Source organism: Apium graveolens, chromosome 1 (genome assembly GCF_009905375.1).
Source record: "Apium graveolens cultivar Ventura chromosome 1, ASM990537v1, whole genome shotgun sequence".
In the NCBI taxonomy this organism is placed as follows: Eukaryota; Viridiplantae; Streptophyta; class Magnoliopsida; order Apiales; family Apiaceae; genus Apium; species Apium graveolens.
The window spans coordinates 200,239,618-200,311,524 of NC_133647.1; the positions used below are offsets into that span (position 1 = coordinate 200,239,618).

Here is a 71,907-nt window from a genome sequence, read left to right on the forward strand (position 1 = left end):
AATCTTCAATAACCCCACATTCAGTGATCCTTGATCAACTGATGCGTTAGGGTTAACAACTTTTCGGATTCTCTCCGAAGTTCAGCATAACTACTGATATCAATATTTGTCGTATTAAGTATCATATGGATCACTATAATAGGCTCGTGTGTCACTGCCGTAGCAGACCGACACCAACACATAAAATTACTATTTAATTGAAGGAAAAATCCAACCAGAAAAATATAATTTATGTGCCGACCCATAACCTGTACTCCAGGCCCATTAGGTTTTTTAATGTGGAGAATCCTGAACAATTGTAAATCTGGTTCACTTCAGCTGCACAACTCGTCACATTATTTAACAACAAACATTTTACTGCATTATATCCAGTATTACAAGTTTGTGATATAACTCCATTATTAAAGATTAAACAATAATAATTGATGTCTTATCATCACTCAACAATGATTAAAAAATTAATCACCAAATAATCAAGTTCCATCATGAAGGGTCACATTTATGTAGCCATATCATTTAATTGCATAGCAATATCATGTTATGAACTTGCAAACACGCATGTAAATTATAGCATATACGATTCTTGTATCAGTGTACTAATAATTCTAAAATCAATTCAGAATTAAGAAACTCTAGCTCATATATATTATCAATCACCATGTTAACAAAACATAATAAACTATCCATTAATAGCGAAAACATGGACGAATTACAAATTTGGGTTTAATCTACCAATTTATAATGATCAACCCGAGAGAGAATTCACCAAATATGTCCACTTGAATATAAGTTGATCATAAATCAATAACCATTAAAACATCAATAGCCTTATAAGAAACCAATTTTCCAACAACTTTGTTCTTACTTTTGCCTCGTACATGTTATGCCTAAACAAAGCACCACTTAAAATCAAATTTATATTAATTTCAAGCACATGGCAACAAGTGATCAAAGAAATTAACACACTAAATTTAATTTAATTAATGAGGCAAATAATGACCACTCATATACCCATAAATAAATCCAATTTAAACAATCAAATTGACTTTTGCGTCTACTCACAAGAAAGTATGAAAATTGAAGGAAACTGCTTTAAGATTGTTATCAATCTTGTACGATAAAGACATTATTATATATATATATATTGAATATATAACTAATTCACAAGAACATTGCTAATTCTTAAATCACATAAACATATAAGAATTAACAATTAAATTAAGAGAAGAGTTTGAGAAAACAAACAGAGATTGAATTTAATCTCGAGTCCAGAAAACTGTCTCCTTAAAGCAGTTTCGCCCCGCACCATCCTTGTTTAGCAACCTGCTTCCCAGGATAAAACGAGATACTAGTATAATCGATAGATCGAATATACTCTCAGCGAACTTGAACTGAGCCCGAGAACTATCACCGGAATATTGGAAAAATTTAAGACTAAAGAGACCGAGAATGAAACAGATGACTCTTATTTCCTCGACTTTATAAAACTGGTGCCCTAAGACTCTATTTATAAAGAGAGGCTTGAAAGAACTTGTTTTTCTTTTCGATGTGGTACATGGTATTTATAAGAAAAACTAAGGAATAGGTTTGTGCTACTCTCGATGTGGTACAAAACCACTTTTCATATTAAAAGGTAAAACTTTGGAACATCAGTTCTCATTCACCTTTTACTCATTTTGAGCGTGTTAATATGCATCGGAATCCCCTCGAAGAGGAGAATACGTTCCAATAAATACACACCACTAACACATAATGTGTCTCACTCATATAGAGTCTCAAAATGATTCACAACTTAGTCTAAAATACTAAGTTTGTCCAACACTTATCTCATTTATAGATACAAGTAAACAATTTTTTATATACAATATCTGTCCAACAATTTTTTGTATATTTGTCCAACAATTTTTTATCAAGAACTTAAAATACAATATCTGTGATATACATATATGATATTTAGTTATGAAATTGATATATATATATATTGTAACATCTCACATCGATAAGAATAAGAGTGTTTGTGACATTTATAGATACAAGTAAACAACCAATGTATACCAAATTGCTAGCTTTTCGGACTGACCTGTGGTGGGTTGTTGGGTTCGGTACACATTCGGTTGTGGACTTGGGTGTTATAAATGGTATCAGAGCTCTGCCCGGCCGGAAGTGCAGAGACACTGCCCAGGTTCCGTATGTGTGTTTGTGAGATCGACGAGGACGTCGATCCTATAAGAGGGGTTGTTTGTAACAATCCACATCGATAAGAATAAGAGTGTTTGTGACATTTATAGATTCAAGTAAATAACCAATGTATACCAAATTGCTAGCTTTTTCGGACTGACCTATGGTGGATTGTTGGGTCCGGTACACATTCGGTTGTGGGCTTGGGTGTTATATATATAATCAGAATTCAGAACCTTAATTTATAATATGTTTTTTTTTTTAAAAGTAAACTAGTTATCATTAATGTGCGTCCACTTGATATAAATTACCAGAACAAACAATACACCCCACTTAACTCAGTTATCATCTATTCATCTTTACTTAATTAAAATATTGACTTTAAAATTTAAAATTACCTTAAACAAATACGCTGTTGGTGACCACCATCCGTGTTAATCATCCTTGTCAACAAAAGAAGCTTCTGATTATTTAAAGTTTGGTCTCAATCTTTTTTAAGCGTGTTACTCATGGGGATACATAAACTCACATATATGTGTTATTCAAAAGTACTAATTAAAATGCTAGGGGATCAAAATTCAAAGGCCTAGTGGATTAAGTTATTATATCAGCAGGCCGTCTCAACAATTAATATTTTGGAGGAACTGTGTTAAATAAAAAAATTTGGGATTTATATAACTAAAACGGTCTTTCTAATGTGTATCAAATGGCACACAATAAACACTAACTCCTATGAGTTTGATGCATTTTTATTGGTGGAGTTGTTGTAAATGCAGGGGTTCATCAATATTTATAATTAGAGGACCAATCAAAATGCACCAAACTCATGGGAGTTAGTGCTTATTGTGTGCGTTTGGGCACACATTAAAAATGAATTACAGAGATGATGTAATAGAAGTTAAATTATTTCATAATTTTGGAGTTCTTTTAAACGAATTTTCTAGTGTGTGCCCAAGGGCACATGCTAAAAATCCGTGTTTGATGAGTTGTCAAAATTTTATTGATGGAGATTTTATTAATAATGATGGACCCCGTGCATGTACAAAAATCTCCACCAATAAAATTTTGACAACTCATCAAACACGGATTCTTAACATGTGCCCTTGGACACACACTAGAAAAACCGTCTTTTAAATTGATGACCTGACTGCACCCCGATAAATATACATTAATTTTGGATACATTTTAATAAGCGATATTTATACGTCAACGGTGTTAGTGATAGTAGTGTGATTCAGTGATGAGATTATGGAGTCAAAATCAAACAATAATCTTTGAATTTCATCTTATAAAATCTGTCAAATTATTGATTTTCTTTAAGACGGTCAAAGCAGTTAAATATACAACGTTGAAATAGAATGCACTCCACCAGAATTAAATTATGTCAAGTGTTGATATGATTAGCAGGAAAACCTAATTTGAATTTTATAATTCAAGGGAGTGGATTATCTATACTAACTTACGGCCCGTGTGATGCACGGGTCTTGGTTAATATTTATATATTTTTAATTTTATTTCATATAATTTTATTAAAATTCTAAACAAATAATAAAATACTAAATAATAATTATATAATTATAATTTTAAGTTACGTTCAAATAGTATAAATAGTATATGATTGATGAGATCTTATTCATAAATAATAATGTAAATGGTTGTTGTTTGTGAGTGAGATTAGAATCCGAAAATTTATATGTATTTTTATAAATAACATACATATTTGTTGTTAACGAGATTCGAACCTGAGAACTTATATGTATTTTTATAAATAATAATATAAACGTTTGTTGTTAACGGGATTTGAACCTGAGAACTTGTGGAGTGTATTTTTTTTAATATTGGATCTAACGGGCTCTGATTATTTGATGAAGAAGATCGAATGGTCGTGATATAAAGGGATAACCAAAATGAGGGATTAACAAAATTATAAATTATATCTCATTCTGGTTATTATAGTATAGTATAGTATAGATGACTATATCAGATTGAGCTATATGGTCTCGGAAAACATATGTGTCTCTCATCCTTTGCATTGGTTTTATCCAGATTTCAGGCCCAGTCCAGGATAGTGTCCAGTAAAGACACCTAATTCAAAAATTGTGATGTTAAAGCCCAAAAATCTTAAAAATAATATTTCTATTTTTTTGTCAAAGAAATAATATTTTTATTTGAATTAGAAGATTACATGTTAAAATCTTGATTTTATATTTCCAAAAGTTTAAGTTAAAAGTTCTAAAAGAAAGTTCCAATATGAATTTGTCAATATTTAGATTGTGCATTTCGTAGTTATATTAATTTGTAAATAATGTAATAATATCAATTTAATTGTTTACTTGGAAATTATAAACAAACAATAAATTATATACTTTCCTGAGATTTTATAATATCAATAATAAAATACACCTAGGTATAAAATACTTTCGTGAGATTGATGTACATATTATTACATATGCATTATAGTAATTACACAATATTTTATACCTTTTAACAAAATATTATTACTATTTCATACTACTAAATTACGATTGCAACTCAGAATGTTTCTAGAGATAATCTCAATAAAAAATTTCTCTTTAAACTATGATTTGGAATATAATAGCGAAAAAATATATGATGTATATTGTTATGCATCTATACCGTTAAACAGTTAAATATTATTTAGTTATATTTAGCTGATTTAAGATATATATTGATATAACCATATCCAAAATTTATCGCTGCTTTTTATGGTTCACAATTATATGGTTCGCAATTATAAGGGAGAGCTGGGGACTTGGTGGAAGCAGGTTCAAGATATGTGCAGGGCAATATTACTTTAGAATTAGCTGACCTGATGGGTATTCGAAAAGCTAATGCGAGAAAAAGTAAGTTCCCCATCCTTTTCGAAAAAACTGTTTTTTAGTTTTTGTGATAAGTAAATGCTAAATTCGGCATCGAACCTCGTTAAAAGTATTATTTTTTACATTAAAATATATACAAATCAAAAATATTACCAAACATTCATCTGATTTTTTCACCAACACTTTTTTTAATAGCACATCAATTTTTAATAACAATCTCAAATATATCCTAAGAGTCAAAATCGACATATCCTAGGACTCAAAATCGGTATAATGGGAAGGTGGAAGCTAATTCTCTCTTGTCCCAGCAATCCGCAGCTCATACTCTAGTTATATACGGTAGTAGCTTACTGCCCGTGCATACACGAGTCTTGATTAATATTTATATATTTTTTAATTTTTTTGTATAATTTTATTAAAATTTTATATAAATAAATAAACACTAAATAATGATTATGTAATTATAATTTTAAATTAGGCTGAGATCTTATTCATAAATAATAATATTAATATTTGTTGTTGTTGAGTGAGATTCGAATTTGAAATCTTATATGTATCTTTATAAATAATATAAATGTTTGTTTGTAACGGGATTCAAACCTGAGAACTTATATGTATCTTTATAAGTAATAATGAAAATGTTTGTTCTTGACGGGATTCGAACCTGAGAACTTGTGGAGTGTATTTTTTTAGTATTTGAAACTAACGGCTTTGATTATTTGATAAGAAGATCTAACGATCATGATGAAAAAAGAATAACCAAAATGAGGGGTTGAACAAACTACGAACTATACCACATTCCAATTATTATAATATAGTATATAGTATAGTATAGATATGAGAGTAGTGATTAATGAATGCACTAAGTTGATAGCAAAATTTTAACATAGAATTGTGCTCGTTAGATTTGTTACGCAATCCGTAAAAAAATAATATTTTATGTCGAATGACTTGAAAAGTTATTAAAATTTACTTCTTTGCAACAGAGGTGAAAATTGATAAGTTAACGAACACATTATAGTTTCGCTCTCAATATAAATAAAATAATAATCTTTTTAATATATTTTTTTCAATTTTAATATAATGATCACATTATAGTTTCACTCTCCCTAAAAAATTAGTAATACGAGCCGACCCGAAAATAATGGCTACGCCTGCTCGTCTGACTCCAATTCTTTACAACCCGACCCATCAACCCGCACCATCAGTAAGACAGTAACCATTAGAAAAAAGAGAGTTCAATTTCCCCAAAGCTCAAAACTTCACATTTCACCTCTGTTAATTATATCACCACATAAACCCTAACCTACATCAAATCTCTCTCTCTCTCTCTCTCTCTCTCTCTCTCTCTCTCTCTTTCCCCCTCCCACCCTCTCTCTCTCTCTCTCTCTCTCTCCCTCCCTCTATCTCTCTCTCCAACTTTTCACACACCAAAACACACACAAAAATAATGGTGAAGGTACGTATGAACACCGCTGACGTGGCAGCTGAGGTGAAATGTTTGCGCCGATTGATCGGAATGCGTTGCTCCAATGTCTACGATTTGTCTCCCAAGGTATATATTTTTGTATATTTGATTAAATAAATAAATTTATTTTCATTATTTCTACTTGTTTTTTCTATTTTTGTGATTTATTTAATTGATGTCATTTTAGGAGTTGTGTGTATATGAATTTGCACATGTTTAGTTTGATTAAAGTGAAAAAGGTGAGAGAGAGAGCTGTTTAGAATGTTTTGTATGTAGTTGAGTTTCGATAGTATACGTGTTAAATTGATTTGTTTAGAAGTTAATTTGATGATGTGGAAAAAGCAGAGAGATTTCTGCCCCTGTTTAAAAATTTGATGTAGATGAGTTTTGATAGTAAATGTGTCGGAATTGATTATTTTAGAAGTTAATTTGATGATGTGGCAAAAGCCAAGAGAGAATGTTTATATTTGGATTAGTTCGAAGTAAATGTGTCTAAAGGTTAGAAGGTAATTTGCTGATGTGGAAGAAGCTGAGAGAGTTTTGTTTGTGATTTGGATGTATATGTGCAGACGTACGTGTTTAAGCTTATGAATAGCAGTGGACAAACTGAATCCGGAGAGAGTGAGAAAGTTTTGTTGTTGATGGAAAGCGGTGTTAGGTTGCATACAACTGAATATGTTCGGTAAGTTCTTATATATTGCTGATTGTTATTTCATATAATTTTAGTAGATATAGATGTGGTACAATGTTTTGACGATATTTTTATGTAAGGCGTGCCTTGTGGATGTTGTTAATTGCGATATTATGTCCTTAAATGTACGGAAATTTAATTGCATGTTTTGACTAGATGGTTGTTTGTCGATATGTGGTAGAGGCTTAGATTTATTTATTTAGTTACAGGTGTATAGACATATAAAGCGGCTTGTTACTTTAATCTCTATAATGGAATGGACTTTGATTTTTGTACTTAATGAGCAGCATCGTTGGGACTTTGTGTAGTTGTATTGTATTCCATTTATGATCATTTGGCACTTCGAAGTATTTACTAGAAAGGGGCATTAAATAGCATAACTCTCAAGGTTGAGGAATAACTGATCGCATCTGGCTTCGGGTTAACATAATGTAGAAAGATCACTTTTCAAAAGAAAAAGGTTATGTAGTGAACTAGGATATACTAAATTTAATTTGTAAGAACAGCTACACCAAATCCTGAACAAGAATGAGGACTAAAGGTGTCTTGTATTGTATTCCATTTATGATCATTTGCACTTTGAAGTATTTACTAGCAAGGGGCATTAGGTCGCATAACTCTCAAGGTTTGAGGAATAATTGATGGCATCTGGCTTCACGTTAACATAATGTAGAAAGATCACCTTTCAAAAGAAAAAGGTTATGTAGGGAACTAGGATATACGTAATTTAATTTGTAAGAATCCTAAACAAGAATGAGAAGGACTAAAGGAGTCGTTGAAGTTCGCTTTGTGGTTTTTTTGTATGTAGGGACAAGAGCAATACACCTTCTGGGTACACACTTAAACTGCGGAAACACATCAGGACCAGAAGGCTCGAGGATGTGCGGCAACTTGGATATGATAGGGTATTTAGTTTTGTAAGAATCTGTAATTAGCGTGCAAGCTACATATGTAGTTACTTATGTTCTGTTTTGCCCCTGCCGTGCTCACTTCAGATAGTTCTCTTTCAATTTGGACTGGGTGCCAATGCGCATTATGTGATATTAGAGCTATATGCCCAAGGAAATATAATTCTTACTGATTCTGATTTTATGGTCATGACTCTTCTCCGATCACACAGGTTGGTGATTCTTAATCTTTATAGTAATGTTATCATTCTTTGTTTTTCTTATCTAATGTCTAACAGATTTTGAATTGTAATAAGCACTGGAATCTTAGTACATATCTCACCATTCTGTTTCCAATTATTATTAGAACCATCAGTGATAATTACATTATGTAATAGTTCTACTACTTAAGTTGAATTAGGTATACTTCTAGTTCTAGGATTGTGACTAGTACTTGTTCATTTGGTAATAAGACTGCTTTAATAAAATATTGTGTTAGGGCTTACACATAATCTTAGTGCTTGGGGCTTACACATCAAACTTAAACCAGTATTATATGATATGATTGTCTATTATCGAATTAAAACAATCTCTTTTTTTAAAATAAACTTTGATGAATCTATAGGTTTTTAGAACAAAATATGTATAGATTTTCATTCATATTTTAATTGATTAAACCCTAGACTAATGTTTTTCAGAAATAAACCTTACACTCTACACCAATTTAGCATACTAAAAACTATAGTATGTTGTATATATGTGTGTGATAGTTACATGACGTTTCAATAGTACATATTGAAGTAATATAAGTAGTTAAAGGATATTGATTTAGGCTCGGGCGGGCTGAAGGCCGCCCTTGGGCTTTACCTCTGCCTCTTTAAGTATAAATACACATATATCCCTACAATATGACTAGTGGTGCAATATGTTATACAAGCTTCACTTATACGATGCTTTGAGCCTGTTCAATCCATTGACATCCCAAAATATAGATGGGAAGCATCCTTTTATATTTCCTTCACTCCAGTCTACACAAACTTTACAGTGTTATGCTGCTCCCTAATCAAAATCTTAGATAAGCTTATATGATGTCCCCTACAGATACATGCCTTCAAACAACACATACCTGATGTTATTATTATCCGTTCTTAACGCTTTGTGTTTAATCAAATTGATGATGAGAAGTCACTAATGACAGGGATGATGACAAAGGATTGGCAATTATGTCACGACACCAATATCCATTAGACATGTGTCGAGTTTTTGAGAGAACTACAAGTGCAAAGGTACAGGATGCCCTTGCATCTAAAAGGGAACTTGAAAACAGTTTACATGAGGAAGTTACTGAAATAGGGGATACTGTTTCCGATGTACCAAAAGGAAAGCAAAACCGAAAAAATACAAAGTCTACTGATTCTAAGGCAAAAAGTGCCAGTTCCAAGCAACTAACCTTGAAGGTTGCTCTTGGGGAAGCATTGGGTTATGGGCCGGGAATATTAGAACATATTATTCTGGATGCTGATTTGGCTCCAAATTTGAAACTCACAAAGGATTTCGAACTAGACAATGCTGTTCTTCAGGCTCTGTTAAAAGCTATTGAGAAGTTTGAGGACTGGCTTGAGGACGTTATTAAAGGAGATAAAATCCCTGAAGGATACATCTTAATGCAGCGGAAAGTTTTGGGGAAGGACTCCAGTAATTCTGAAACACAAAGCTCTAATCAGGTTTTGTATTTTGCACATGCATTAATCGTTTGTTGAATGTATTATGTTCCTGTGAGTTATAAATTCTGTTGGATATCTTAAGATGTATTGTTATGTTGAAATTATTACAACCGTGTTTGTATATAATGATTCTTGTTCTGCTTACAGATCTACGATGAATTCTGCCCGTTGATGTTGAACCAGTTCAAGACAAGGGATTCTCTGAAGTTTGAGACATTTGATGCATCACTGGACGAGTTCTATAGTAAAATTGAGTCTCAAAGGTCCGAACAACAGCAGAAGGCGAAAGAGAGCTCTGCAATGCAGAAACTTAATAAAATACGCACTGATCAGGTTCACCTCTAAATTCTGTCTAGAACGATCCAATGTATTCCCAGTTTCTAGTTTTGATAGGCTGTAATCTTCATTTAATTTGGTGAGTTTAAGATCATTACTTTTGAATATAGCTTTCATTAAATATTGATGCATATCTTATATTACCCATATTGAATAATATTTCTAAATTTCAAAGTCTATGCAATGTTTAGGAAAATCGTGTACATATATTGAAAAGAGAAGTTGATAATAGTGTTAAAATGGCGGAACTGATAGAGTACAATTTAGAAGATGTTGATGCTGCTATATTAGCTGTTCGTGTTGCTCTGGCAAATGGTATGACTTGGGAAGATCTAGCTCGCATGGTGAAAGAGGAGAAAAAATCCGGGAATCCTGTGGCTGGCCTTATTGACAAGCTCTACCTTGAAAAGAATTGCATGACACTTCTTTTAAGTAATAATCTGGATGAAATGGATGATGACGAAAAGACACAACCTGCGGATAAGGTATCGTGTGAAGGTTTTTATATGAAGGTTTTTATATAGTTTGCTCTCCCCTTCAACCATATACACGATGTTAAAGACATTTGTAAAATAAATGTTCTATGTCATCTAAGCCAGTATCAGAATCACTATAATTTACATTTGAGTGTTGGAATCAAGTCAAGATGTTATACACTGTTTTTGTATTTGCTACTGCCGGGTCTTTTGGTGACAATTAGCTCTCGCTGGCTCTGTAAATTTAAATTTTAACCACAAATTCTTCGCAATTTAACCTTTTAGGTGGAAGTTGACCTGGCACTTTCAGCATATGCTAATGCACGACGCTGGTACGAAATGAAGAAAAAGCAGGAAAGCAAACAGGAAAAGACAATCTCAGCTCATGAAAAAGCCTTCAAAGCTGCTGAGAGAAAGACCCGGTTACAGCTTTCACAGGTACATGAGCCTAAGAGTGACTTACCTTCGGACTTTGTCTGCTACAGTAGTTTTTGATACATTAACAAAGTCACTTCCTGCATATTTATGATCTAATTATTTCCAAATAAGATAAAATGAAATTATGTGATCTAATAACTACCAGTCGCTAATGCAAGGGGAAGCCTTGTGGAGGTGGAAGTAGTATCTTTTCTCCCAGGTTTCATAGATTCGGATGTGAGTGTCTGCAAATAGTTTTTGTTTACATGCTTAGTGGGTTGCTCATTTCCCGAACCCAGAATGTTAATTTATTATAGACATGTATGCAAAATATGTTTGTCATGTTAATGGGCTTGCTAGAGTTTTTGATGTGCCATTTACAGTGACTTCTGTTCTTCTATTTGTTAAAATGTAGAACCTATAATTTAATAATTAAAGTTTCCGCTGTATGGCGGTTAGCTATCATTTGGAGCATTGATTTGGTAATTTCCAACAAACTGACTTTATCTTACATCATACTAGGCCGCTCCACAAATAGTAAATCAAATATAATAGAAGTAGAATAGAAGAGGAACAGAGTAAAAAAGGATTCAAAAAAAATTCAAGGTATTTAAAGTGACATATATGTAGGTTTCAAGAATCATTGTTCTTTATTACTATATCTTTTACATTTAGTAGTTATATGCTAATACAATCTTGATTAACATATATTATTCTCTTACTTCAATTCAATTCTTAAATTTGCAGGAAAAAACTGTTGCTGCAATAACACATATGCGCAAAGTTCACTGGTTTGAAAAATTTAACTGGTTTATCAGCAGTGAAAATTATTTGGTTATCAGTGGACGAGATGCTCAACAAAATGAGATGATAGTCAAGCGTTACATGTCGAAAGGAGATTTGTAAGTTACTACTGTTGGAGTTTTCTTTAACTCTAATTACGTAGATATTGTTTGTGCTATACATATGGAAATAATGTTGTGTTATATTTATTGAAGTCAACGGTATAATATCTTACTTTCAGTTGACTATTGTAAGATTATTAAATGTAATTCAAATGTATAAGTGTATATTAAAAATTAGTTGTAACTGTCAAATTTTGCATTTCAGGCATTTCGTTATCACTACTTCTCAGTTGTCATGTATAAATCTTTAATATGCATTTACATCAGTTACTATGAGCAAGTTCCATCTTCCTGATAACAGAAGTTGAATAATCTAGATTCTAGATCTCTGTAAATAATCAATTGCAAATAGTAGAAAGAAAATATTTGTTACTCTTGCTAATATTGCAAGTTTGGTGATGAATCAGGTATGTTCATGCAGAACTTCATGGAGCTTCTAGCACCATAATCAAAAACCATAAGCCGGAAAATCCTGTGCCGCCTCTTACTTTAAATCAAGCTGGATGCTTCACTGTAAGTGGGCGTGCCACTCTGCTTCTCTAGTCATTTTCAACTTTTCTATCTTTGCACAGTGAAATAATGAAACTTCATTTTGTTCTTCATCAGGTCTGCCACAGCCAGGCTTGGGACTCCAAGATTGTAACAAGTGCTTGGTGGGTTTATCCCCACCAGGTTAGTAAAACTGCTCCTACTGGAGAATATCTTACTGTTGGAAGTTTCATGATTCGGGGAAAGAAGAATTTTCTTCCTCCACACCCCCTTGTCATGGGGTTTGGGATGTTATTCCGTTTGGATGAAAGTTCTTTGGGGTCCCATTTGAATGAAAGGAGGATAAGGGGTGAAGAGGAAGGAATCAATGAAAATGAAGAACGTGAGCAATTTAAAGAACTCTCGGACTCCGAGTCCGAGGACAAAATTTTAGAAACGAAGCATGATCAACCATCTGAAACTACTCCAGAGTTAACGAGAGAAGAACCAAAACTTGAAATGTTACCTACTGTGGGTGGCCCTGGCAGTCATCCAAATTTATCTGATGTCAAATCCGTGAATAATACACAAACTTCTGTGGAAGCCAAGGCTACTTCGTATGACAAGTATACTGGATCTGAAACTTATGGAACAGCCATTAATTCTGTTACCCCACAGCTTGAGGATCTTATAGATAGAGCACTGGAGCTTGGTCCTGCTTCTGCATCTGCCAAAAATTATGGGTTCCAAGGTTCTCAAGAAGAAACTGCACGGGAAAATCTTAAAGATGGAAAAAATGCACAAAGAGAAAAGCCTTATGTCTCCAAAGCCGAGAGAAGAAAGCAGAAGAAAGGCCAGAAAAGTGATAGTGTTAATGGGTCTGTTGATCATGGGAAAAAACAGGCTGTTGAAAATAATAGCGATACAGTAAGCGAGTCTGACAAACAGAATCAATTTCCAAGGGCAGGTGGTGGTGGTGGAAAATTGAGCCGCGGGCAGAAGGGTAAACTGAAGAAGATGAAGGAAAAGTATGCTGATCAAGATGAGGAGGAAAGGAGAATTCGAATGGCCTTACTTGCTGTGAGTACTAACCTTCTCAATTTCTGCAATAATATCTATTTGTTGCTCTAGACTCTTCCATCATTTTACTCAGTTTTGCATATGCATCTTCCTGACTTCCTCGCATTCTTGTTTTAAGATCGACTAATGTTGTATGATGCTCTGGGAAATCACCGTACTGTTTCCCCCAAACATTTGTTTACGTTGCGCTGCTTCTGATATTTTTGTGAGTAGTCATATAAATTTCTATTTGACATGAACTATCTCATTTTAACAGGACATAATTTTTCTGTGTTTATGCATTTTATGCTATATGCCTATATCTATTACGAAGCTTCTGTGTTTATGCATTTTATGCATTTTATGTCTTATGCCTATATCTATAAGTAGACATGTGCATGTAAGTGATGTCGGAGCATCTCAAATACAAGCAAAATTGGAGGCTGGCAAATGTGCATATTTAATTTTTCTAGTCTATAAGTAGACATGTGCATGAACTAAGTCACCAACTCCTCTCCATATTTAATTTTTCCAGTCTGCTGGAAAAGTACAAACTAGCGTTATGGAGCCTAAGCCTCAAGAAGTGGCAGCTGTGGCAAAACCGCTTACTGGTATGTCCTATAATTACTATGTTGAAAGAAAATAAGGATGAAAAGAATCAACTATCTTGTAATAGATTAGTTTATATCATAGATTCAGATTTCGACATTTGCAATCTCACAAATCCTATCTAATCTTTTTGACGCCCTGGTTATAGGGAAATAACGTTTCTTGGCGGATAAAACGTATGACACAGTATATATTTTTTTCAAGATTCTGTCCTAAATTTGTTGGGACTTGGGAATTGCAGTCTACAAATGGTAACACCTTCAATAAGTGGTCAATTAAAGATATAATATGAAGACGGTATCTTGTGTTTTCAGGTCCTGAAGATTCGGCAAAGATATGCTATAAATGTAAGAAGGTAGGTCATCTGTCTCGTGATTGTCAAGAGCATCCGGATGAAGCTGTGCAGAGTCGTGCAGGTACTGGACCCCAGAACAATTCAACCAGCAGAGTTGATATAGGTGATAATGAGATGGATAGGATAGCCATGGAAGAAGATGATATTCACGAGATTGGTGAAGAAGAGAAAGAGAAATTGAATGATGTGGATTATTTGACCGGAAATCCATTGCCCAATGACATCCTATTGTACGCTGTACCTGTTTGTGGCCCTTATAATGCACTGCAATCATACAAATATAGAGTCAAGATAATCCCAGGCACAGCTAAGAGAGGAAAAGGTATGTTAAAACAATTGTTATAAATCCTTACAAGTATGGCATCTTCTTGTTCAGCATAATTGCCGGGTCTCTAATTATCTCAGTTAAATTAAAACATGATATATATGCCTTAATTTTTTTAACTAGAAAAGTTGACTATTGTTTATAAAATCCTGACTAGTTAGCAGCGTCCTTGAGCATTTTTGCTTTTGCAGCGCTGACATGTTTTTTTCCTTTTCCTCTCTTGTTTCCTTGTTCTCAGCTGCCAAGATGTCTATGAACTTGTTTGGTCACATGCCTGAGGCAACACAGAGAGAAAAGGAACTGATGAAAGCATGTACAGATCCTGAGCTTGTTGCTGCAATAATTGGCAACGTCAAAGTGTCTGCCACAGGCCTTAATCAGCTGAAGCAGAAAGAAAAGAAGGGAAAGAAAGCTAGCAGACAAAAGAGCTAGCAAATGCACAAGTCTGGAAAGGTTTCAAGTTAAAAAGATGCCCCAAGAGTTCTTTAGTAATTATTAAGTTAATCCTTGCTGATCATATACCTTAAGGCTGCGGTCTATACTTGTTCCAGTGTCTGAAGGTGTCAAATTGTGAACCGAAAATTTTGCGAAGTTTATCACAACTTGAGCAGCCTACCATTAGCTCTTTTTAAATCAGTTATAAATAGGGAAAAAAATTGTAGAAAAAGGAACTTTTGAAATGTGAAATTCAGCTGATGACCATGTAACAGAGATTGTACATTTGATAGATCTGTACTGAGAAGGAAAGATAAATGAGACAATTATGTTTTGTATGCTTTGGGGTTTATGTTCCACAACAGTCTTCACTGCACAGTTTTTATCAGTTCTTTTTGGTTCCATCTCACATGTGGTCTTGCTCTTTCCTTCTGCTGTGAAAATGATTTTATGCAAAAACTTAAGCACACAAGCATCAACTGCATGTTCTACTCTTTTAGAGATCATGCACAAAACTGTTTTCCAATTTAAATTTTGTATTGGTTTATTGATCTGCCACGATGCCACCTTTGTTTGCTTAAACAGCTGCAACAGCTCACCAAAAGTTGACCAAATTTAAATAGGGCTATTTCTAATATTTTGACGATCTCTGATCAACAGCTTACATGATATTGCACAATCAAATCCTCATGTGATTGGATGAAAACCGAAGGTCTGGTTGATCTATACTTTTTGTTATAATATGCCCATAATTTCTTTTTGTTAAAGTCCTCGATTATAAAGTACTAATATATAATCCCTGCCGTGCGATATACAATCATTTTTATTATTATAAATTATAATTTTAATAATATGTTACTTGTATTATTGGATTTTATATCACTTGAATAATAATATTTAATATTATGTATAACGGTTTTCATCAATTTAATCTGACGGTTCTAAATTGAGTGACCAGAGAGAAACAAACAAACTTTTAATATTTCATTTTTAATATAATAATATAAATTCATATCGATATGGTAACATTAATGCCCTTCATCTCCAAAAAGAGTATCCACTTTGATATTTCATAAATAACCAAATGTGGTTATTTCTAATAAAATTAAGTTTTCTAATTCATTTTCATATATCTACTTGCATCAAAAATATTTGATTAGTTTTTTACTCTGTTTTCCCAAATATTGTAACACTAATTAAACAATTAAAATTATAAAACCAAACAATATCAAGAGCTAGACTGAACGCCAAGAGAAAGAAGAGAAATGGGAGAAATAAAGCACATACTGCTAGCAAAATTTACAGATGAAACAACCCCTCAAGAAATAGAGAATCTCATCAAGGGTTATGCTAATCTCGTCTCTCTCGTTCCCTCCATGAAATCTTTTCACTGGTATATTTAAATTACTCCCCCTCCTCTCTATTCTCTATGCAAATTTCATATTTATATATGTGCTTATGTTTGATTTTTATTTCAAATATGAGTTTATTTTGTATCAATGTCATTGACTTATGATAAATATATGTACTTATTAATATGCAGAAATTGATAAACCCCACTTGATATGATGCACATTTCCTCAAAATTTAGGACATACTCCCTTCGTCCCAAGTTAGTTGTCCACTTTGATCTTTAGGCGTATTTTAAGGTGCCTGACGTATACCTCCTTCGATTATTTTTTAAATTTTCTTTTTGTGAATAGAAATTTAGATCTTATACTTTTATTCACAAAAAGAAAATTTGAAAAATAATTAACGGAGATACGCTGTTAGTGCACCAAAAATAGTTAAACTGGACAAGTAAATTGGGATGGAGGGATTCAAATTTAGGAATTTTACTTGATCTTGACTGATCTGATAGACTGATACTGGTACTGGTGGTAGTAGCAATGTGATCTGATGCCTATCGAGGTCTGTTTGACTTGTCTCCGAAAATTTTCTCAAACACAAAAATTAATGAGTAGAAAGTAATTTGTCACCCAGTTTCGATAGTTCATTATCAATGTATGACTATGACACTAAAATTCTTGCTTTCTTTTAACATAATTTTTATGTGTAATGTAATTCAGCTTGGGCAATTTGTATGAATTGCTATGTCGGTAAAGGCGCACTAGTTTTAGTTAAATTGATATTTATCTGAAAGTTGGTTGTTGAGTATGCTGTAAACAGTATGCACTCAGACCTCATGTATGATCTTTCGAGTTTTTGCAATAAGCTTAGTAACATGGCTAATAAAAAAGAAGAACTGAAATAGTTTTCAGGGTCGTCTGATGTGGAATCAGCGGCTCTTTCCAACATCTTAGTTTTTATAAAGAAACGATAAAGAGGGGTTTCTTGTGATGTTCAGTACTTGTCCTTGAGTATACTGATTAAACATGGACTAATTTAATTACACATCACAATAGTTCAGAGGTTGGAGTCAAGATCAATTTCAATCTGATTCTCTTGTTGAAGCAACTAGAGAGATATATTGTCAACATGTTATCGGTTGAAATCAGGTTGTACAACTAAATTAAGCATCTCTATATGTGAAAGACAAATAGTAGCAATCGTGAATGTGTTCTCTTTAAGTTGGGAGGCTGTCCAGGTTATTACAACTTCCAAGTTTACTGTGAATATCTGCTTTGAACAACACTGATAAGTTCTAGGGTTTATTTTTCGTATATATCACAACTAGGTGCATCTGAAATGATGCATAAATTAGAGTGCTGTATCCATTTATGCGGTTGTACAGCTGTAATAGAGTATCTGCAAAAGTAGTTGCAGCTTATTATTAAGCAATGATTTTGCAATTAGGAAACCATCCCCATGGAGGGGTGATTATACTGGCCTTGATCAAAAGTTCAAAACGTCTCATCTATATTTATAGAAGCAAGGTAATGGAATCTGTATTTTTATGTTGTAGGGGCAAGGATGTGAGCAAGGAGAACTTGCATCAAGGTTTTACCCATGTGTTTGAGTCGACCTTTGATAGCACAGAAGGTATTGCAGAATATGTAGCTCATCCTGACCATGTTGAGTTCTCAAATATTTTACTTCCTAAACTAGAGAAAGTGATCGTTGTTGATTACAAACCCACTGCTGTTCATCTCTGAGCTGAATGGAGGGTGCTATCTGTTGTCTTACAAGTTCTGTTCATCTGATATGTGTCTGAATCAGAATGTTACTATATGCACTTTGTCAAAACTTGTTATCTTTGAACTTGGATTCTCGAGGAATCTAGTATGAAATATAACGGTTTTTCTGTGGTGTGCCCATGGGCACACAATAAGCACAAACTTCTACAATTTTGGCTTGTTTTGATTGGCCAACAATTCTTAATAATGGTGGACCCCTGCATTTACAACAACTCCACCAATCAAAACACTCCAAACTTTATAAGTTTTGGTGCTTAGCATGTGCTCATGGGCACACACTAGACAAACCCAAAATATAATAGTTCAATTAAAAGAGTCTCGGTTACATAATCTTAAAATCTTGGAATCTAGCAAGTCTTTCTGTACTCTAATTAGTAATTACATACCGGTCTCTTTGAGCACACTTGGGCCAAAAGCCAACAGGTTTCTTGTAGACAAAATTCAGCTGTATTTAGTTTTTTTTTTGATAAATAGATGCAAAAAGAACACTGGAAATTCAACTGCTAAAAATGCAATGATGGAATGGCTGTAATGATAGACTGTAATGATGGATACAAAAAATGTATACTAATATTATGCACGTAATATCACTATTTACAACAATATTTCATAAATAGGGCTGCGCGGTCAAGAATAGAATTTTAGAATTGTTATTGTGAAGCAGTACAGCCTAAATTTTATAATTTAAATAATAAATTGTTATTATAAAATCCTTATCTAAATTGTTTATGTGTAATCTATGTGGCATCTAGGTGATCTAGGTGGTAATTTAAAAATTATGTAAAATTTTAAGCACTCTAATTATAGTTACCCACAAAAAATAGAGATAAGTTATGACACATGTCAAATTTTGATTTAGGGTTTATATTTGTACATGTCCCATATTAATAATAATATGATATTATTATTAAAAAAGTTACCATTTATACATGACACATCATTATTTAAGAAAAAATTGAAGAAAAAATTTGGGGTCCCTCGCATTTCTTTTCTTGAATTATCATATTTTAGCTAATAGTTCTTTTAATTAACATTGGAGATTCTCTTAGGATCTAATTTTCTGCTAGTAGTGTACTCTTAAAAATATTTTCAAAATATAATATATAAATTCAATATTTTACTTGTGCAATTTTGTTGCATAATTCTACTTCATATCACAAATAGAATCTAAATAAATAGCACATTAATATCGCATAATAAAACGAATTCTGCATCATAATGTTATGTTACTACAGAACCCCATGCTACAAATTAGGAATAACTTTTAAATAGACTATTATGAGAATTTCCTATGCTACAAATTAGAAATAACTTTTAAATGGAATAATATGAGAATTTTTTTGTAGAAGCCTAAGTTTTGAAAAACACTATGAATTTAATTATTAAAATATTTCATAATTACAATAAAAATATAAAATTACGATATAAGACAAGGTTACAAAATTTTAAATAACTTAATTAAAATCAATCTTTGGAGTTATTACATTGAGGGTTCCACAAGAAATATGTCATAAGAGCCCCTCCTCCAATGTAACACTATAATGTTAAGTTTTGGTATAAGATCACCAAATAAATAAATACTATGAAACCAAATTTGGTGTCAAAAATATATTTGATATAATTTTTACATCAAATTTGGTGTAATTCGTAATATCTACTATGTCATTTTCTTGCCTTTATTAACAAAAATAATTATTTTCCTATCGCATCCCATTTATATCAAGTTACTTATTTTTTGGAAAAGTAAGAATATCATATTTTTATTTAGATATTTAGCATAAGATATAGTATAAATTGATTGGAGTTATTAAATAAATAGTATAACTTTGACACAGTGTTCTAAAAATCCCCGATCAATCCTTAAAAAATATTTGACCGATCTATTTTTTCAAATCCAGTTAATATTTATAAATTATTTTTTGAATTATATATTTCATAATAAATAAGGTAAATATATTAAATATTAATAAAATATTTAAATATATCCAATTAATCCCTCCGATTAATCCCCGATTTGCCGATTAATCTCTAATCGGTACATAAACTGATTAGTACCGATTACCGATTTTTACAACCTTGCTTGTAGTGTCAAAATTACAATATTTTTAGTATTATACACCGGAGATGGTCTAAATGATCATATGTGGTTACTTTAAATTCAATTAAGTTTTCCTGTAAATCTTTTTTTTTTATTTATATATTTACATAAACAAATATTTGATTATTCCTTTCCTTTCTGTTATGCCCGCTTTCGGCCATGGGCCCTAAACAGGTCCCTATAGGTGCATTGAGAAGCTGGACTCTCGTGTGTGGGCTAGAACCATGGATTAATAAGACTTGGGCTAGCACATGTGAGCTGGGCTCGTGACATGCGAGTTGGGCTCGTGACATACGAGCTGGGCTCACGTGACCACATGCGGGTTGGGCTCACGTGACCACATGCGAGCTGGGCTCATGACAAGTGAGCTGGGCTCACACATGCGAGTTGGGCTCACATTTGCCATCTGGGCTCTCATATGCGAGGTGGGCTTAGGTGTCCACATGCGAGGTGGGCTCAGATGACTTCACGCGAGCTGGGCTCAGATGATAGCACGCAAGGTGGGCTCAGATGACTTCACGCGGGCTGGGCTCGGTTTCCCACACGCGAGCTGGGTTCGGTTGCCCACACGCGGGCTGGGCTCAGGTGCCCACACGCGGGCTGGGTCCATGAGCCCACATCTTATGAAATCAAAGTTAACATTGTATTTATTGGTTAAAAAGGAAGGCGGTGCGGGCCGAGGCCGCCAGGCCGGCCCGCATTAGAGGACTTTGTGTTCGACATGGAAAGTGGCTTATAGATGACTGAGTTGCTCGTAAATTTCGGGGCCGACACGGGTTATTGCTATAATTATGGGAAGAAATACGGAGATGCCGTGAGATTATAGGAAGCGTGTGGAGTCGGTCGAGATTTACGTGACTAATTGGCTGAAGGCCTGACTTTATCGTAGGCTTGGGCTGCACGGGTTGGAGAACCCTAACCCTAGCCCACGTGACTTGTTCCCAAAGAACTACGTGAGGTTTGATCCCTATAAATAGGGTACGTAGGCACTTGTATGAGACATGAGTCGACACTTGACAGAGAATAACAAACCCTATTCTTTCTTAAGGAGTCCACATACAAGCTCAGCCACCACCAAACAACCTTCCTCCGCCCTCAAACACCGTCCTTGATCTTTGTTCCGCCCATTAACCTCCACAACATTGTTATACGAAATTCTCCCTATAACATTTGGCGCTAGAAGGAGGGGCCTCGTTCATCTTAGGGAGAAAGATGACCAAAGAAAGCAAGCAAGCGGCGACACCAGGGAGCGGAGGCAAGAAGGACCCTACTTTCGAACACACGCCCCCAGAGAATCAGGCGCCACCTCCACCAATTGCAACCGTGGACGGGCAGGCTGTGATGACGTATCTCGAAGGGCTGGCCGATCAGATGAATCAGATCAACGCCCGAATGTCAAAGGTAGAAAGAAGCTCGGTCCGGAACGCCAAGCGTTAGGCGCGCCGCCTCAAGGTCTCACAGCGTAGCTGGAAGGGCAAAGGCCCTCAGAAGAAGCTGATCCACGATTTTGATGACGTGGCAACCGAGACCAAGCAGAAGAAAGAAACATCACGCGAAAAGGAAGATATACCCCGAGGCCATGATGAGCGGGGCAGCCAGATCTCTACGAGATCGGGGCCGAAGCCAGCTTCATCTGAGGCAAGGTCAACTAGCGTGCTAGACCGAGTGGGTAAAAAACTAAGCGAGCATGACCTCAGGCTCAAATTGGAGAATTGTAAGAAGGAGAGAGAAGAGAAAGAGCCCGTGGATCAGAGAGGCTCGAAAAGGGAACGGGCAACGACCCCTCCGGAAAGACGTCAACACACCTCACCCAGGAGGGAGGAGCGACGTAGACGCAGAGACAATCGTGAAGAGGAGTCGCAGGCGCGAGCTGGAGGAGGGGGACGCCGCGAACGACCTCAGGGCTCACACCATTCGAGTAATGCGGGTGGTGACAGAGAAGGAGAAGTTGTTAGAGTAAGGGACCTGAGAAGGATCTTAGATGAGATGGAGCGAGAGAAGAGAGGGCCCCCTGCCTCGGCTGCCCCCTCTCCGTTTACGGCTGCTATCCGATCATCCCCCCTACCTCGGGTGTTTAGGCACAACCCCGACCTTCTATTCAACGGCGAAGCCGACCCGGCGGAGTACCTTATTCAATTTAACACTGAGATGGAAGTCTATCAGGTGCCGGAGATGACCCGCTGCAGACTCTTCGCGGCATCACTCAGAGGTAGTGCCCAACAATGGTTCTCCAAGTTGGGACCGGCTAGCATAAGAACGTGGAGACAATTGGAGGACTTGTTCGTCAGACAATTTCAGTCGACCCTCCACTATTCGCCTCCTGTGGCCACGTTAGCCAACATCAAGCAAAGGGAGGGGGAGCCCTTGGCAGAATACTTTCGTCGGTTCAACGCCGAGGTCCCCAAGGTGAGAGGAGCCAGTGAGGAGACCATCAAAAATTTCTTGATAGCAGGGCTGAAAGAAGGATCGAAATTTTGGAAGAGCCTCCAAGCGAGTGAGCCGAGGACCTTGGCCGAGTTCTATGAGCAAGCTGAACCCTTCAAGAGGGTAGAGAAATCGATGAGAGAGCTGAAAATCAGCGAAAGCTATCGAGACAAGAGGGACCGATCCTCAAGCCCTGACGAAAGGAGGAAGACGTATCGGCGTAGTTCGAGCTCGAAAAAGTCTGCCCGTGGCAAAGAGACCACTGAAGATTCGGGAAGGCCTTATACAAGCAAATGGCAGACACACACCCCTCTGGTAGCCTCTATCGACCACATATATGCTATATATGTAGGGAAGGGGGTATTCAGGAAGGCAACTCCTCTCACAGACTACAATAAAAGAGATACTTCGAAGTATTGTGCATACCATGAGGCCACCGGACACGATACAACTGATTGTAGACAACTAAAGGATGAGATCGAGACTTTGATTAGACAAGGGAAGCTTACGGAGTGGGTTGTCAAGGAGGTTCGAAGACACAGGACGGATTATCATACCGTCCCTCCTCCACCCCCAGAAGACAAAAGAAAGGGTCCCTCGGGCTGGTAGTATTCATATTATTCTAGGCGGGTCTCACATTGGTGGAGACAGCCGGAAGGCAATGGACAGATATGCCCGGGAAGCAAAGGACAAGCCGCTCACCAACGTCAATCATCTAAGCCAAAGGCCCCCGGAGCTCTTTGAAAGGGAGGCCGATGATATCGTGTTTAAGGAGAACGATGCAAAATGGGTGCATTACCCTCATACCGATGCCCTAGTCATAAAAATGAAGATTGGGACGGTGAATGTTCACCGAGCAATGGTGGACACCGGGAGCTCGGCTGATGTTTTGACTTATGATGCCTACAAAAAACTGGGATTATTGGATAGAGAATTAACCTCAACAGGTGGGCACCTGTACGGGTTCACGGGAAACTCGATCGGAGTGAAAGGGACAATTCGGCTCCCGGTGACCATAGGAGAGGAGCCTCATGTGGCCACCCAGATCGCTATGTTTACAGTTGTAGACCAGCCTTGTGCCTACAATGTTATAGTGGGCAGACCCCTTATGAGGGCGATGAGGATGGTGACCTCGATCCATCATATGACGATAAAATTCCCAACCCCCACGGGGGTAGGCATCTTGAAGAGCTGTCAATACGAATCCAGGGTCTGCTACAACCAGGCACTCAAGGCGGCTGAGTCAAGAAATGCCTCAAGGGAGATAGCTGAAGCAGGTGAGTGCGACGTCCCCATGGAAGAGGCAGAGGGCAGGAAAAGAATACGTCCTGAGGGCCACGAGACTTGTAATTTGATTTCAATTGAGGAGTTGCCCGAGAACTACTTCGAGCACATGGGAATTCATGTGGAACCACGCCCAGGGGCCTTACTAATGGAAGCCTCTCAGCCCATCATGTTGATACAAGAGGGGATTGTAGAGGAAGCAAGTGATGAAGAAGAGAGCCCAGAACAAATCGCTGCAAGACTTAGGAGAGGGAAGTGGGCACACAAAGAAACAACAATCACTATGGACCCACCCGACGGAATCACTCGAACTGTAACTGCAACCTCTGAACGCTTGATAAATCCGGCCCAAGCTCACCAGACCGAGCTCAAGGATGCGGAAGGTTTGGCAATCATGGAAATGGAAAAAACTAGCGAGGCTCGAGCAGATTTAGACCCGAGAATGCCCCCAATGGTCGAGAGGGCCGGGGCCGCAGAGGACACAATCCCGATCTTGGTAGACCCAAATGATCCCTCCAAGGTACTCAGAATAGGCTCTAACCTAAGTCCTGACTTGAGAGAGGATCTAGCCCACTTCCTAAGGGAGAATTTGGATGTCTTTGCATGGTCACACTCCGATATGATAGGGATTGACCCAAATGTCATGTGCCACCGGCTCAACTTGGACCCGAAAAAGAAGGGGGTTAGGCAAAAGAGACGGCCGATTAGTGGAGAGAGGGCAGAGGCCCTCAGAGAAGAAGTGGATAGATTAATGGAGGCAGGACTTGTGAGAGAAGCCTTCTACCCCGTGTGGCTGGTCAACCCCGTGCTTGTCAAGAAGCCCAATGGCAAGTGGAGGACATGTGTAGACTTCACCGACCTGAACAAAGCTTGCCCGAAGGACAACTTTCCTCTACCCCGAATCGACCAGCTGGTTGATTCCACGGCTGGGCACGCATTGCTTAGTTTTATGGATGCTTATTCGGGATATAACCAAATCCCCATGTATGGGCCAGATCAGGAGCACACCTCCTTTATTACTGATCGGGGCCTTTACTGTTATATCGGGATGCCCTTCGGGCTCCTTAATGCGGGGGCAACCTATCAGAGGCTGGTGAATAAGATGTTCAAACATCAATTGGGGAAGACTATGGAGGCCTATGTAGACGACATGCTGGTGAAATCGAAAGAAGCGAGGGATCATGTCCGCCACCTAGCAGAAATGTTCCAGATCCTAAGGGAGTACAGAATGAAGCTCAACCCCCAGAAATGTGTGTTTGGGATTGAATCAGGGAAGTTTTTGGGATTTATTGTCAACCGTAGAGGCATTGAGGCCAACCTAACCAAGATACAAGCCCTACTCGAGATGAGATCCCCTCGACGGGTGAAGGATGTTCAAAGCTTAACGGGACGAGTGGCTGCCTTGAACCGCTTCGTCTCAAAATCCTCCGATAAATGCCAAGAGTTCTTCAAAGCAATCAAAGGAGTGGGGAGGAACTTTAAGTGGGCCGAAGAATGTGAGGAAGCCTTTCAGAACATAAAGAAGCATCTCAGTAGCCCTCCAATGTTGTCCAACCCAAAGGCAGGAGAAACTTTGATCCTATACTTGGCCGTCTCTGACTTTGCAATAAGTGCAGTATTAGTCCGAGAGGAGGATGGTGTCCAGCTCCCGGTATATTATGTGAGTAAAAGGCTAGCCTATGCCGAGACTCGATGCACAAGCCTCGAAAAGCTAGCGTATGCTCTGATTCTGGCCTCCCGAAAACTCAGGCCCTATTTTCAGGCACATAAGATAGAAGTGCGAACCTCCTACCCCCTCAGACAAGTGATGCATAGACCAGAGTCTTCTGGTCGAATGTTGAAGTGGACGGTTGAGCTCGGCCAATTCGAGGTGGATTATAAGCCAAGGACTGCGATCAAAGGTCAAGCCTTGGCTGATTTTGTGCTAGAATTTCCCCCACATCAAGAAGTGGAGCCGGGAGCCCTTGTTGTTATACCTAGCACAAAAGAAGTTGGACTGGAGAGATAAAATAGTGCCCCATGGTGGAGCCTATTTGTGGATGGCGCCTCTAACGGTGATGGAGCAGGAGCTGGAATCGAGCTAATCAGCCCAGAGGCGCACAAGATCAGACGTGCGACCCATCTGGCCTTTCATGCAACCAACAATGATGCTGAGTATGAGGCCCTGATCAACGGTCTCAAGCTAGCTCTGGAAATGAAGGTCGAGAATTTGAGTGTGTTTAGTGACTCCATGATTATGGTCTATCAGATAAACGGGGGGTATCAAGTTAAGGGGCCGAGAACAGAGCTTTACCTGAAGTGCGCACAGAGGATAATCGCAAGATTCAACGACGTGAGGCTGGAACTAATCCCGCGTGGGCAGAATGAAGGCGCGGACGAGCTAGCTAAGCTCGGCTCACGCCGCGAGAGCACTTTGCTAGGGACCGTGCCCCTTGATATACAGAGGCAACCTAGTGTGCCTGAGCACGAGGTGGGCAGCCTCAGTAATGAGCTCGGCCCCACGTGGCAATCACTCGGGGGGTAGCTCTCTAGCTCAGAAAATCCTCCGTCAAGGCTACTACTGGCCAACGCTGAAAAAAGACGCCTTTGAATTCTCCCGAGCTTGTGATAAGTGTCAGCGATATGCCAATTATTACAACCACCTCGTGACCTCTCTCACATCCCTCATGAGCCCCTGGCCCTTCTCCATGTGGGGAATTGATCTGATTGGGGAACTCCCGAAGGCCAGGGGAGGCGTCAAGTATGCGGTGGTTGCGGTAGACTATTTCACTAAGTGGGCAGAGGCCGAGCCCCTAGCCACTATCACAGCGAAAAAGCTCAGGGAGTTTGTATACAGGGCTATTGTATGTCGCTATGGCATCCCTTACAAGCTGATATCTGACAATGGGAAATAATTTGATAGCAAGGAGATGCGAGAGTTTTGTGAGCAGCTGGGGATTCAGAAGAGCTTTAGCGCAGTCTGCCACCCCCAGAGTAACGGGCAGACAGAGGCTGTTAATAAAATCATTAAGCATACATTAAAGGCAAAGCTTGAAGAGAAGAAAGGAGCATGTCCAGAAGAGCTCGCCCAGGTCCTATGGTCTTACAACACTACACCCCGAACCACAACTGGAGAGACCCCTTTTTCTCTGGTGTATGGGTGTGAAGCTATGGTGCCCGTTGAAGTGGGAGCAGGATCTTTTCGAAGGGACAACTATGACTCAGAGGCAAACGAGGTCAATCATCGGCTCTATTTGGATATGATCGAAGAAACTCGAGAAGAGGCTCAGATCAGGATAGCGGCATATCAGCAGAGGACAGCTAGGCATTACAACAGTAAGGTTCAAGCCCGAACTTTCAAGGTGGGAGATTTGGTTCTGTGCCGGGTCATGCCAAATACCAAGGTGGTGAGTCACGGAGTCTTTGGAGCGAGTTGGGAAGGCCCCTACAAGATAAAGTCAGTGCTCTGGGAGGGAACCTACCACCTCAATGATATGCAAGGCAAGTTGATCCCAAGAGCCTGGAACGCGGAACACCTTCGCAAGTATTATCAGTAATATTATTCTTTCCAGACTTAGTATTATCTTAAAATATTCCTAAGTCTCGGGGGGTAGTGCCATATAGGTGCCTCCCTGAGACCACAAGCATGTACTCTTTTCACTTCCCATTATCTATGAATAAACGATTGATCTCTATTTGCGCACTTGATATTTTAACTTCTGTTAATAGATTAAATACCCAGCAGGGGACCCCATCCTTGGGAACCCATGCGAGGACAGAACAGTTGTTTTATTAACATGTTAAAACAAGCCGGACCTCGGCCCGCTTGACGCCAAGAACATGAAACGAGCCGGGCCACGGCCCGCTTAGACAAATATGAACACATAGTAGATAAAAGATGAGGATAAAGAGGTATAGGCCCGCGATGCGAGCTCATACCCTGACCCTCAAGACCACAAATGCGACCCAGGAGGCCCAGCCCTCCATCAAACATACTCAAAGTCGCATGATGCGAGGAGAAGACACATGCGAGCTCCTAGGCCGGCTCGCTAGTGCTAGCACACCTACAACACCTGCGAGTTGATGTGAGCTTGTTCCACTTGGCATTCTCTCTCAATGGTTGTTTGATTGAACAAATGACACGAGCTGGTTATTTGGGCTCGCAGTGAAGGGTTAACGCTCGCCATAAGCGGCCAGAGTTATGATTACTTTTGGTCAGTAGAGGCATGGTAAGAAAACACAAAAAATAAAGAAAGCCAGCTGGCACCGTAAAGACATACGCGGGCACAAAAGACTTGACATTTTATACAAACAAAAGTTAAATAAGTTATGCCCCGAGGCAGAATATTTCAAATACAAGCGCGAGGCGAGAGGGGTGCTCGCTTACCCAGTCAAAAGTCTAGTTCTAATTAAAATTACATCAAGGGTTATCAGCCTCTGCTCCCTCACGATTTTCACCAACGACCTGTGCCTTCTCGGCCGCGAGCCGAGCCTCCTCAGCAATTTGGGCATCTCTCTCCATCTCTAGCTTCAACTTGTCAGCATGCCTCGCTGTGCTCACACCCAGAGCCGCCCAATCGAAGTCAGGAACCTTCTTCATAAAGACTTTCATAAAATTCCTGGCCCCCAGATTCCTAGCATCAGCGAGGGCAGCCTCACGGCCCTCGGTCAGGGCAGAGACTGATCCCTCCAGCTCGAGCACCTTCTCCTCAAGGGCATCCTTCTCCTTCTTCCATGCCTCAGCAGCCAGGTCATGAGCCTCCTTCTGCTCCCTTAGGGCCTTGTCGTGAGCAGCATTCAGGTTAACTATCTTCTGATTATAGTTGTTCACCAGCGCAACTTTCTCTTGCCCGTGCTCAGCGACCTTACTCTGAAGGGACTTGACTTTAGCCTCGAGCTTTGTGTTGGTCTGGCTGAGGGCTCGCATCTCTCGAGCCTTAGATAACTGACGATAGTATACTTCGGCCGCGGCTCGGGAGAGTGCATCCTGGTTAACCTCGAGAGCAGAGGAAGACCAATCCTTTAAATCCTGCTCACTGATGTGACCTTGAGCGAGCCGGCCGAATGTGGTCGCAACCATATTGGCAGAAGAAGAGGAGGGAAGAGGAGCATCAGAGGGAGCAGCTTTCTTTGGCTCAGGCTCGCCGGTTTTTCCTTCTTTGTGACCTCTATGCCTCTTTATTCGAGGAGAGGGCCCTGAATCCTTGAGGTGCTCAGAGAGAGTAGTCATGCGGGCTGGAGGATTGGCCTGAGAGCGAGCCCTTGTGCTCGCAGCTGCGGGCTGAACTGGGCCCGAGGCCGCAGCCTGCTCAGCCTCTTCCATGAAGGGGATAGGGGAGATGGCCATTTCTGAAAAAGAAAACAACAAAGCAATAGATTAGTCACAGCAAGATGGAATGGAAAGAAGTAATGCGAGCAGGTGAAAAATACGGAGAATTAAAAGTGTGATGTGAAATGAGATGCATGCAGGAAAAGTGAGCACGCGAGCACACGAGCTCGCGCATGCGAGCAGCCAGGCCCGGACGTGCGGGCCCGATATTCTTACCCTTTCTGGCTCTCTTCCTAGATTTCTTCTAAGGAGTCAGCCTCACTCCTTCCTTCAAAAACCCACATGCGACCAGATTTGAGGTCGTTATGAGTTTTCGGATGTCCCGGTCCGCCTTAGGAAGATTTAGAAGACTGTCCGCGTTTATCTTTTCTTGTCCCACAAGGACAGTACGAGGCGGGGTGGCTGGAGATAAAAGAAATTCTTGTTAAAAGGAAAGAGCTATGGTAGAAGAGACGAGAGCGGGCAGGGAAAACTTACATGGATTATAATAAAAATGAGTCTGGACTCGAGGCACCTCGTGGATATAGAAGTAAGGGCTCTTCCACTTCCCTGAGTTGCTCGGCCCGTTGTGGATGAGGTTCTTCTTGTTGAAGCACGGCCAAATAGAGAAGTAGAAATACCCAAAGTCGTTAGGAGAATGCTTCAAATGGAGGAAGTAACCCAGCTGTCTCACGGTTAGAGAAGGGTGCCCGCATTTGTGGTACATGATGTACAGTGCGAGCGCGGCCCGGTATCCGTTTGGATTGATCTGAAGGGGTGCGAGCTGGAAATACTCGCAAACATCTTTAATGAAGGGATGAAGAGGAGAGGAGATTCCCAGCCTTAATAGGAAAGTGGACAAGACCATTCGAGGCACCCTGCCTCCATTCTCCAAGTGATTGAATCTGTAGCATCTCATATGAGGTAGGGGCAAGACAATATGGCCCTCGAACTGAAACTGCTCAATGTGCTCGGCCAGATGTTTCTGAGTCAGTGAGGTAGGCAGGTCGCGGCAAGCGAGCACCTTAACCTCCTCGTTTGCAGTTGAGCTCTCCTCCCCATCAGGAATGATCTGCCTTTTGAAAACAATTTCACCCTCGAGCTCGGGCTGAGCAGGAGGCACATAAGGCTCAGGAGAGGCCGCCGGGATGTAGTTATAATTACAAATCTTATACTGACTTGTAACATCTGCCACCTCCTCGCTCTGAAGAGAGTCATAGGACCAGTGCGAGCCGTCCTCTTCACCCTCGAGCCCCAAGATGGGGTATTCAGCAGCTATGGGCTCTTTTCCTTTCTTCCTGGTATCATAGTATGCACTCCCCAAGTCACTGTCAGTAGATTCTGAGTCGAGATGAATGGGGTCGAGGCTGTTAGCTGCAGCTTGCCTCAGGCGGGCTGCCCTCTCTCCAGTCATTTCTCGTAATATCTCCTCAGCTCGTTCTTTATCCAAGGGAGCAGGCTCTCGGTTTAGCAGCTCTTCTACCCCAAGGGAGGCTGGAATATGAGAGAGGTCCACGGGCCTATTTCTCCAATCATATATATTCTTCTCCCTGGTGAAATCCTCAGGGTTCGGGTCGAGGTGAATATCAAGCGAGCCGGATCCAGCTGCTCGCATCGAGTTCTCAACTCTGGAAATATTCAAAGCCCCTTGAGGGGTGATAGCTGAGCCAGGAGAGATGGGTTGGCTAAGACGACCAGAAAGAGAAGTCAGCTCGCGTTGGAAGTCCTTTGAGCCTCGCTGCTCAGGAGGATATTGGTTTAATGGAGATGGAGTAGCTGAAGAGCAAGCCGAGCTAGCAGAGGTGCGAGCCGGGCTCGAGGAAGAGCGAGAGGATCCATAGGAGCGGGCTGAAGACGCACTCGATATCTGTAAAAGATGGTGAAAATTAGTGTGTGGCCCTAAAAAGAAAAAAAACAAAAAACAAGTATGGGATCGCACCTAAGTGTCCTCACATCTCACACGGGATCGCACCAAAGTGTCTAAAGGAGCGAAAGGACTCGCATCGCGCGTTGTGGTTGTGTGTGAACTTGCATCGAACAGGTGGTGTGTGCTCGCATGGTGTACGTGAATAAACATGAATAAAAAACGGGCTCGAATCGAAGAGTATCTGTAGGAGAGGTGTATGAAGATCCTGATGAATCTGGTCCCGGAGAATATCGCCGCCGGTAGACGGTTCTTGTTGAGATGATAATCTTCGCCGTGGTAGATCCTTGAGCAAATTGAGCAGCAATTCATGAAGTGTTTTTGGAAATGTGAGAAATGAATTCAAATCTCACATATTTATAAGGGATAGGAGAGAGAAAGGGTAGGTGACGCGTGTTACCATCTTAGATGACGACACGGATCCCCACGCCAGCTGTCCAACGACTGTCAAAATGAATGCTAAAATGAAAGGCATGCGAGGCGAGGCACGCAAGGCAGTTTGGTGCGGCCTGGTGGACTCGCACTTGCGAGGTCATAAAAGACTAGAAAATTCCTAGCCTCAAAAATGCGACCAGGAATTTTGGGGGGTAGTTGTTATGCCCGCTTTCTGCCATGGGCCCTAAACAGGTCCCTATAGGTGCATTGAGAAGCTGGACTCTCGTGTGTGGGCTAGAACCATGGATTAATAAGACTTGGGCTAGCACATGTGAGCTGGGCTCGTGACATGCGAGCTGGGCTCGTGACATACGAGCTGGGCTCACGTGACCACATGCGGGCTGGGCTCATGTGACCACATGCGAGCTGGGCTCATGACAAGTGAGTTGGGCTCACACATGCGAGCTGGGCTCACATTTGCCATCTGGGCTCTCATATCCGAGGTGGGCTTAGGTGTCCACATGCGAGGTGGGCTCAGATGACTTCACGCGAGCTGGGCTCAGATGATAGCTCGCAAGGTGGGCTCAGATGACTTCACGCGGGCTGGGCTCGGTTTCCCACACGCGAGCTGGGTTCGGTTGCCCACACGCGGGCTGGGCTCAGGTGCCCACACGCGGGCTGGGTCCATGAGCCCACATCTTATGAAATCAAAGTTAACATTGTATTTATTGGTTAAAAAGGAAGGCGGTGCGGGCCGAGGCCGCCAGGCCGGCCCGCATTAGAGGACTTTGTGTTCGACATGGAAAGTGGCTTATAGATGACTGAGTTGCTCGTAAATTTACGTTCGGGGCCGACACGGGTTATTGCTATAATTATGGGAAGAAATACGGAGATGCCGTGAGATTATAGGAAGCGTGTGGAGTCGGTCGAGATTTACGTGACTAATTGGCTGAAGGCCTGACTTTATCGTGGGCTTGGGCTGCACGGGTTGGAGAACCCTAACCCTAGCCTACGTGACTTGTTCCCAAAGAACTACGTGAGGCTTGATCCCTATAAATAGGGTACGTAGGCACTTGTATGAGACATGAGTCGACACTTGACAGAGAATAACAAACCCTATTCTTTCTTAAGGAGTCCACATACAAGCTCAGCCACCACCAAACAACCTTCCTCCGCCCTCAAACACCGTCCTTGATCTTTGTTCCGCCCATTAACCTCCACAACATTGTTATACGAAATTCTCCCTATAACACTTTGTTTTCACGAATATAATACAGTATTTAACCACCTTACATTGAAAAACAATCAATTAAAAAGGTTGCTGAAAAATCAAACTTAAAAGAATAAACATATTAAAGGTAGTGTTTGGCTCCTCTTAATTCCGGAAATAAGAATAAGTACATAGATATACTTTTTTGTTGAAATAGGCCCTTTTAAAAAAAAAATTAATATACCCGGGTACAAACTAGTAAACCCGGCAATTTTGGACACGACACGAGTCACACTACACAAAATGACACAAAAATTTAGTGTTTGTTTTTGTGTTTTTAGTACATACGAAAATATACGAATACGAAAGTACACGACCGGAATTTAGTGTCGATTTTGTGTTTTTCCTTCAAATATACGACACCACACGGAGTATACGACATAATTAAATATTAATATTTATAATGAATATATGTATATTTATAATAGATATATGCATATTTATTTTTAAAATAATTACTTAATTTTATAATATGTATATAAATGGGATCTAAATATATATTTTTAATATATTTCGTAAAAAACTACCTAAAAAATCTTATATTTTTATTTATTTATTTTAATTAATATTAATATTCAATTTTACACGAAAAACACGACATTAAACAAAAATACGCTGAACGCGAAACCGAAACATGTCAATTTTCTATTTTTTTTGACCTTACAAATGAGTATATGTTCTCATAAATTCTCGGAGTGAGCGATGATCAAAATCAGGACGACAGAGGATAAACTGTTAATGAGGGGAGGTACATAATTGACTAGTATATTTTAATAATGATTTTAATAATTTTCTAGTGATGTTGCTAGCTTTTGTGCTCAACTACTCTGAACATGAAGTTTGAATAGTATATTTTAATGATAAATTTAATAAATTTTTAATGATGCTGCTACCTTATGTGCTCAACTACTCAGAGCATGAAGCTCTGCGGTGCTCTAGGTCACATATACAACAGAAAGCCAAGTAAAAGAGAAAGAAATGGGAGAGATGAAGCACATACTAAAGAAATGCAAAGCAATTGATTGTTCAATCAACAAGTTTTTTATTCAGATCTCAGAGTCACTCCCAAGTTACTGTTAATGAGTACAGATTGAACTAATATAGAAACAGCCAGCTAGCAAACTCTGTAATAAACTTTCTAACCAACTATTACATTGAAATGTCTTAACTACCCTTAGTTACAAACATAAAACGTCTACATTGCCCTTGACAGTTAACAGCCTTCTTCTCTTTACTCCCCCTCAAGCTTGATGGGATTCACAGATGAAGCTCCAAGCTTGTACAACAAATAAGAGTGCTGTTTTGCTGATAGTTGTTTAGTAAACATATCTGCTACTTGAGCATATGACGGAACATGATGAGTTTCTATTTCCCCAGATGCAACTCTGTCTCTCATATAATGACAGTCAATCTCCACATGTTTGGTCCTTTCATGTAGCACAGGATTTACAGCAATAGCCAATGCTGCTTGATTATCACAGTTAAGAACAGTAGCAGGCATATTTTGAATTCCCATATCACTGAGTAATGCTATTAACCAGGTCACTTCACAACAAGCCAATGCCATTGCTCTATACTCAGCCTCTGTACTAGACCTGGCAACTACAGATTACTTCTTTGTTTTCCAGAAAATTGGAGATTTTCCCAGCATAATGCAGTAACCTGATGTAGATCTTCTAGAAAAACTGCAACTAACCCAATCTGAGTCACAGTAAGCTGTCAAGCGAGCTGCTGATGCACTTGCTAGTAGAATGCCCTGACTAGGATTGAAGGCTAGATATTTCAGAAGTTTCTTTGCAGCTTGCATATGATCAGATGTAGGCTTTTGCATAAACTGAGCAAGTATATGAACAATAAATACTATCTCTGGTCTTGTCACTGTTAGATAGATCAGCTTACCAAGTAACCTTTGATAAGGTTGAGGATTCTGAAGAGGTTCACCTTTATTTGGCAGCAGTTTACTATGAGTTTCCATAGGAATTTTACTTACTGCTGTTCCAATGTGATATTCCTTTAATAGATCAAGTACATACTTCTTCTGTGAGACAAAAAATCCAGCTTCTGATCTACTTACCTCCAAACCCAGAAAATATTTAACTTCTCCCAATCCTTGGTGAATAGGCTATAATCAGCTCTTGATTGTTCATAAGCATCCTCCTTTAATGTGACTGACAATTTGTTGAACCAGCATCTTGGAGCCTGTTTGAGTCCATACAGACTTTTAATGAGTTTACAAACTAGTGTTTTAGAAGGACACTTGCATCCTTGTCACAGACTGCTCCCCCTGAGATGCATAGCCTATTCTTGAACCAAACCCTGTATAACCTTGAGGAAACTCCATATAAACCTCCTCAGAAAAATCACCATGTAAAAAAGCATTAGTCACATCCATTTGAATAACATTCCAGCCTTGAATAGCAGCAACTGATAATAAAGTCCTGACAGTAGCCATTTTGGCAACAGGGGCAAAAGTCTCTCCATGATCCACTCCAAAGATCTGCTTGCAACCTAGAATTACAAGTCTGCTTTTAAATCTATCTACAAAACCATCAGCCTTAAACTTGGTTTTGTATAACCACTTGCATCCAATGGCCTGTTTTCCTGGAGGTAAATCTGTAATAACCCAGGTACCATTTCTTTCTAAAGCTTCCAATTCAGTATTCATTGCATCTACCCAATGGTGTTATTTTACTGTTTGTTGAAAGCTAACCGGATCTGAGTTAGTTTCCAGAGCAACAAGAAAACAAGAAAAATTTCCATTTATGACTTGATCAATTACTGCAATAGCTGAATTAGCAGTTGCAACTACAGAAGATTGATATTTTTGAAGCCATTGAGGTGGTTTTCTGATTCTGGTTGAATGTCTCAGTGGAACATTGTCAACTAAATCAGACCCTATGTTATCAGATCTTGTGTTATTAGAATTGTCCTCATCAGTAGTAAAAGATGTTGTATGATACATGGGGTAAAACAAGTCAAGATCATCATTACAAGATCCCTTTGACATGTTAGTATCAGGCATGATCACAGACAAAGGAGACATATATGGAACAGCTATCTTTGAGTTAACATTGAAAGGAAAAATATGTTCCTTAAAAATCACATCTCTTGAAATGAAAACAGTGTTATCAAGAAGACTGAGTAACCTGTAGCCTTTGACATTAGGTGGATAACCAATGAAAACAGAAGGTATACCCCTTGCTGCAAATTTGTCTGTTGAAGATCCAGTATTAGATGCATAAGCCAAACATCCAAATGCTCTAAGATCCTCATAAGCTGGTGGCCTTTTGTTTAGACATTCATAGGGAGACTGTGTTGCATGCACTGAAGAAGGTAGACTATTGATAATATAAACAGAAGTGAGTACACAGTCACCCCAGTACTTAACATCCAATCCAGACTGAAACTTTAGAGCTCTTGACATTTCTAAGATATATCTGTGCCTTCTTTCTACACGAGCATTTTGTTGTGGTTTGTAAACACAAGTAGTTTGATGTACAATCCCAGTAGCAGCATAGAACAATTGACAATTCTTATCTTGAAACTCCAAAGCATTGTCTGTTCTCAATATTTTCACAGTCAAGTTGAAATGGTTATTTGCATATTGACAGAAACTCTTGAAAGTAATCAAAAAATCAGATTTAAACTGTAGCAAATAAACCCAAATTATTCTGCTATGATCATCCACCAGTGTCAAGAAATATTTATACTTCTGTCTAGTTGAGATTTTATAGGGACCCCAGGTATCAGCATGTATCAATTCAAAAGATATTTTAGCATGTGAGGTGCTTAAAGACAATGGCAACTTTGTGAATCTAGCAAGTGGACAAGTAACACATTCAGGTAATTGTGAGACAGTTATAGCTGACCTAATCTGTGGAATAGTAGCAAGTTTGGTCAATGGAGCATGACCAAGCCTATTGTGCCAGAGAACACTATCAGGCACCTTACTTGAACTATTCACTGCCATAGACTGAGCATGATCATCAGTATCTTCTAGAAAATACAGCCCATTTCTTAATTTTCCAATGCCTCTGATGTCCCCAGTTTTACCAGATTTAATGACACACTTGTCTGGAGAAAACTGAATTTCACAATCATTATCTTGAGCTAACTTGTGTATGGACAGTAAATTATGATTGAATGTAGGAACATACAGAACACCTTTCAGCACCAAACCATTCTTCAACAAGACTTCACCAATGTGAGTTATAATTGCCACAGCACCAGTAGGTAGTTTGATAATACATTGTGATGGAGCTAGCATCACATTACTAAGTATAGTCAGAGAATTTGTCATGTGATCTGTGGCTCCAGAGTCCACAATCCACTCTCTTGTATCCATTTGTACAGTATTGCAATATACCATTCCAGAGAAAGGACTATCCTCTTCAGACATATCTAATGCATTAGATGAACTAGACTGATTTGAGATCTGAATAGATGGTAACATTTTCAGGAGCTGTTCAAGTTGCTTGGCAGAAATTCTTAAATCTTCAGAATTAGAATCACACACAGCAGCTTGCACATTGTGTGCCATCTTGACACCATACTGCAAGTTATTCTTAGCAAATTTCTGAGATTGTGCAGGTTTATTCTTATTATACCACTTTGGATATCCAATAATACTCCAACACCTTTCCTTAGAATGACCTCGCTTACCACACTCTGAGCACTCACCAATCTTAGTGTTATTATAAGTAGGTCATCTAGAGTACATAACTGCTATTTCAGGTTTGAACATATGTGAATTATCAAGCTGAGACTCTTCTTGCTGAATAGCAGAACAAGCCATTTCTACACTAGGTAACACAGGCATCATCAGAATCTGACTTCGTTGAGCATTAGAATCTTCATCCAGACCATTTAGAAACTGAAATAACCTAGCTTCTTGTTTCTGAGTGTCTAATGCCTTAACAAACGCAGCTACTTCTGGTGTAATGTTAGTTAAAACAGGCATAGTGTTCATAGCTTCCAATTCTTCCCACACAGTGCTTATTTCAGTGTAATATTCAACTAATGATCTGTGATCTTGTTTAATGTGAAATAAATCCCTAGCAAGCTTGTATTTACGAGATCCATTGTTCAATTGAAAACGTTTTTCAAGCACTTTCCAGATTTCACTTGCAGAATTAACAAACAGTATTGATTTCTTGATTGAATCGGAGATATTGTTATGTAACCAAGAAATTACCATATTATTGCAAGTCTCCCACTGGATTGCTTCTGTTGCATCTGTCAAGCTTCGAACCTCTGTTCCCTGAACAAAGCCTAATTTTCGCTTCGATGCAAGCTGAATTTCCATAGATCGTCTCCACGCTCGATAATCACCAGAACCTTGAAGCTTCGTGACATTAATGGAGTTCGGTCCATCACTCGGATGAAGAAACAACGGATTTTGCATATCTACAAACGAGAATCTGCTTCCCGACGCCATATCTGTGATCACCAGAATTTGTGAAATCTCACTCAATTTGTGATTCAATCAACAATCATTTATTGATTACACAATCGTCAAACTTTCATGAACTATGACACAGATCTGTGTTGTGAAAGCTTTTGATCTTAAGAACAATCAATCACAGCTCTGATACCATAAAGAAATGCAAAGCAATTGATTGTTCAATCAACAAGTTTTCTATTCAGATCTCAGAGTCACTCCCAAGTTACTGTTAATGAGTACAGATTGAACTAATATAGAAACAGCCAGCTAGCAAACTCTGTAACAAACTTTCTAACCAGCTATTACATTGAAATGTCTTAACTACCCTTAGTTACAAACATAAAACGTCTACATTGCCCTTGACAGTTAACAGCCTTCTTCTCTTTACATACTGCTAGCAAAATTTAAAAAAGAGACGACTCCTCAAGAAATAGATAGTCTTATCAAGTCTTTTGCCAATCTTCTCACTCTTGTTCCTTCCATGCAATCTTTTCACTGCTAATTTTATTACTATGCAATTTATATATTTCCCAGATTTATATTTATTTTTTTATTTTATTAATTTAATTTGATTGTTTTTTAATATATGTACTTATTAATTTGATATATTACACATTTTTTCGAGTTGTAGGACTTGAAATTGTGATAAATTTGACATGTGGTAAATTTGACATTTTACTTGATCTTTACTGATTGTTGACTGATCAAATACTAGGTACTGTTAGACTATTAGTATTAGTAGCACTGTGATCTGATGCCTATTAAGTTCTGTTTGACTTGTCTCGAAAATTTGTTGTTTCGAAAATTTATAAGTAATTTTGTTACCCAGTTTGGATAGCCCATTGTCAATGTATAACTTATCTGCCATTGAAAATCTTATGTTCTATTAGCAGTGTATTATCATGAAATGTAACTTTGGACAATTTGTTCGAGTAACTCTGTCTGTAAAGGTGTACCGAGTAGTTAAATTGATATTTACGCAAATATTGGACAAATTGTTCGAGTTTTTGTAATAAGCTTAGTAATATGACTACAAGAATGAAGAACTAAAATAGTTTTCAGGGACGTCTAAGGTGGAATCAGACTCTGTCCAATATCGTTGCTTTCTGAACCAGCTACAAAGAGGAGTTTCCTCTGTTCTTCAGTACGTATCCAATAATAAACCGGTAGATGATCGATTAATTTAATCACATGTCACAACGATTAAGAAGTTACAATCCGAAGCCGTTACAGTGTCCGTTTGAGAAATCTTAAAATAAGTAACTTATGGTTTTAATCGAATAACTGACTCACAAATGATGAGTTGTTAAATGCTTATAAGTTATATAAGTGTTTGGATTATTTAACTTATAAATCGGATTTTTTTATTTAAATGAACTAAAATAAATAATTTTAAATATAATTTTCTTAATTCTTATTTTTTAAGTTAGATTAACATTTAAAAAATATATTTTAAAACTAAAATTGATAAAAAAAACAATAAAATCAAAAAAAAATTGAAAAAAAGTACGTCGATACTAACATTAAACTTATCGCCTTATAAGTTGTAAATTCAACTTATAAGTTGGATCGACAAACACTCGTCAAAAAGTTGTTGCTTATAAGCCAAACACGCTCATAATCTAATTCCCCTCTTGGAGCAAATGGAGATATTTTCTCTAACATATTATCATTAAAAATAAAGTTGTACAACTGAATTAAGCATTTGTATCTTTAATAGACACCAGTGATTCATCTTCTTCCCACACACACAGACAGCTGACTAAACTACTTGTTTCAATGGCTACTCGTATACAAAAAATTGCCTGTATGTGCTCTTTTTGTTGGACAATTGTCTGAGTTATTCGAACTTCCTAATTTACTGTGAGGATCTATTTTGAAAATCATTACAAAGTTCCAGGGCTTATATTTCTTACATATCACTACGAGGGGAGCATCTGAAGTGATGCATAAAGGAGAACTTGCACCAAGGTTTCACCCATGTTTTTGAGTCGACTTTCGATAGCCCAGAAGGTATTGCGGAATATATGGCACATCCTGCCCATGTTGAGTTCGCAAATATTTTACTCCCTAAACTCGAGAAATTTGTTGTTGTTCATTACAAACCCACTGCTGTTCATCTCTGAGCTTAATGGAGGGCACTAACCATTGTCTTGCACGTTCTGTTAATTTGATATGTTTGTCACTCAGGATGTTACCATCTGTGTACTCTGTCAAAACTATGGTTGGATTTCTTCCAACATCTTGTGATTACAGACAGCTGCAATTATGTTAAGATTTGCTGTAATAATATCGTCATCAGGATGATGAGAGTTAATCCAGTTTGTAGACGTATAACAAAGCAAGTGTTCGACTATTATTGTTCACCATCCCTCATTTCCTTGGCACCAGCAATAACCATATCTACAGAATAATTATGAAGACAATGACTGAATCTGAATGATCCCAAGCAACAACATGGATCTCAAATAGCCGAGCAAGCGGTGGGGAAAAAATTGCCTTTTTTATTTAAAAAATCACAGGAACAATAACAAATATAAGCACCGAGTAGTCTGCAATTTGATGGGAAACAGAGAGAAGTTCCTAAAAGAAAATGTACAATCGTTGGAATTTGGAGACATAACTAGCGATATCTGTATTTACTTTTAAAGAGAAACAGTTCACTAACTTTTAAGTTCAGAGAAGTGAGAGTGGTTATTCTATTACTGGGAATCCCTGGAACTGCATCTGCAGGCGAAAGCAAGACAACCAGAGGACTATAATTTTTCAATATTTGTCGACTTTAAATAAGGACTTCCATTTTCAATCTGTATCAACTCAATTGACTATATGCACCCTGATGGAACTCAGCACTTGCATCCTTGTATCCTTATAATTGCACTAATCATATTATTAACTACAAAAGTTAAACTTTAGATCCTTGTACTGGTTAATATTGTACTGGTTAATATGAATGCTATAAGCCTATATCACAAAACATGTGCAATATTGACCCCAATAGAGAGAAACCCGGGAAAGTCAACAAGTTCAATGATGATTCAAAGCACAACATAGAACTACTTAAGGTACAAAAGAAACAAGATGCAGTCTTTTCTCATACGCATTTTGTATCATTTTCCAAATAAGGCAAATGAAAAAGTGTAGAGCCTGCTTTGTAGAGCTTAGAAAGATGGCACATATCAACTCTGACGTTATTGTGGGTACATATACTACCATCGAAAACCAAAAACTCATAAAACAACATAATATCACTCTAGAATCTGTTATATGAATGCAGCAATTATAACTATAAGTATTGATCCTATTTGCTGCAGTTCATTGCCAGTTCAACAGATACCAACACATTATTTGCAGCTCCCAAATAATATATTTGGGATATTGTTTAATTCTTTTACAGTTTTACCTTAAAACTACACCTACTTACCAAATCCACACAGATCAATTCATAATACACACACAGATTAAAATTAAACAATAATGAATGACCATTCTACAAAGATGTGCTCTAAGCACCAAAGAAAATTGTACCTCAAACATCTTGAGATATCAGCTACAGTTGGAGAGGAAACACTGCTTCACATCCTCCGCCTCCGGTCCTTCAATTATCAGATTTCATTAATCACCTTCTTAGGAGTCTTTAGTTAAGTTCCCACAAACATTGCACTCCATCAAATCTGAAGATGAATCCGACAGAGACCGGGGAGGCAGGGGAGCCAATGTACCCCCACAACCGTTTCTATTACACATGTACTTAACAAAGAAATACGCATGTGGAAAATCATTATTCTGATCGGTACCCTCTTCTTCCGCCATGCCATCTTCCACCATTTGCTCATCGTCATTCCACTCCTCCTCCTTTTCCTCTTCCTCTTCCTCCATGCCTTCATTGTCACCGCCGCCATCACCATCCTCCTCATCATCCGACCAATTCGCCTCAACCCTACACCGATCACACTCACACTTAAACCCATAATCCTCCAACAACCTCTTCTGCCTATCTCCAAACTTAAAATTAACCGGAAAATAACTCAAACAAATCTCCCTCCCAGACGGAACATCATGAATCATCCTAATAACCATATCCGTATTATCCCCACCACTATTCTTATCAACATACTCAAACCTACACGCATTCGGAAGACAATCATGATTAAAAAACGAAGCATTCGGATAAATCCCATACGCCCTAACCGCCCTCTCCTTACCCTCCTCAAACGGTTCCATCAATCCAAACGCATTCAACTTATCCTTATCCAACAATGCCACTACAATCTCCAAAGAAACCACAAACCCCTCAACCGGAACCCTAACATCCTTGATCACCGAATAAATAAACCGAGCCTCATCACTATCCTTCCCATCCCCTTGCAACGACATTAAAACCCGAAAACCCTCGGGAGACACAATCCCTAAACACAATGCAGCAACTAAAAACCTAACTTGTAAATGAACCTCTACATTATCCGGATAGCAACTTAAAACCGGGCTTACGAAGCGCCTCAACGCTTCGCAAGCCCACGGGGAATGAAAACACTGTTTGGCAGTTGCATAACATTCCGGGCTACAAAAGAGAGTAGAGAGACCGGAAGATGAGCAAGATTGACAGGAAACAAGTGATGGAGATTGAGAATTGATGGATTTGAAGCAATTAGAGCAGAAAAAATGAGGCGTCTTCGACACGAAAGAGCTGGCGGAGTAGAGGAGAATTGGGGAGTCTTTGAGGATGATTTCGCCGGATTTGAGTTGACGAGTGGAGATTAGTGATCTTCCTCGGCCTTGAATTTCCGTTATTGTGATCGCCGGCGTCATTTTTCCGGTGGAATTGAGGGGGTGAAATTAGGGTTTAACTAGGGTTTTATTAGGGTTTGGGCGAGGTGGATTATTTCTAAACTGGAAGTGAAAACTGGTTCAGTTGGTCCGAAGGCTTCCAGGCCCAAATAACCACCAAATTTTCACTGTTTAAAACTGAAATTTTATAAGCATAGCTGGTCGTCCATAAACTCGGTAATCGGAATTAATCGATATTGATATTGGTTTAGTATTAATTTAATAAATTAAATATATTTAATTTAGAATCTTGATTAATTTCAGGAGGTATGTGTAAATTAATATATATTTTATAGTTATTTAAATTTAATTAAAATTGTATATATATTTTTACAGGATTAATAGAATTTTAAACCATGGCAGGACCATGTATTCTTCAAAAGGTTATCACATATACGTAAAGATAAATTTTAAGTATTTATTTGTAAAATATTGGTTTAAATATTTTAATGAAGTGTTATACATGTTTTAGCAACTAAAATGTTATTGTGGTAAACAAAAATGCAAAGAAAACCCTTTTAAGCCCAATAACAGAAGCATGGTTATGGTTTGAAATTTATTCTCGACAAGTGTGGTATTGAATATTTTAGGGTTTTTTTGAAAAATACCCGAGTCTAAAACTATTTTTGTAAAAGTATTGTCATTTTTTAAAAAAAATTGCAAAAATACTTTCTAATTTGCAAAAATACTATTTTTCAAAAAAATTTGTAAAAATACGATTTTTTGGCAACTGAAATCAACTGCATGCAACCTTTGAAGAGTTTATGCAACCTCAAATCAACCAAAAAAACTTTATTCAACTAGTTGCATATCTGGTTGATTTTGGTTGATTTTCGTTTATTCCGTATTTTTGTAAAAAAAATTAGATTATAGTAAAATCGCAAAAAAACTTCAAAAATCCAGTACTTTTGATAAATTCTCAATATTTTAATCCAAAATTGTGCGAAAAGAGCCTCATTACTAGACGTTAGTGTTGTTAAAAGTTAATTGATGTGAATTTACAGGAGACGATTATTTTCAATTTTGGATACTCGAAGAAACTCCTGACCCTCTCCCGGATGGATTTACATTTGGATATTAAGTTATTTAATATGAATTTTAATTTTAATTATAATTCTAAAACTGAAAATATTTGAATTGAATTTAAAATTTGTAAAAACCGACTTGAACCCAAATTGTTCGGGTCCCAAATTATATTTTTCTTATGAAAAATGCTATAGACCCGAAATTTTTACACCAAAAAATTCGTCAAATCTGATATGTCATATGAATATTTGACAACCTTCCTAATAATAATAAGAGACCCCGCGTGCATTTATATGCGCCCACGAATTAAAATCAGTCACGTATTGTCACTTCATAAATTTTTTGGGAATATATTTAGGGTATTTAACACTACTCTTTTCATATAATACTACGCGTTAGAAGTGAAATATTTTGAATATTTCATCCCTACCAAATATCAAAACTAAAAGCAAAACAAATGTGAAACTTCCAGCCTTGCAAGTTAAAATCCAATCATTAGACATCCAGAATCACACTAACAATATTTCAAGAATCTTGAATGAGAAAATATCAAATGAGTACTGCTAGAATGAGTATAAAATGAGGGGACATTACACCTGTCGTAATTTAATTCGTGTGCGTATATAACTGCACGCGAAATCTTATATTATTTTGAGGAAAGTTATCATTTATAAAATATTTCCAATTTTTTTTTATAACAATATTAAGAGTTTTTAGCATTTTTCATATCAAATTACATCACAATCTTCCCGAACAACAATAATTTAATTAGAAAAAATATATAAAAATGCAAATAATTTTGGAAATAAACATAATCCACCAACCAAAATAATTAGGCTTCTTAATCCTGAGGATTTGCATATAATCTTCTTCCAGATTTGCCCCTGCATTAATGTTAATATCTCCACTCTAATCTTCTCCCGGATCTCCCCTGCATTAACCATAGTTTAAAGACAAATAAATCATAATTACACTAACTTTTATTTATGGAGTATATAAATTCTCATAAATGTATTTGTAACTTACGACATAAATTAAGGCCACCTAATATCACACAACTAACTGATACGCGAGATCCAATTTATTTATATGAAAATGTAATAAATTGACACATTTAGGAAGCGTTTCGTGAGTAAATTTGGGAATTAATTTATATATATATATATAATTTTTTTTTCCCCTGTGATCTGCTATATAAATGATGCTACTCGTGCTGTTCTAAACACATAAACTCATAAACACAATAATTTTTTCACAAAAGCGATAAAAATGGCCTTTTTTTATAGTTTCAAGTGGCTACCTCTAATCTTTGCTGCAGCGTCACTAATCACCATCGCATCGGCTGATCAAGCCTTAATTAATTCCATTTGCGCCAAAGCGCGCAACCACGCTCTCTGTCACCAAGTTCTAAACTCGGTGACAGCTGATCGTGGCGGCCTGGGTCAAATCTCGACAAATGTAGCACTCGCAAAAGCGCAAAATGCGTTAAATCTCGTAAAAACGCTTGCGCAAAAAGCGAGTGATCCGAGGACGAAGGATCAGTACAAGACATGCCTGGAAGAGTATGGTGATGCATTGGATGATCTTCAGGAGAGCAAGGCAGCGTTTGGTAAAAATGATTTCGGAACTGCGAATATTAAGGCCTCTGCAGCTGATACTGATGTTGATACTTGTTCAGATGATGGACCAAATGTTGCACCGCAACTTAAAGCAGCGAATCAAGAAAATGCAGATTATATTGATATTGTTTTGGCTGTTTCCAATCTTAATTAGTCCCTCTAAATTTTAATATGCAAGGCCATAAAAATTATAGTTTTTAATATTTGTGAATTTCAAAATGTCTCTTCACCTGGTCTCTGCACAATATGCTGTTAATAAATTATCATGTCTCAGTTAAGCAATTAATCGTATTTTAGGGTCAAAATTAGTTAACAAATTTAATTTATGTCAGCGTGAAGATTGAAACATGTCATCACGTGTGTGGAACAAAAACAATCCAGAAGGTTATAATAAAAATGAGCCGAAAATTATCCCAAAAACGCTCCCAAATAATCATTTATGGAATTCATGTTAATATAGGAGTTTGTATTTATCGATCACATACATATATGTATTTGTTCATCATTACCCATTTCGAAGTGGATTTTCAAATTTCTTACCTGATTGGTTGCAACTTACGGGCGATCAACAAACAAGCAACAAATAATTAGGTAAGTCCATGTGAATTATATCATGGGTTAAGTTTCGTTTCGACTTTTTTTGAATTTAAGTGATTAGATTTTTTGTTTGTTTGATGTGAATATTGATTGTTACGTATATGTTATATTTTTTTTTTTACTTTTTACGTATTTTTGACATGCACACACAAGTTGGGGATCTTTCAGGAAATAATTTCTTCATTCTTCGGAATGAGGAGAAAACTGCGTACATCTTATCCTCTCCAGACCCTATTTTAAGCGGGTATACTGGTTATGTTTGGTTTGGTTTGATATGCTAATATATGAGTTGTTCATTTAATTAATAAAAATAATCAATAACATTATTACAACTCTGCCATTTGGGAACGTTTTCGAGAATGTCTCTAAAATTTCTCAACTCTAGAATTTCTCAATAAGAATTAGAAATAAGAAGATTATTGTTCGAAAAAATATTACTATAATGTACGATGTAAAGAACCATGTGATCTTAGTGATCCAAATCAGGATAAAGATGGCGATATGAGCATTAATGCAGATCTGGAAGATAATTTGATACGAAGATTTTATTAAAAGATTTCATTCTAAAGCCTAGTCTTTTGTTCCTTAATTGTGTTTATTTTCAAAATTATTATTCTTTCCGTCCCTAAAATAGTTGTCACATTTGTAAAAAAAAATGTTTTTCTAAATTGTTGTTACATTTCTCATTTTAATGTATTTTATTAACTTTTTTCCATCCCTTAAATATGTTTTTTTCCGTCCCTTACATATATTTCTTAATATATGTATTTTTTACTGACAATTAAAAAGGAATTAAAAAGGAATAGAGGGAATACTTTCTTAAATTATGTTCACAAATTATTGTTGTGTAAAATTGTGCTGCAATTCTATTTGTTTGAGTAGTAATAGGTATCACAAATTAATTTTTAAAATATTTCTCAAATGACTTGACAACATAAATGACAAATTTTAATTCTCCGGAGTATATGTTTTATGAGAGATTTCAAGCTATTTTCAAAAAAACTGATCAAATTATCAATTATTCGTGTGACACGAAAACTTTTGAGTTCTTCGAGATTCTTGAAATATTGGTAGTGATTTTGCTCTGACCATATCATAAATTTGATGAGATTTTATAAGTTTGATGGATAATTCATGATTCAGATATACTTAAATGAGGCATTCATTTTATGAACACATGACCGGTGGCGGTATGAATATGGGGAGGGTCTCATCACGGTTTGCCGGGAAGTCCTTATATAACAAAGGTTGATCAGAATCAACTATCTCACGATTGTGATTAAAAAAATAACTATATGGAGGGCAGACCGTCTCCTGTGAATATATGGTAAATCATCGGTTGAAATATGTATACACACAAGCCGAAAATAACATGCTCATTCTGGAATCTGATGATCCAACTCAAAAGCCAAAGAACTCATACTTCTACTTCTATCATATTAACTGCGGATCTTCTTATGTCATATGCTACAAGGATACAGATATTGTGGAGGATATATTTACTAAATATTGCTAAACACAACTTCTACAGTGTCTATAAATAAGGATGGAGCTGACACTCTAATCATGGAGTTCATATAGGCAGCAGAATCCGCGGATTGCAGGATGTCGTAGAGGCAGAGGACATACCGTTCAATGTGTACTACTTGCAAAATCATCAAACTATCTGCTAGAACAATTTTCTGGTAGCAATGATTCGAATTTTGGCAAAGACGTAATCTTTTCCAGACTATCAAGTATGTTTTCCTAAAAGTGAAGGTCTTCCTTCAGTTGTCCTGGGACTAAATGGCTGTCTTCCTCTCAACCGAGGACTCAAGTCCCCTCTCATTTCACTTACTCGAGGATTGTATCCTAGATCAGAGAAACTCTTCATGAAACTTTTCTTTGGTTTTTCGCTGCATCCTTTTAGATTCACACTGCACATACGTCTTATCTCTCCTCGGCTTCTGGTAATCACCCCATCAAATATCTCCCTCTCATCTGCAAATGAAGCACTGGAACCCATCTCCGTGTCCTGCAGTAGGGCATCAAAATAAAATGAATGAGATAAGAATGTAGCTGGTTCGTAGAATGACAGAACCGCCAACTACATAATATATAGCGGATAAAATAGGACTAGTTAGATGACTTTCTGGTTATCCCTTTCTTTCTACACCCTGTCGCATTTTTACTGAATTTTGTTATGAACTAACGGACATTTTAAACCTCCACCGTTAAATTAGTTTACATTCAGCAATAAAAAAAATCAAATGAAAAAATATATTTTTCATGAGTATATGCAGAAAGAGTAATTGAGGATTACTTGTCCAAAAAAAGCTATAAAAAATTTAAGTAGAATATTTATATCAGTGAGAGAATGCAGCTTACCATAGCAAGGTTGTATGGTAAAGCAGATGCCTCTTCATACTCTGCTGCGTCTAAATCCTGAAGGTGTTCCTCTTTGAAAAACTTGGGTAAAATGTATTGTCGAATAGGAACCAGAAGCATGATTATTAAAGGGAACAAAACCCCAGCAAGAGGAATCCAGGTAATCCCAAAACAGATTAATAAATAAGCTGACTGGAATATTGTGAAATAAGCAATTGTCTTGAAAGGTACAGTTTCCACAAAAGTTGCATGGTTGTCCTCCAGTATTCTGTTAAATATAATTACCAAAGCAAAAAATAGATGCCTATTAGTTAGTTGTTGAAGATCAATTTTATGAAAAAAAATAACTGAATTAATAAGAATGTTGATCGGAAAGTAGCTACTTGTATCTTCGAGTTGGAGCTGTGAATAGCAGCAAGATGCGCTCCCAAAACTGGTTTCCTGGTAAGCTTTCAACAGCCATATATGCAAAGTATCCCCAGAGTACGGATGTTGGAATCTTTTTAAGCAGAGGCATGGCTGCAACACATCCTCCCACCATTAAAGATTGCAGTAAGTTACTGACCCTCTGTTCTTTCACTTCCACAGGTATTAAATCATCAATCTCTTTCTCAACATCAAATACTGACTCGTCAACTGGAGCACTAATGTTTCCCATGCTTGAAGCTGATTTTATAGTTGATTCCTTCAATTCATTTAATCTCTGTTCCAAGAATAAAGTTTAGTAAATATTCACTAACTGTACAAGTATGTTGTGAAGATCAGGAAGGGAAAGATGAAGAAAACTTAGACTATGTTAAATGGAAATCCTGGAAGCACCGTACTCTAGCTGATGGCTCTTGGTTATGCACTGGACTCTGCATCCCTTCATAGGCTTCTTGTAATTTTCCATAAACTTGAACCAAGCTACTATTCTTGCCTAAACATTCGCGTGCTGTTGTTACCAATCGACTACGGAGAATCTGCAAGCAAAAAGATGGAAAAGTAGCAATGAATATGTTGAGCTCTGTGAATATGAATGTGATAAGATAAAAGTATACTCTTGTGAAACAATGCCAAAAAAGAAAAAAAAAAGTTGAATGTGTCCTGGCTAATAGAGACAGGAGTGATATTCATCTTTAGTTTAAAATTTTAATAATAAACAGGCGGCATGAGGAGAAGTGTGGTATTTGCAAACCTGATGCTTAAGGGTAGCCAAACTTTTGGTATGCATTGGCGATTGTGGAATGACACCGTTTGATGGGGGGATTCCAGTGAGACCACACAATATGACCTTTCACATTATAACAAAGTCATTATGAACTAGAGTGGAGGTTACTTTAAGTGGCTGAAAACAACTGAATTCTTAGTGTATTAGAAGGAGTCATCCCCATACCATGAATCCTAATAAAAATAAATCGTAATGAAATGAAGTAGGCTTTCGCAAGTTAAATTCGCTCTGTTGAGCAAGTTGAGATGCTACACTGTGGTCAAAATAATACAGAACTGCAATCATTGTGGCTGGAACAAAAGCTCCAATTATGTAAAGGATGGGTACTTGCATCATATCCTGGAAGTTAGAAATCACATGCATATATATAATTGAGTCATTTTAATAAAGGGAAAGAGCCCAATGAATTGCTTTTGTGTCAAAGAACACATGCCTTAACGACTGTCCAGTTGTCGTATGCACCGGGGGACCATGGATTTGGGCTGAGGAGCCGCCTTGGAATTCCTTTTGGGACATTCCCAGATGGTATATAAGAGACAGCTGTCCAGACAACCACCAACAATGGGACACCATAATCTGCTATAAGGCCCCGAAGCCAACCTGTAAAATGAGAGAACACGGATCATGTCCAGAATAGTGGGGAAACATGATACCCGATTTCAAGCACAAAGGTTTAAGCTACCAAAAGAAATTTTGCAACTAGTGTTTTTTTTCCAGAGGGCAATACCAGTATCATACAATACCAAGTCTAACTGCTGCTGAGGCTGTACATTATAATCATGATCAGAATATTTTCTCTAAAAAGAAGTTGCCGAAGTTTTATACAGTCCATTAGTATCTAAAATTATAACAAGCATGCTTACCCGAGCCATATCGCCAAGATCTTGCTTTTCGACTTTTCAAAGCAGTGAGCAGGAGGCCAAAGGACATGACCAGGGCAAATATCCCATTTGCAAACCTCCATGATGGTAAAAATTCTGTCAATTGACGATTTTCTCCATTTGGTACATGAAATTCATCGATAAGTCCCTATATCCAACTAGTAATTCAGATTTCACATAGAAATGCTTGCAAACAATATAATCAGGAAGACAATCAGTAAAGAAACTAGGTTCTTAATTTATAATTTGCACCAGTACTTGGGGTTTCTGAGTGTATAATCAAAGAAATCGAACTTATTTAATTCACTTCTATTGGTAATAGTCAAAACTACTGGTGCCTCCAATCAAGACATGGACATTTTAAGTCTCCCAAAAATTTTGTTGCAGGATAATGCCATAATATTTTAGCTTTATATTTTGAATCTCAATACTAACTAATGAACACAACTACCAAGAGTGCCCACTTACTCTTATAGCTTCCTGCATGAAAAGCATTGCAATAAGCAGTCCAAACAATTCCCCAGCAAGCCGAGTGAACCTATTGATGATTGAACAAGCTCCTAAAATAGCCAAAAGGAACAACAAAATTGCAGTCCAAACACATACCCTGCAGAACCACCGTCCAAAAATTATAAGCAGGCACATTACCATATCAGAAATTTGAACGATATTAAACTAAAATTTCACTTATCGACAAAATACTTATAGAGGTGCAAATGTGCAGTATCATTCAACACTGAAAGCAAGAAGAGTATACCATCCAGTCCAAGCTAGGAACAACTTTGGTCCCAACTCTGGTCTATCTTTTGCAAAGTTGTACAAGAATGCGTACATAAGTACAGTAGGTTCAGCAACCCCAAGTATAAGCAAAGGCTGACCTCCCATTATCGAGTGTATAATACCACAAATTGCAGTAGATGCTAAAGTTTGCACTGCGGTTAGTGACCCATCTGTCATCCAAGACACCAATTTTAAAAAAAAAAACAGAAATCCCAATGCCGCAATGTATGAGAATAATGTAATATACCTGTGCTTCTTTCCAATTGTTCACCAAATGCTATAACAGGAATTGCTGAAGCAAAAAATATATATGTTGTAGGAGCCAAAATCCTAAAAATATTAAATTTGTAAGAGATCTAGATAGTTGGAAATTGATCATTTCTCGTAATTCTAAATATTCATGATCAGCCTAAATATTCATGATCAACATACATATTGCAAACATACCTTACACCTGACATGAAACCACTAGTCCAATCTTGTTTATAGCACATCAACCTTCCCTTAATATCATTCTTGATCCCGCGAAACGGAACAAAGCTCTCTTCCATATTTCCTATCTGTTGCAACTAAATCAAGCAAGTAAGCAACAATATCTTTTAAATGACAAAAAATCTCATGAATCTGAAACTTTCTTCTAAATACCTATCAAAATTTGACACAAGAAAGAATGTCAGTCCAATAGGAAAAACTAATACAGCCTCACAACACATCACAGTATCTATAGAAACAACAATGACTAATTCAACTCAGAAAAAACAAAACTTACAAACAAAACACAATCCTAAGCCAAAACTTACAATTATGAAAGATGAACCATAAAAAAAATTAAACTTTATCTTTAATTTTTCAAAATTTAAAAGAAATGTATGCATACACAGACTACCTGAACAAGGCCTATAAATAAGTAAAGCTCATAAAGGGTATTACAAAAGGAGATTCAAAATGCTAAAGACAACTAAAATGTGGGTCTAAGAGAAGAAAAAAGGAACTTTGCTGACAGACCATGAACAGCACAAACTCAAAAATTCAAAATCTTAACACTTTTTTAAATAAAGTTGAATCTTACAAATAAAGGGCACATTAAAGATAGTTAAACATATAAGGAAACAACCTCAAACAGTTAAATGATTGAATGCTTGCCAAATTAAAGCAGCTCAAGAAGATGAAGAGTTGGCTAAACACAAGCTTCCTAGCTTATTTGTGAGTTTTGACCCATAATATAGGTTTTGAGTTTGGCTAAGCCTATGCAAATTGAGTGCATTATCATTATTTCCCTTTTTACGGTTTGTGTGAGTGTGACAATATTTATTGTTTTTCTTCAATCCTCCACTTAAATCCGAGCGTTTATTATAATTGAATTTGGGATCTTGAGATAATAAGCATATAAAGTCCCGATTTCAACCGGCCGAGCTACCAGCTTGGATCATATTAATTGTTGTTCTTGCCATGTGAAAAGATGAAATGTATTGTAGTAAACAAAACATGTGCAGACTAGAACCCAACAGTTTGTTTAATAGTAGGCAGAGAATAATTGTTGAATTTGCCATGTCCAAATTATTAGCAAATAGGTCGAATGTCATGTCAGTATGTTAAATGCTAAGGACAAAAGATTTGTTCATGTATTTGTTAGGTCGAACTTCTACACCGACAAGAAATTCTAAAGGTGATGCATGTCCATAAATGGGATTTCACATTTCATATTCATTTCATTTTATTGTGAGAAATGTTACGGTCCCAAAATTTATTTCCAAAAGCGCATGCAAAAGGGGAATTGTTATAATGTTATTGATTATTTTCTTATTAATCAAATGTACCTCTCCGCATTAATATGAGTCTCACTAATAAAATAATGACATATGTCATTTGGAGTATTTTTGAAAAAAATTCGAGATATGTTTTCATCTGATCACATCGGTTTTTGATTTTTGAAGAGAAGAGTCACTTATTATCAGATTGAAAGTCCGATTGGTTCCACTGTGCTCCAGCATTTTTTTAATTATAATTTGAAATTATTAATTTCTTATATTCCTGTATAATTTTTTTGAAAGACAAAAAATCGTAGATTTGAAAAAAAAAAGTTTACTCTATTTTTGTTTTCAAAATTTTCTTCTCAATTATGAGATGATTAAAAAAGAAAGAAAAATAAGTAAAAAGAAATCTTTCTTAGATTCGGGAACACATGTTAAAATTTTTAAAAATAAATAAAAATAGTACAGCAGAGTCATTATAATTAAGAAAAAACTCGAGAAAATCATACTATATAACTGTACTTTGTAATATAATAATATATTTTAAGGAAAATACTTGAGATCCCAAATTTTTATACCAAAAAATTTCTCAAATGTGATATGTCATATTAATATTTGACAATCTTTCTAATAATAATATATACGCCCACAAATTAAAATCAGTTATATGTTGATAAATTTTTTGGAAAGATATTTGGAGTAACTAGTAGTACTCATATTTTAAACTAAATTTTGGAAACTTTTAGCGTGTGACAGGGTCATGAATATGAATGATGAAACTGGGCGATTTTATTTTGGTCTACCAAAGGAAAGTGTTTGTCATTTTCAAAAAGAATTCAATTATGATGATTAGACAACAGCCCATTACTCTGTTATCAATCTTTTGAAAGGGCCCAGGAATAATTGAAAAAAAATAGACGCGTAATGACTGTCTTTTCTTTCGTCACCAGATTTCAGTTTCACACACCAAATTTTAATGTGATTTAACATTGTGGTACTGTTTACTCATGTACGAAATACAAAGGTACTCCTACACGAACTCAGTTGTGTATCAGTGCAGTTATGTATCAGTTAGGATCTTGAACTCTCTCCGACTGTAATAACACTTTGTTAATACAAATGACACGTGTCATTATTTTAGGTGACAAAATAGTTTAGATTTTGCAGAGATATTGTGTTCACTGAAATAATCAATAAATACAGTATTTTCAAAACTCACTTAATTTATATTAATTAATTTGGTCTTACTACAAATTCTGGGTTCTCAAGAAAATAAGATCCCAGCTTCTATCTTGAGAGAATTCAAGAAAAAATTAGATTTGTTTGTTACTTGTGAACTAAGGACCAGTGCATGTCTTATAGACTAGCAGCACGGGTTTACAAGACTTGTACTAAAATGTACTCTAGTAGGTACTAAAGTGGACATCGGGTATATCATGAGTCGTATGAGAAATATGAATGATAGATAAAGGATTTAACCCTCCTATAATTAGGAGAGATATTATTGGCCTCTTGATTGAGTGAGATTATGAAAGCATGGTCATGCTCAAATAATGATTTGTCTTGATAATCTACTCATGGATCAAGTAAATCCGGATTAAATATTGAAGAGGATGACTAAATACATGTCTCGAGTTTAATCTATAATATGTATGGTTAAAGGGATTATATTACACGAAAAATATTAATCACGAAAGGTTTTATCTAATCACGATTTAATTATTGTTTAATTGGGTAACAATGATGTATTACTAGATACCGCTCATTGTTTATAATTTTATTAGAGAATAAAATTATTGCCAATTAAATAATAGCCTATAGGGTCGCACAAATAGAGCACTTAATGGAATAGTTAATTTAAATTATGGATTTAAATTAATTGATGATTATTCGAATTTTATTATAATTAAGTAATACTTAATTGAGATAATATAAATTCGAATTAAAAAGAATGTTTTTGCCTATAATAATTAAGTATGACTTAGTTATTAATTAAATAATATAAATTCGTTTTTATTATTTAATCCAATACCTACTAGGGTCGGGCTTTGTTGTCATGGGTCTTTTTAATCAGCCATTATAAATACATAATGATAGGCTAAGATTAAACTACTTTCTAAAGTAACCTTTTTTTATTTCCATTTATAGCTTAACAAATATGTGCAGAATCTTGTAGGTCTGTGACCATCCTTTGTCTATTTAATCTTAGCCCTTGATCTTATATTCTTCCAGTTACGTTGTAGACTTTTCATTTTAGTGAATATATCGTTTGTTGACTGATAATCTTGAATCTTGAACTTGTGTGTATTCTGTATTTGAGAAGCATATCGAGATCTCCAGTTTGTTCTATAGAGAAATGACATCTCGATAAGTATAATGACTTATCGAGATCTCTGAGTTCTTTATAGGTAAACTTGGCTTGTCGAGATCTCTAAATCCTTGCATGTGAAATGACTTTTCGATATGTCTGAGATCTCTACATGTAGAAATGACTTGTCGATATCTCTGAGATCTCGATATACACATTTTGACTTGTCGATATCTCTGAGATCTCTATATGAGAAATTGGCTTGTCGATATCTCCGCATTTTCATTTGACTTGTCGATATCTCTGAGTTCTCTACATGCAGAAATGAATTGTCGATATTTCCAGTTCTCTACATCTTCATTTGACTTGTCGATATCTCTGAGACTTCTCTATAAGCCATTTTGGACTATTTGATAAGTCATTCTGGACTTCTCAAATGACTTCTCGATATAACTTGATATGTGACTTGTCGATATCTTGACTTAATTTTTTTTTCATAGAACAGTTTTATTCAACTCCAAACTTCTACACTTTTCTCTGAAGCATGATCATTGCTTGATCTTCTTTCAGAGTTTATTCCTTAGCTTGAATCTGTTCATAAAAAAAATCCTCCAGTCTAATCTTCTAACCTTTTTCCAGACTCAAGAAATACAATACAAAATACAAAATTGATTATCAAACAGCTAAATCTTAGGGTTGTCAATGTGATTTAGTCTTGTTATTATACATGCATGTCTTGCACGGCAATCTGCCCCAATTTGTGAGAAGATTGCTTATCACAAATTTATCCCTGATAACAAGACTAACACCAAGCTAAAATTAATTACGTAAAAATTGACAGATTGACAAATACAAACTTTTATACATTTGATGATTACATAAGTTCAACAATTACAGCCATTAAATGAATTTTTCATATCATGGTTCTTTCCTAATGAGGTCCTTAAACTTTACTAGTACTTGAAGTTCTTCAATTATTTATGTCCCTCTTAAGGCTTCCACCAACTTGAGTCATCCATCCAATGAGTAATTATTGAGGTAACCAGTCCTGAATTTTGAAAATCTGCCAACTTGAATATTTAGAAAATGTCCATCTTTAGAGATTCTAATCAGCCCCTTGCCTTTAGTTCATTTGACCTCTGTTCAAACATTTATATCTCCTTGGCATACTACCTTTCTCTTTCCTCCTTTCCAGCCTTTATCCTAGCATGTCTTTCATTTCTTTCTCTCAGACATCACAGCCTTCCACATTCTTGTACTTGTATCCTTGTCCTTCATCAAGCTAATCACCCCCTTCAATTCTTAGGTTGAGAATGTTTCCATTACTTCCCTTCGAAGCAAAATGAAGGAGTCATCCAAATAGTAGATTCTTACTTCTGACAAAGAGACAACCCAAACTTTGACTATTTCTTCAGATAATTGTTGAAAGTAGTCATCATCTGTTATGCTCATGTTTAGAGGTAGAAATTCATCTTGATTGAAGTAGTTCCAGATGACACCAGCATCAACTTGCATTTTCTTAGGTTTTCTCCCAACAGTCTTGAAATGAGTTTTGATTTGAGGTTTGAATGTAGGTAGGTTTGTGATTTTCTTTAGTGTGACTTGGATGGATCTGATTGGTATCTTGAGTAAGGAGTTTGTAGTTTGTTTATACAAGAATTTAGGTTTTTGAGGTTGGGTTGTAGTGTTTGTATGGCTTGGCTTGGAGATTTGAGTAGGTTTGATTTGAGAAATTTTCACTTCATGGACAATAATCTTCTTTGAATCCCCTTCTCCATCTCTCTTCTTTTTCTTCACATCATCCTTCTTGTCATCTTTACTCTTTCTCTTTTCATAAACCTTGTTGTCTGTTGCTTTAGAATATTGACTTGGATTTGAGCCAGAAGATTTTTGCTCATCCTTCCCCTGCTCATCATCATCCAAATTATCTTTATTGTTAATTTGGGCTCTAGTAAACAGGTCATCAATATTTCTCAAGTATCTTCCCAATATCTTGATTACTTCCTCATCTTCTATAGTCTTGTTCCTCTTTGTCTTCAAATCAGTCTCCAATATCATAATCAGGCGCAGGTTCCCCATGACACAGTGATCTGGAATCATGAAATGTCTGCACTTTTTGGTTGATGAATAGATGTAGGTCACTCCCTTGCTAGGTTGGAGATATGCTTCCAGAAAAGTAGCTACTTGAGCCTTCTTAAGTTCATTTAGTAAGAGAGTGTCATCTGAAATCACCCTGTTGACTTTGTTGAATAAGATGTCCAACCCAGATGCTCTTTTGGATATGAGATAGTTGAGAGACACATGCATAGATCTATCCACACCAGAGTCATTTATGTTGGCCACGATCCTCCTCTCTGCAAAGTTATCTCTTGTCACCATAATCACCCTTAGAAAGTTGATATTTCTGTCCAAAACCTTTTTGTAGATGAAGAAGTTGTTGGTTAGAGAAACCCTGAGAGCCCTGAGCAATTCATCAAATTCCCCTCAGCTGCTTTTTGTAGTCACTTTGCCCCAACATCAACTTGACTTTTTTGAGCTGTGGTTTGACTGGATGATGATTTAAGTAGTCTAGCTTCTATCTCCCCCTTAATCTTGGTAGCAGGCAAGATTAGAGGAGTAGGAATTTCAGGCCTAACTGCTTTTGGCAAGGCAGAAAAAGGAATGTTCAAAGCACCCATAATAGCTCCCAGAGAAACAAAATTTATTATAGGTGTTTGTGGGAGTCTACTAGGGACTTTATATCCTGCTGTTGATTTTTTAACATATTAGTGAGAGCATGAACTTGTGCTATAAGAGAGCCATTGCAGGCTTGAATAGTGGAAATATGTTGTTGTAGAGACTGTATTTAGAGATTCGTTGAGGTGGAGATTGGTTGTTGTGAGCTGGATGAGAGAGGAGCACCAAAAGTGGCTTGAACAGATTCTTTAATTCCCTCCATCAATCAGGTTGAAGGTTCATATTTGGCATTATGAAGTTGCTCCAACTTGACATTTGTGTCATTGTTCCTAGTGATTTGTTGTTGGACAACTTCATGAAGAGCCAGCAAAGATTGCTTTAAGTTTTTTATGCTGATCTCCACACCAGTCATATCAAACTTGGCCGTTTTCTCAGCAAATTTGTTGAATTTATTTTTTATCTCAATCTGAGATGGCACAAGTTGATCAATCCTATATGTGATCACCAATTTCCTGATCTTGTCTTGATGATTATCCAGTGTCTTTTCCAATGCTTTACCAATGAGATGAAAAGCTTTGAGCTGCGTCTTATAGACCTCTGTGATAACATCATATACTTCCTGTGGACTGGAAGCCTTGGCATTTCTTCCTAGGATGGTGACATATTCTTCTCTGAATCTAGCCAAGACCTCATCCATATCCAAACTGAAATCCTTAGATAGCCAAGCATCCATATTCTCATCCTGCTCAGCTTCATCAACAATCTTGTTCTGCTGTTCTTCAACATCTTCTTTATATGACAACAAGATAGCTTGATATCTTGATTGGACATGTCAGTTGTGAGTAACTGTTGGGTAACGTTTGCAAGGCCAACTAATTGGTCTACAAGGAGATTATTCATTGTAATTGGCTGAGATTGAGCATCCAGCAACCATTGAGAGATGAGGTGAGAGGGTTGTTGAGTAGTGTCGGAGGTAGACGGGATGTCTATTTAGTTTAAGATGGAGGGGACAAAGTTGGTAGGTAACCCTGTGACATGAGTCACGGTTGAACTCACAGTTGGAACTGTGATTATGATAGTGTGTTGTTCACCAATAATGGGAATCTCCATTTGAATTGAAGGGGATTTGACCAGGTCACTGTCATGTACCATGGCCTCAAACCCTTGTTCTTCTTGCAAAGAACTAGAACTTAAATGTGCTATACTTGCCTCCCCAATAGTTGGATCATTGGCAATTTTACTCCCAGCTTCAATTGACAATGCAATTTCAGCTAGGATTTTTAGGGGAGTTGTCCCTACTTGAGGAACCTCCAATTGAATTGGAGAGGATTTAGATAGCTACCCCTCAGGAATACTACCCTCAAACCTATCAATCTGTGAAGATTGTTAGGCACATGAAGGTGCTTGAGTAACACCCATGTAGTTTTGATGGTCTCATCAAGGTCTACCCCAGCTAGTACCCTCTCACCATCTAAATGTGGTTCCTGGGTGGTGATCACAGTTTCTTGAATTGTGTCACTTGGTGACAACACTTGAGAAGTGGATTCAAGTGTTTTATTATATGAAGAAGAAATTTGAGATATGAGATTAGTGATGTTAGCATTGAGTGTTGGCAGCTCCCCCTGAATGGATGAGGGATGTAACGACTCGTATACTTTTATATTATTTAAAAGTGTAATTATTAATTAACTAATTAAATAAAATATGTGTATTGATTTTGACCGCTATGTGTTGTTTTATTATTAACAATGTGTGATTTATGGTGTACTGGGTTGCTCGCGTAATTAATTATTGAGTTGTACTGAATTGTTTTCACTTTTAAAAGTGAATTTAATGCAAACTTATTTGTATAAATATTTGGAATGTCTCTAAAATTGTTTTTACGGTTTTATAATTACAATAATTATTTTTGAGATTTTATAAAATTTAGAAATCAATATTTCATCAATTATTTAGCCCTGTATGATTTTATGATTGCATTTATTTATACAATCCGTATTTAATTATAAAACTCTTCAAAAATTATGAAACTCATATTTATTTAAGTTTGGAATATTCCGAGAATTTTAAAATTATTTTGGGAATTTTTGGGATTAATTTCACCCGCGCGTTGATTCGTTTAATTGTTAAAAGCGGATATAAATTCTATTTCAAAACTTGTTTTAAAATTACAAAATTTACATTTTAATGAACTTCAGAATATTTATAATATTTTGAGACTGTTTCCGTAATTTTCTGAAATCATTTTAAGTTCACCTCTGTTCGTTAATTTTAAAACGCGGGTCAGACGCGCATTTAAGAAATGCATCTTAAATTGTGAAAAATTTATTTTATTAATTCCTAATTATTCTGAGAATTTTTAAAATTATTTTCAATATTTTTTGAGTTTTATTTGTTCACACCTCGGTTCGTAAATATCGAAACGAGGACTTAAAACCAGGCTTTCAGGTGGAGTTGGGACGCGTGTTCAGTTCTCAGGCTTGTATTGGTTTCGTGTCTGACTGTGATTTGTTGCGGATTGATAAGGATAGTAATAAAAAAATAAAACACACACACTCCTCACAACAGTCTCTCAATCTCTCTATACCTGACTCACATCTCTCTCTCATTAATCTCTCTCACGATTCTTTGTCTCTGGGTTTTCTCCCCTAGTGTTTCCTTTCTTCTCGGTGAGTCTGTTGCCATTTTCTTCTTGTTTGTCGGCGACATTCGCCACCGCCCTGTTGCCGCCGTTCTAGTTTACGGCAGTGGTTGTGGTGCGATGTGTGTACAGTTATGTGTGTGTCGTGTGTGAATTCCTGTGTTGCGCCTCCTCCCGGTGGTTGTTCTGTTGCTCCGCTTATATTTTTCGATTGTTTCCTTGCTTCCGTTGTGCGGTGGTTTTTGGCACGTGTGATTACACGCAGTCAATTGTGGTTCTTTTAATTATTTAATTATTTTATTTTCTGCAGGAATAAATTTGATTAGTATTCGTGATGTAATCTTCGTGCGGAAAATTATTTATTTATTGGTGAAATTTCGTGTGGAAACCCGAAATTATTCGGGCACCGACGAATTTTGCCACCGTCAATAAAAATTTCCGATGAGTTGACGATGGACTGTGATGATTATTCTGAGTCCTAATATTTTAAAATAAATAATTTAATTTGTAAAATTATTTTTGAAATGAGAAATTAGTTATTTTAAATCGAATTCGGGCACATAATTTTGATGGTGAATTGTGACTACTGGATTGATTGCTTGGGTAATTGATTGGTTGTGATTGTGATTTGACGTCGAATTGTTCGACGGGTAGGCCGATAAACATAGGAGGTGCTTCCCGAATTTTGAAAATTAAATTCAAAAATATGGGAACATATCATGTGATTATCGGGATTACTAGGTGAATATATATACACGTATATAATTATAAATAAGTATTTTGCAGGACCTACTGGTGTGTTGTGATAGAATATTTTGCAAAGTATATGACAACCCTATTTTCTCAAAGCTACGAGTATATGCATATCCCGGAAGTGTTTGTCGAAAAGATTTTCGAGAAAGTGAACCCTAATTGTTGCGTGTGTTATTATAATATGTATAATTTCGAGTCGGGTGTTATTCCTAATGAACTAACAATGAGATTTACAGAAGGGGGGTTGAATGTAAATCTCAAAACTTTTTCAAGTTTTGAGCAGTTTCAAAGGCTATGTGTTTAAGATAAACAAGTGTATGAATTGCTTTAAGCTAATACAGCAAGATATATATTCAAACACTAATGTAAAGAACACAACAGACCTTAAAAACTTTTCTGGTGGATTGTTGTTCCACCAGAGATGGTATTTCAGAAAATCTGTGATTCAAGAAGTTGATCACAGCTGCATCCTAGTACAAACTAGATAATTTTTCTCTCAAGATTTTTCTAAACAGTTCTGGAAAAATTCATTTCTAATTACTAGCTGCTACTTGGTTTATATATCACCAAGTTTACAAGTGAAGACAAAGATAAAAAGTACAATAATAAAATAAGTTCTCCACTTGTTTCTTCTCCATTTTACTCCAGTGCATTGTTGACTATTGCCTCTTTATACTAGAGTAGAACGGCTGCTTTTTCTGATGTTCCTGAAATAGGCTACCACATCTCAGTTGTCTCTGTCAACCCATGTGCCTCTGTTTGTAGGTACAACTACCACTTGTCAACTGCTATTTAACAGAACATCCGTTGAAGCCTTCATCCGTTGATGGCTTTATCCGTTGATGTGTTAGCAGTTGAAGCTCTATCCGTTGATGCACTCATCCGTTGAAGGATGTTATCCGTTGAAGCTTTAGAGACATCCGTTGAAGCTTTGTTTCTCATCCGTTGAAGGTCTTTAAGTTATCCGTCGACACCATTTCATTTATACAAAATTACAAGGCATGAAATACTTACAATTGGCCTTCCTATCTGCATATCCTCTAGTAGTCAACATGACTTATAATTTCCCTCAACATTTAAGAATTATATCTCAAATTCAGAGACTGAAATGTGCTACAACACTAGACTTATTTCTAAGTAAAGCTACACCATCAACGGATAGCCAAAATGGTCTTATCCATTGAGGCTACAAACACTAGATTTCTACTTAAGTGTTTTGTTAAACATATCATCAAACTAATGCACATATATTCCTAACATCGGGATTTGATATCGAATGGGTAGGTTTATTAGCGGGGATATGTCAAGTATACCTAGATGTCTAACATAGAGTATTTCGACTCCTGTAGGTTTTAGTCGGAAGACCTGAAAGCTGACATCAGACTAAAATTAACCTAGCGATCAGTAGACAAGCACAACGAGGTTCCAAGCGAAGGACCTGAGCGTTGAAGTCGGATCCAGGATAGTCTACTAATTAGGTGATAAAGCCCGAATGTTCGAGTCGATCCAAGATCAGTCAGTGATAGTTGTAAAGCTCTGCAAGGCAAGTACCCCTGACCATACTCTTATGGTTCAGTATATATGAATAGCTGTTATTTTATTCTCGTAATGGAACAGAACGTCTTAAATTACGTATCCCCTGTATTTGGAAATGTTGTTTAAAATTATGTTTTGGGGAAAAGTAACTTCTGAAAGCACCTATCTCTAAACGTGATTAAAATGAAAAGAAGTTTTGAATAGTGTGTGCTGTGACAGAATGGTTTTAAAAAGAGATAGGTGATAGTGATTTTGGAAACTGGATAAAGAGAATGTTTTGATCCACCTATGTCGTGGAATTTTGGAAAAAGGCAAAAAAGGAATTATGTTGATCTATTGGAATTGAGCAGGCGTAAGTGGTTGAGCGCTCTGTTTAACTGATTAGTCCAATATAGGGGAAATACCTAGCTAGTCTTTTCCCAAGTTCCGGAACACATTCTTTATTCTGGATGGCCGTTAGTCGTTGTCCAGTGAGGATAGACTGATCAGCTATCTTTACCCGTTGAACGTCCAATAGATTTGATTGATTCAGTTTTGAAATTGTTTACCAAATCAACTTGTTTGAGATAAATGATTTGAAAATGAAATAACATGCTAAGATTTAACTCTGAAATTTATACACAGCACACGACTGATATTGTTATTTTTCAGAGCATGCTAGTTTTGAATATCCAGTTTATGAATGTTTTACATGTTTTGCAAACGAGCTATAATCTATGTTCCTATCACTGTTTTACCATAAATTGCTTTGCTTGTTATTCACATAGTGGTACTGCTGAGTAATTGATTGCTCACCCTTGCAGAATATTTTATATATGTATTACAGATGCCTAGGAGATTCTTTCGTGGTAGTCAGGGCAGAATTCCAGCTTCTTCCGTGTCAGGCTCCTCTGAGGTAGTTGTGTTGGACCAAAGATGGTCTGTTGAGTTGTTGTATTAAGATAGTATTGTTCAGATTGTTTGGAGTAAGTTGGTTTTATAAGAGATGTAACCTAAGTCATACTTAAACCTGGAAAAAGTCTTGGTAAAGGGGTCGTGGTTATGTATAATTAGTGATTTGGATTATATTATGTTTATTATTATGGTTGTTGGTGACGTCAACTCCTGACCCCGGGGTTGAGGCCGTCACAGTTGGTATCAGAGCTACAGGTTTGAGTCCCTAATTTAGGTGAGGAGTAGAGTCAGAAGAGTGTATGAAGGTTTATATGAAGTGGTGAGGCAACAACTCAATCAGAGGAGCGAGTCTATGAGTTCAGTCAAGGGTTTCGGAGACGTTACCCTGACGTCTATTGAGGATTGGCTGGAACTACCCTAGCCTAGAGTACGTCTTCTTCGTATATGCATTATTGGTAACATCCGATAGAGATTTTTAGTTTTCCTCTCGAGAAAAACGAGTTTGATCGCGAGAATTCAGATTTTGCGCGGATCCTTGGTGTGTCAGCTATAAAGACACCCATATTTCCCTAAATATAGCATTTTCGATGTCAAGGAATGTTGATGGACCAAGTGTGCGACATCCGTGAGTTCAGATGGAGTGATAGTATACCGTGGCTGCTATGACAACCAAGTTTCATAGTGAATATGAACCAGTACTGTGGTTTATATCTTGAACCCTTAGACTTCTTCCTTGAGACGTATTTTGCTTCCGGATTAATTGTTTACTATCCCATAAGTTGCTTATTCTACTTGTTAGAAAGTTAAGAACGCGAAGTAAGCAGCTTAGGGTATTATTGATCTCATTATAAATCAGATTCTTCCCTTCTTATTTGTGAGTTTCTATTTAAAACATTGTTTCTTCCTCAGTGATTCTTTCGGTTGCTTGGGGCAAACAATGCATATAATTTGACTATCTGTCTGTGTGACAAAGGGTTTGGTGGGATGCCACCGAGTTATGTGTTGTGAACTGTGCGGTACTAAGACTGGCCATCTTATGTACTTGTATGGTTGCTCTCAATCATACCTACATCTTCTTCACTGTTTCTTCTTATTCGATTTCCTTGAGTTTGAAATTTCATTTGATATTCTATGATAATGAATTTCTGCGATTAGATGGTCCTCATTATTGAAAGCAAATAAGAGTGACTGTCAGGAAGAACGAAAGTCCTATATCACGGTGTTATTTAAGAATAAGGGTAACATCAAAGGTTCAAAATCTATCGGTGGAGTTCTAGCCTCGGGAAAATCAATTCAATGGTTGGTGTATTACGTGTAAGTGACAAGAAATCATCCTTAGAGGGATGGTTGGTTGAAATATGGACTATGGTGCTTAGTAGAGTCAGTGTTCCTTAAGCTTGACTTGATTTACCGGTTTGTTCTACATAGTGTGTGGCTGATATAGCCAGCCAACTTTTGTTGTATATCAGATCAGTTTAGCTATTGTACTTGAGTAGTGATGGGAAGTTGTTCAGTTGCTGTTATATTGAGGAGCCGTGCTACGGTGTTTAGTTTCTTTATATTTTAGTTTTCCTGTACTGTTGTTGATTCTGCTACTGTCATTGTTGCTATGGTTGCTAGTGCTGTTAATCTAGATTTCTTTTGTAAATGGACCCCAATATTAAAGACATGGGTATTATGATTGGGCAGCATTTTTCTGATACAGGTGCACCGTTTAAATGGTGATAGATTTTGTCAAATATTTTTGTTATGTTTTGAATAAACTCATTTATATATTTCAGGAAGATGCCACCCAAGAAAGCTACACAGTCTAAAGAAAATAGTAGTAGTTTTGTGGAGGGTCCAGCTATAAATGAAATTCTAGATTTGTTGCGCCAGCAGCAACAACAACAACAGCAGCAGTTAATCCAACAGGTTCAGCAGCAGCAACTACTGTTGCAGCAGCAACAACAAGGAGTGAACCAAAGTGTTAATTTCAAATCTTTCCAGAGTGTTAAACCTCCTGAGTTTAAAGGTGTACCTAATCCAGTAGCTGCTGGAGCATGGTTAAAAGAGATGGAGAAAGCTTTCAATCTTGTCCAAGTAAGTGAGAATCTTAAGACTGATTATGCAATTACTTCTTAAAGGATGAAGCGAATTACTGGTGGGAGTCAACTAGAGCGTTAGAAGGAGAAGGCCCTGTTCCATGGGCTAGGTTTACCGAATTGTTTTTGGAAAAGTATCTTCCTGACTGTGTACGGAATCAAATGGAGATTGAGTTCCTAGAATTGAAGCAAAGAGACAGAAGTGTAGCTGAGTATGAGGCTAAGTTTACATAATTAGCTAGAGTTGTACCGCACTATGTACACTCTGAAGCCCATAAGGCAAGAAGGTTTCAACAGAGGTTGAAGCCTGAGATTCGCAGTGGAGTTGTGGCATTGCAACTCAAGACATATCCTTCCGTAGTTCAGACCGCCTTAGTAATTGAGATTGATCAGAAGTTAGCCGCTAGAGAAAAAGAAGATAAGAAGCGAAAGATAGATGATGTGGAATGAGCATCAGATCAAGAAGGATCTAGCCAGAAGTCTCAAAAAAAGGTTGGTAGGAATAAGAATAAGGAATTTAGAGGACAAAGTTTTTCTTTAAACATGCCTAATAACACCTCAGTCAGCTCTAGCCAAGTCAAGTCGGCCAGGTCGCCTATATCGGAGTGTAGGCAATGTGGTAAAAGGCATGGTGGAGTGTGTAAAGCAAATACTAAATATTTCAGGTGTGGACAGAAAGGAAATTATGCGTCAAAGTGTAAAGTGGAAAATCCAGGAATCACATGTTATAATTGTGGCAAGGTGGGACATGTGGCCAAGAATTGTAGAAATGCTTCCCGAGATACCATGGGAGGTAGTGCATCAAAAGGTTTGGCATTCAGTACACCTAAGGCTGAGACTTATAAGATGAGAAAAGGTCAACTGCTCAAGACCCTGACAAGAAACCAGAGCAATGATTAATTACCAGAAGAAGCAAATAGTAATATTTCTGGAAGCTGATATTAGGATGAGTATCCGAGGGCATAAGTAAGAATGTAAGGCATAAGTAGCGCATGCCGTGGATATCAAGAAGGAAGCACCTAAGTTGAAAGGAATCCAGATAGCAAATGAAGTCCCAAAGGTTTTACCGGATGACTTACCAGGATTACGTCGAAGCATGAGATATAATCTCTCATTGGTTACTGTACAGAGTCGGGCTGGTGTCAAAAGCCCCGTATCGTATGGCCAGTAGGAATCAAGTAATCAGTTAAGGAAATTTCAGGATTGTGGGATGAAAGAATAATGAGACAAGTTGTATTCCGTGTTGTGTACTGATGTGGTCTATAGAAAAGAAGAGTGGATGTATGAAGTTACGAGCTGATTATCAGAAGCTGGAAAAGTTAACGTATAGGAATAAGTAATCCCTGCATAGAATTGATTATTTATATGATTCAATTAAAGGATCATGTTGGTTCTTGGAGGATGACCTAAGATCAGGCTACCGCCAGCTAAAGGTAAGCCTGAGGTCATACTAAAGATTGTGTTTAGAGTAAAGTATGGATATTATAAGTTCTAGTAATGTTATTTGGATTAACAAATGCACCAGTCGCGTTTAAAGGTTTATTGAATAGAGTGTATGAGAAGCACTTGTATAAGTGTAATTGTATTTATTGATAAAATCCTCACCTATTTAGAATCTAGAGAATCCATATAGAACGCCCAAGGATTTCCCTATGAAGGTTAAAAAGAGAGCGATTGTATGTTAAGATTTCAAGGTATGAATTTTGGTTGAAGTTACCAAAAGATTATGGTTACCCTATCAACGACCACTCAAACAAAGTCAGTGTAGTAGAAGATATGTAATTAAGACCCCTGAAGAGTTAGCAAAAAGAATCGGAAAAAGTGGAAGTGGAAGTTTGAACAACCGAGGGTGATAAGAAGTCACTATATGAAGTTCATCCTCAATCTAAGTTGATTGAAAAGATAAAGGAATTGTCAGGTCCTGAACCAGTTTACTGGATTGTGAATACGGAATATTGATTTGGGAAAGGTTAAAATTAACTCATGATATACAAAGGGCGAATGCGGATTCGTATCGGAAGGATATAGAGATAAAAGTTGGGACATTAACATCGCTGGAAGTTTCGCCTTGGAAAGGAATAGTAAGATTTGAGCATAAAAGTAAGCTAAGCCTTAGGAATTTCGGATCGTGTGAGGAATTGAGAAAAGTAAGTAAGGTCGTCTATGAGCTAGCGTTGTTTCCATAGCGGCAGCATACTCCTAGGGTGTTTTGCGTCTTTGTGTCAAAGTAGTATATTCTTTATTTAATTAAAACAGGGTGTATGACCCAGTCTAGATCCTAGATCATAGAAAACGAGACCTCGGGAATAAGTCTATTCCAATAGTAAATATTCTTTGGAGAAATTCTCGAGTGAAAGATTCCACGTGGGATTTAGAGTCAGATATGCTTGACAAATATCCTCACTTGTTAGGTTAAATCAGATCCTGAGGACATAATCTTTTTAAGGGAGGGAAGAATGTAACGACTCGTATACTTTTATATTATTTAAAATGTAATTATTAAATAATTAATTAAATAAAATATATGTATTGGTTTTGACCGCTGTGTATTATTTTATTATTATCTATGTGTAATTTATGGTGTACCGGGTTGCTTGCGTAATTAATTATTGAGTTGTACTGAATTGTTTTCACTTTTAAAAGTGAATTTAATGCAAATTTATTTGCATAAATATTTGGAATGTCTCTAAAATTATTTTTACGGTTTGATAATTACAATAATTATTTTTGGAATTTTATAAAATTTAGAAATCAATATTTCATCAATTATTTAGCCATGTATGATTTTCTGATTGCATTTATTTATAAAATATTTATTTAATTCCAGAATTCTTCAAAACTTTTGAAACTCATATTTATTTAATTTTGGAATATTCCGAGAATTTTAAAATTATTTTGGAAATTTTTGAGATTAATTTCGCACGCGCGTTAATTCTTTTAATTGTTAAAAGCGGGTATAAATTGTATTTCAAAACTTGTTTTAAAATTACAAAATTTACGTTTTAATGAACTTCGGGATATTTATAATATTTTTAGACTGTTTCTGTAATTTTCTGAAATCATTTTAAGTTCACCTCGGTCCGTTAATTTTAAAACGCGGGTCAGATGCGCATTTAAGAAATGCATATTAAATTGTGAAAATTTTATTTTATTAATTCCTAATTATTTTGAGAATTTTAAAAATTATTTTCAATAATTTTCGAGTTTTATTTGTTCGCACCTCAGTTCGTAAATATCGAAACGCAGACTTAAAACAAGGCTTTCAGGTGGAGTTGGGACGCGTGTTCAGTTCTCAGGCTTGTATTGGTTTCATGTTTGGCGGTGATTTGTTGCGGATTGATAAGGATAGTAATAAAAATATAAAACACACACACACACTCTACACAGCAGTCTCTCAATCTCTCTGTACCTCACTCGCCTCTCTCTCTCTCTCTCAATTAATCTCTCTCACGATTCTTTGTCTCTGGATTTTATCCCCTGTGTTTCCTTTCTTCTCGGTGAGTCTGTTGCCATTTTCTTCTTGTTTGCTGGCGACTTTCGCTGCCGCCGTTCTAGTTTACGGCAGGTGGCTGTGGTGCGATGTGTGTGCAGTTATGTGTGTGTCGTTTGTGAATTCATGTGTTGCGCCTCCTCCCGGTGGTTGTTCTGTTGCTCCGTTTCCGATTATTTTCGTGCTTCTGGTTTGCGGTGGTTTTTGGCGTGTGTGATTACACGCAGTCGATTGTGGTTCTTTTAATTATTTTATTTTCTGCAGGAATAAATTTGATTAGTATTCGTGATGTAATCTTCGTGCGAAAAATTATTTATTTATCGGCGAAATTTCGTGTGGAAACCCGGAATTATTTGGGCACCGACGAATTTTGCCGTCGTCAACAATGATTTCCGATGAGTTGACGGTGGACTGTGATGATTATTCTGAGTCCTAATATTTTAAAATAAATAATTTAATTTGTAAAATTGTTTTTGAAACGAGAAATTAGTTATTTTAAATCGAAGTCGGGCACATAATTTTGATAAAATTTTGATGGTGAATTGTGACTAAAGGATTGATTGCTTGGGTGATTGATTGGTTGTGATTTTGATTTGACGTCGAATTGTTTGACAGGTAGGCCGATAAACAGAGGAGGTGCTGCCCGAATTTTTGGAAATTAAATTCGAAAATACGGGAACATATCCCGTGATTATCGGGATTACTAGTCGAATATATATACACATATATAATTATAAATAAGTATTTTGCAGGACCTACTGGTGTGTTGTGATAGAATATTTTGCAAAGTATATGACAACCCTATTTTCTCGAAGCTACGAGTATATGTATATCCTGGAAGTGATTGTCGAACCGATTTTCGAGAATGTGAACCCTAATTGTTGCGTGTGTTATTATAATATGTATAATTTCGAGTCGGGATTTGATATCGAATGGGTAGGTTTGTTAGCGAGGATCTGTCAAGCATACTTAGACGTCTAACATAGAGTATTTCGACTCCTGTAGGTTTTAGTCGGAAGACCTGAAAGCTGACGTCAGATTAAAATTAAGCTAGCGATCAGTCGACAAGCGCAACGAGGTTCCAAGCGAAGGATCGGAGCGTTGAAGTCGGATCCAGGATAGTGTACTAATTAGGTGATAAAGCCCAAACGTTCGAGTCGATCCAAGATCAGTCAGTGATAGTTGTAAAGCTCTACAAGTCAAGTACCACTGACCATACTCTTATGGTTCAATATATATGAATAGTTGTTATTTTATTCTCGTAATGGAACATAACGTCTTTAATTACATATCCTTTGTATTTGGAAATGTTGTTTAAAATTATGTTTTGGGGAAAAGTAACTTCTGAAAGCACCTATCTCTAAACGTGATTAAAATAAAAAGAAGTTTTGAATAGTGTGCTGTGACAGAATGGTTTTAAAAAGAGATTGGTGATAGCGATTTTGGAAACTGGATAAAGAGAATGTTTTGATCCACCTATGTCGTGGAATTTTGGAAAGAGGCAAAAAGGGAATTCAGTTGATCTATTGGAATTGAGTAGGCGTAAGTGGGTAATTCGGTTGGGCGCTCTGTTTAACCGATTAGTCCAGCATGGGGGAAAGACCTAACTAGTCTTTTCCCAAGTTCCGGAACACATTCTTTATTCTGGATGGTCGTCAGTCGTTGTCCGTTGAGGATAGACTGATCAGCTATCTTCACCCGTTGAACGTCCAATAAATTTGATTGATTCAGTTTTGAAATTGTTTACCAAATCAACTTGTTTGAGACAAATGATTTGAAAATGAAATAGCATGCTAAGATTTAACTCTGGCATTTATACACAGCACACGACTGATATTGTTATTTTTCAGAGCATGCTAGTTTTGAATATCCAGTTTATGAATGTTTTACATATTTTGCAAATGAGCTATAATCTCTGTTCCTATCACTGTTTGATCATAAATTGCTTTGCTTGTTATTTATATAGTGGTACTGCTGAGCAATTGATTGCTCACCCTTGAAGAATATTTTATATATGTATTACAGATACCTAGGAGATTCTTCCGTGGTAGT

The 71,907-nt window shown here is 37.0% G+C and overlaps 6 protein-coding genes across 7 annotated transcripts; 3 read left to right on the top strand and 3 right to left on the bottom strand.

Annotated features, from left to right (window-relative positions):
* The first annotated feature begins 6,263 nt into the window (after window positions 1-6,263).
* Window positions 6,264-15,511, top strand: LOC141678332 (uncharacterized). Its single transcript, XM_074484625.1, has 14 exons — window positions 6,264-6,573; window positions 7,056-7,168; window positions 7,986-8,082; window positions 8,173-8,297; window positions 9,263-9,788; window positions 9,936-10,121; window positions 10,316-10,609; window positions 10,886-11,038; window positions 11,765-11,919; window positions 12,330-12,435; window positions 12,529-13,470; window positions 13,985-14,060; window positions 14,373-14,735; window positions 14,977-15,511. Exons 1-14 carry the CDS (start codon window positions 6,469-6,471, stop codon window positions 15,168-15,170), a joined length of 3,435 nt encoding a protein of 1,144 aa, XP_074340726.1. The 5' UTR covers window positions 6,264-6,468; the 3' UTR covers window positions 15,171-15,511.
* An 880-nt stretch (window positions 15,512-16,391) lies between these two features.
* LOC141724223 (stress-response A/B barrel domain-containing protein HS1-like) lies at window positions 16,392-18,659 on the top strand. The gene is made up of 2 exons (XM_074526280.1): window positions 16,392-16,566; window positions 18,079-18,659. The coding sequence occupies exons 1-2, from the start codon at window positions 16,439-16,441 to the stop codon at window positions 18,266-18,268; spliced, it is 318 nt and encodes a 105-aa protein (XP_074382381.1). The 5' UTR covers window positions 16,392-16,438; the 3' UTR covers window positions 18,269-18,659.
* Window positions 18,660-37,677: 19,018 nt separating this feature from the next.
* LOC141716806 (uncharacterized) lies at window positions 37,678-38,409 on the bottom strand. Its single transcript, XM_074518988.1, has one exon. The coding sequence runs from the start codon at window positions 38,407-38,409 to the stop codon at window positions 37,678-37,680; it is 732 nt and encodes a 243-aa protein (XP_074375089.1).
* A 1,744-nt stretch (window positions 38,410-40,153) lies between these two features.
* Window positions 40,154-43,356, bottom strand: LOC141678341 (histone-lysine N-methyltransferase ASHR2). Of its 2 annotated transcripts, XR_012557693.1 has the most exons (2): window positions 41,944-43,356; window positions 40,154-40,818 (listed from the first exon to the last, which is right to left on the bottom strand). XR_012557693.1 is itself a non-coding variant. In XM_074484635.1 (1 exon), exon 1 carries the CDS (start codon window positions 43,222-43,224, stop codon window positions 42,043-42,045), a length of 1,182 nt encoding a protein of 393 aa, XP_074340736.1. In that variant the 5' UTR covers window positions 43,225-43,356; the 3' UTR covers window positions 41,856-42,042. The 2 variants fall into 2 exon arrangements, 1 of the variants encoding a protein (XP_074340736.1); XM_074484635.1 differs by lacking the exon at window positions 40,154-40,818 and having other exon boundaries at window positions 41,856-43,356.
* Window positions 43,357-45,510: 2,154 nt separating this feature from the next.
* On the top strand, window positions 45,511-46,072 carry LOC141724229 (pectinesterase inhibitor-like). Its single transcript, XM_074526290.1, has one exon. The coding sequence runs from the start codon at window positions 45,538-45,540 to the stop codon at window positions 46,039-46,041; it is 504 nt and encodes a 167-aa protein (XP_074382391.1). The 5' UTR covers window positions 45,511-45,537; the 3' UTR covers window positions 46,042-46,072.
* A 1,766-nt stretch (window positions 46,073-47,838) lies between these two features.
* LOC141678352 (putative boron transporter 2) lies at window positions 47,839-52,589 on the bottom strand. Its single transcript, XM_074484647.1, has 12 exons — window positions 52,170-52,589; window positions 51,970-52,052; window positions 51,700-51,892; window positions 51,411-51,549; window positions 50,925-51,090; window positions 50,495-50,661; window positions 50,227-50,400; window positions 50,029-50,124; window positions 49,676-49,813; window positions 49,235-49,554; window positions 48,852-49,119; window positions 47,839-48,498 (listed from the first exon to the last, which is right to left on the bottom strand). The coding sequence occupies exons 1-12, from the start codon at window positions 52,271-52,273 to the stop codon at window positions 48,217-48,219; spliced, it is 2,130 nt and encodes a 709-aa protein (XP_074340748.1). The 5' UTR covers window positions 52,274-52,589; the 3' UTR covers window positions 47,839-48,216.
* Window positions 52,590-71,907: the final 19,318 nt, after the last annotated feature.

What these genes read in the sequence shown, in the direction of transcription:
- LOC141678332 (XM_074484625.1), top strand. Translation starts at nt 6,469, where the DNA reads ATGGTGAAGGTACGTATGAACACCGCTGACGTGGCAGCTGAGGTGAAA. An exon ending in GGCAACTTGGATATGATAGG is followed by an intron (nt 8,083 to 8,172) that starts GTATTTAGTTTT and finishes TGCTCACTTCAG; the next exon opens with ATAGTTCTCTTTCAATTTGG. An exon ending in ATAAAATACGCACTGATCAG is followed by an intron (nt 10,122 to 10,315) that starts GTTCACCTCTAA and finishes TGCAATGTTTAG; the next exon opens with GAAAATCGTGTACATATATT.
- LOC141724223 (XM_074526280.1), top strand. Translation starts at nt 16,439, where the DNA reads ATGGGAGAAATAAAGCACATACTGCTAGCAAAATTTACAGATGAAACA. An exon ending in TCCATGAAATCTTTTCACTG is followed by an intron (nt 16,567 to 18,078) that starts GTATATTTAAAT and finishes TTTATGTTGTAG; the next exon opens with GGGCAAGGATGTGAGCAAGG.
- LOC141716806 (XM_074518988.1), bottom strand. Translation starts at nt 38,409, where the DNA reads ATGGCGTCGGGAAGCAGATTCTCGTTTGTAGATATGCAAAATCCGTTG.
- LOC141678341 (XM_074484635.1), bottom strand. Translation starts at nt 43,224, where the DNA reads ATGACGCCGGCGATCACAATAACGGAAATTCAAGGCCGAGGAAGATCA.
- LOC141724229 (XM_074526290.1), top strand. Translation starts at nt 45,538, where the DNA reads ATGGCCTTTTTTTATAGTTTCAAGTGGCTACCTCTAATCTTTGCTGCA.
- LOC141678352 (XM_074484647.1), bottom strand. Translation starts at nt 52,273, where the DNA reads ATGGAAGAGAGCTTTGTTCCGTTTCGCGGGATCAAGAATGATATTAAG. An exon ending in TCATGCAGGAAGCTATAAGA is followed by an intron (nt 51,091 to 51,410) that starts GTAAGTGGGCAC and finishes AGTTGGATATAG; the next exon opens with GGACTTATCGATGAATTTCA. An exon ending in GCTCCAACTCGAAGATACAA is followed by an intron (nt 49,120 to 49,234) that starts GTAGCTACTTTC and finishes TATATTTAACAG; the next exon opens with AATACTGGAGGACAACCATG.